Genomic DNA, 72,089 nt, shown 5'->3' on the forward strand with positions numbered 1-72,089 from the left:
GAAATGTTGTTAAGATTCCTGGGAAGCTACAAAAATGTTGATACTGGAGATTTGTTTAGTGACAACATATTGTTTTCAGCCAAATAGGCAATCTTACAGTGCTCTCCACTCATGTGTGACTTGCATCCACTCAGTGACCAGACCATTGTTTTTATGCTTTTTTTTTTATGGTTATGTCTATGCACTGACAGCTATTTGGTTAAGGTTGGGGAAAAATCATGGTCTGTTTTAATGCAGAAAAAATCAGCAGTGATTTCAGACATAAGATATTTTATTAACATTCAAGTAAAGTCATAATCTTTCCATAACCTTAAATAAGGGACTTATTTTTGATCAAATGCCACTTAAGTATTCCTGTTAATCCAGTAGCACAAAATGTATTGTTTCAGTTGCTTGATGACCAGAGAAGAGGTTGGACTGGAGGAAGGAGAACAGAAGCAATGTCGCTTCTCATGTGGACCACTCTTGGGCATTCTTTGGTGTGTCTGGTCCATGTCGCAGCTTGGTCAGCTGATGTGTTTTTTTCCTCATCTGATGCTTCCTGGAGCTTTCAGGTATTTTTGGGCATCTTAGATCCACCCACCTGGCGATTTGGGTTGAGTTGCCTAGATGTTGTTTTTCAACATACGCATGGTGATTACTGCACAACACACACACTTGGGTGTACAGGTGATGTGGTGACAGCTTTGACATACAGTAAATGACTGGGATATTGCAACATATAGGACCATCTGTGCCAAGTTCCTGTCCAGGACACACCAGCAAAAGTGACTGAGAACAACAGAGCTAATATATATATATATACATATGTGTATATATACATATATATATATACACATATGTATATATATATATGTATATATACATATGTGTGTGTGTGTATATATATATATATATATATATATATATATATATATATATATATATATATATATACACACACATATGTATACACATATGTATATATATATATACACATGTGTATATATATATATACATATGTGTATATATACACATATGTATATATATATATACACATGTGTATATATATATATACATATGTGTGTATATATATATATATATATATGTATATATATATATGTGTGTGTGTGTGTGTGTGTGTATACAGGACCATCTGTGCCAAGTATATATATATATGTGTGTGTGTGTGTGTGTGTTTATATATACACACACACATATACATACATACATACATACACACACACACACACACACATATGTGTATGTGTGAGATATATATATATATATATATATATATATATATATATATATATATATATACATACACACACATATATGTGGGTGTGTATCAAGTATATCGACATATATATACATACGTATATGTACATATACAGATATATATATATATCTGTATATATACGTGTGTGTGTGTGTGTATATATATGTATGTGTGTGTCACACACATACATAGGGCGGCACGGTGGCACAGCAGGTAGTGCATGTGCCTCACAGCAAGAACGTTGCTGGTTCAGGGCCTTTCTGTGTAAAGTTTGCATGTTCTTCCCGCGCATGCGTGGGTTCTCTCCGGGCACTCCAGCTTCCTCCCACAGACCAAAAACATGCTCATTAGGTTAATTGGTGACTCTAAAATTGTCCTTAGGTGTGAGTGTGAGTGTGAATGGTTGTTTGTTTGTCTGTCTCTATATGTTGCCCTGCAATCGGCTGGCGACCGGTTCAGGATGTACCCCGCCTCTCGCCCATTGACAGCTGGGATAGGCTCCAGCCCCCCCACAGTATGGAAGATGAATGAATGAATATCTCTCTCTCTTTCTCTCTCTCTCTCTCTCTCTCTCTCTCTCTCTCTATATATATATATATATATATATATATATATATATGCTCTACACAAGTCACACACACACGTATATACGTATATATACGTACATATATATGTATACATAGCTGATGTTTGGTTACTGGCAGCATCACAGGTTTTGCCAGATCTGAAGAGAAATACCAGGAGAATTGAATGTACTGTCAGAGGGACATCTGGTTACTTGAACAATGTGTGTTAGTTGGTACTCCACATGCATTAGTTGTTAGTAATGTAATGTTGTAATATGTACTCACCATAAAAAACACAATCCTCCTGAGAATATTTGGCCAAGGAAAAAAAATTAACCCACTATAAAGACATAGGCAATGTTACTTCTGTCCATTTAATGGAGACATTGTTGAGGTAACAGTACACAGGTGACTGTTGTAAGACAAGAGTGCAAATATTTTATAGTATTGCACACACCTGACACTGTATCGACCATACATTTGCCTTTCACACCAATACACCAGTGAGGCTATAACTTCAAGACAATCAATGATTACTGAATTAATGAGTTGATTAATCGATTATTTAAAATCATCTCCTTTGTGCTCACCCAGCATCCTATACATGGGATACGCAGAAAAAAATAAAATCAGTTTGTATCACTACAGTATTTACACATGATTGCAGTAACAGTGATCCACATTTTCTATCTTTAAGATACAAGACACCATACATTGATAATTCACTTCTGCATAGTGCTTCGGTTCACATTTCAGTACTTCATACCATTATTACAACTCCATATATATATAAAATAACAATATGTAAAACATTTCCTAGGAAAACAGAAAAGTTCTTTTGTAAGCCCAGTGTATATGGTCAGGAAATGAAGAGATAATGTCATAGCTGCTTTATGTACAGCAGCTTGACACTGTAGATGCGAGGTTTGCTAGAAAAGCAATGAACTAGAACTTAGTGCTGACTAATGGGACTATAAAAACTTCACCAAATATGCACTACTATCTAGAAAGTAAATTTAGATCTTGGAAAGACAAAGAAAATCAACTTATCAGGGCAGTGAATTTTGTTATGTATGTTACTTGCTTACATGCATTTATTCAATGCATAGTAGTATAAGTCATGATGAGTGTTTGAAGGGGGAAAGTCTGGACCATTTGTTTTTATTTAACCTTTATTTAACCAGATAAAAACCCACTGAGATCAGGATCTCTTTCACAAGGGTGACCTGGTCAAGAGGTCTGTATTATGTAGGTCTTATTTGTTACTGAACCTAGAAAATTCCAAATTTGCTCAGGCTGAAGTAGAGCAAGCAAGCACCAGGGGTGAGACCAAGTGAAATCCGACATACTGGTTGCTGCTAGGTTGGAACTGGTAAATAACTCATTAATTTCCCATATTTGTTGCAATGTTATGTGAAGGTACTTTCATTTTGGCCAGTTTGTTAATTCACTGATTCATAGCCAAGTAACACCAGTGGTACCAGACCTAGCACGTTGTTAGCCAAAACCTTAAAACTTACTTACTGGTTGTGTTTAGGTCAGAAGTCCAATTTTATAGAGAACTTTGTTTCTGCACAGTTTTGGATATTTTACCCTAGATTTTTTTTTCAGCTTTCTCTTTTATTCCACCATGTTTTTAAACCAGACAAATGCTTACTCTAATACATATCGTACCACAAACATGTGTAGGGGTTTCATGTAACATCATACTCTCTGACATTTGTCCAGTCATAATAAAATTCATGGGTAAAAAGGTTATATGTGCACATTCAGTCTACTACTCTTGCCACCTCTGTGATTATGATGATTTCCCATGGGTACAGTCACTACTGTCAATGACTAATAGCCATAACTGGCTCATCTCAAGTATGAAGAATTCATACACAACGGCATGTGAGCTATATGCCCTTAAAAACACAGAATTTTGGTTTTAATAACTTACCAATGAAACTCAGGAAGCTCTGAGTTAAAGTAGGTGACATATTAACATCATTCAGTGTGCACTAGTTCACAAATATTGAATGCAGTATGTAGATAAAAACTAACAGTCTCACATTTTTGCAAACAAACATGTATGCTTGTTGCACCCTTTGTTGCATATGATGGTATAAATTTCACGATGTATTTAGACTACACTGCAAACAGCGTAGCTGCATTTAAAAAGAAATAAATATTCTCATAACAACTCCATAGGTGTCTTGATACTTTGCAAATTAGTCACCAGTTCTGTCACTTAAAATTTGCTCACAGTTTGAAAACTGCAAACTTTTCAGATTTGTGCACAGTCACTGTGTCTAGCAGTTGTTGGTCAAGGAATAGTACCAACATTACACTATGTGCTAAGTTAGAATGTAAACATGCAGTAGATGTATGTGCTAGATGCAGAGACACTGAATTAATTAACTTTTCATCTGACTCTGGGGAAACAGCAAACATGCATGCTGCATTCAGGGCTATAGCCAGGGGTTTGGAAACTTCAGGGTTTTGAGTCAGAAGTCCTCCATTGAAATGACATCCTCTGAATCTCCATTTTTGTATTGGGTTTATACCAATGACATGTACAGTATATGTCACTGGTATAAAATGTCAATGTATCAAAACTTGCCCCTTGGTGGGTGGCGACAGTGCAGGTCATAAATCCCACCCCCTCCATGTTAGAGGATGGAACAAGGGTCAAACTAAAAAGCTCAACGTACCCATCATCTGACTTTTTCCCAAAGATGGGTCTGTTTTTTTCTGATAAGATAGGTCTTAATTAGTTATTTCATGCTGTAAAAAGATGGTGTAACTCCATGATTGGCAGCTAACCATTGAGTCAGGCAGGTGTATGGGCAGAACCTTGATACTCCGGCCCCATCCCGCAACCACTAATGCACAGATTGTGGCTCCAAACATCTTCACCAGAGCAATATGGCCATGCCTGTACCAGGGATATTTTGGCTTGTGGAAGATGATCTCTATTTACAGTCATTGGTTTAAACCAGGAGTGTGCCTGGCCAGGAGTTGTCTAGTTGTTTAGGCTGCTTCATTTCCTGCATTAAATTGTTTTCTATTGCTATTTATACTCATCATATATATCTATAAAGGTACGTAGCTGCCAACAAAAAAACATCAAAGGTACATTGTATTTTAACCATGTACCTGAATTAATCAAATAAAAGAATCATGATTTATAATTAAATGCCACCGTCAAAAACAGAAAAAAGGAAGTTTAAACTGAGTTTTAAAAACTGTGTTGCTTTTAATGGTCTGGGTGAAAAATCACTGCATTGGGTCATATTGTGTCATTTTCATAAAAACATGGAGGTTGTGTATATAATGAGTGTAGGTCAGATGAAAATAATATCAATAAAGCGTTCATGATTTTTTTTTTTTTTTTTTTTTTTTTTAAAGAGAAAGCTATTGTGAAAAAATGGTCATAATCACCTATCAGGTCGTGTTGCTTTTCTTTTTTTGAACTAGGTTGTGCATGCAGTGAGAGGAGGTGTAGATAAAAGTTTGCAGTGTCTATGAAAAGCATGAAATGGCTCCTAGCAGTTCCTGTTCACATTGTACAGACAACAACCATCTGGATTACTTTTGATAGAGAGGAAGTAGTATGAATCTGATGTTTATGAACCAATATTTTTGGTTTGGAGAGCCTTTTTATGTGATTTCTAAGCAGATTTGTGGATGTCTATGCTTGATGGACATTGGTATCAGAATCTATTGTATAAAATTCTGCAGATTGTAGCAAGTATGTATGATGTCTCTGTGTTTAGATTTGACTAAGTTGTGACTGACAAGACGTGGTATGACACTTGAGGTAAATTGTGTCATTCAGCTGACAGGGACAGAAGGGGGGCAGGTGAATATTACTGGATATCCAAATAACATGTGTATTTACACCCCTAGAAGCTACTGTCTTAGCTGGAATTCCTAAAATGTTGAACTGATTCTTTAAGTAGGTGGAGTATAGCACAATTGGTGGGTCAATAATCATCAATGTGGTGTAGGATGGTGAACTGGAGAGAGTATGAGGCCACCCCATAGCAGTATTTGCCAGTAGTCAAGTGCCTACTTGTATTTCTGGTATTTCCCACAGCGTCAAAATAGGCATTATGACCACAAATGTGTTTGGACCTCAGAGGGGCAACTTCAGTAAAAAGAACATCACGTTACTCATGCAAATGCTGTGTATGGAACAACTCAGCTCAGATGTTTTGTTGGAACAAAAAGGAAGGATTTACCCATAAAGTAGTACAGTTACAATCAGACAGTAAGAAACACACATTCAGAAACTGAGAGGACTAATACAATCCAAGTAAATTGAGTATCCAGAAGCATGCAGGTCTACTGCACATACAACAGACCTAGCTTGATATTTGTCTAATAAATTTCTAAGGAACAAGTTGCTCAAAGTCATCGATGAAATTATATTTAATATTTATGTTGACAGTGTCAGATATGCTATACTATCCGTCCAATCAAGACAAACAGACTATTAATGTTTTTTGATAACTATCTGTGGCAGTTCTACCATAATTTTGTAGTAGTTTGGACATGAATATTAATATTATTCATGCTCAATCCAGCATGTCACAAATTTGGAATTGCTGCTTAATATTGCTGCTTAATACCAGGTGTGATGTGGAGCAGTAGATTGTGGTGTACAGTTCTTGCATCAGCAGTTGTCTTAAATTCAACATGGTTGCCCTCACTTCCTTCTTTCAAAGTTTTTAGTTTATGTGAGTAAGATTTAAGCAACAGTGTTTCTGTATATGGAATAGGCTTAAGGGATGTCAATGTGTAAAACACATTGATGAAAGCATTTCAATTACACTTTGGTGGTGCTACAAAACTATGTTGACGAATCACCACATTATATAATGACAGATATTAAAATCAGAACACGAAATTGTGTAAAGTGTATGGACGCACTTACTTTCAAAAGTAAATCTTTTTGATTATACATAATTAACCCTAGAACACTAACGTCGGGTGATTTTCACCCACACAATTCTTGTCATGTGATTTTCATTGTGTTGCTGCTGTCTGAGTTATTTTTTTTTGTTTGGAAATTTCTTGTTAAGAATTACCTGATTTTTCAATAATTTTGCTGCCTTTTTAAAGGGTCCCCCATGGTACCTTTTTTTTTATTTTATGTGAAATTGTATATTGGGAAATTAAAGAAGAGTACTACAATTTGGCATACAGTGTTGTACTTTTACATAAATTGATGAAAACTGTATTTTATTCGGGATATTATATCGGGTAAAATACACCCGGCGTTAGTGATGGTGTTACTAATTTTAACGTTAGTGTACTAGGGTTAAGAAATACTTTGTCAATGATTCTAATCTATGCAAGAGGTAATTATGTTTAGAATGGGAATTTTAATCTGCTGCCAGTGTACCATAAAGCACTTCAAGTGTTACCAGCTTTCTTGCCATCTTCACAGCATTATATCAAGAAAGAAAGAAAGAAAGAAAGAAAGAAAGAAAGAAAACACAAATGCTGACTGACAACAATTGCACCATGAATATAGTTGGTTTTTTTTTGTTTTGTTTTGTTTTTTTTAATTATTTGCTTAAATGTTGTTTGTTGACAGGAAGCTTATGGCCCAATCAGATTTAGGAGTGAAGGGTCCCTATCTGTCATTCTGCCCACAGCCTCCAACATGCACACACACAAACTACTCCTTCTTCCCTTCACCTCCATCACTCTGTGACAGCACTATATTAACATAAACACATCAGCTGTAAGTTTATGTGTGATGTAATGGTATAAAGAGAGGTCTGAGCTCATATAATTTCCCCATTTCATTCATGTCATTGTCCAAAGCCACTTGTACTGAAGACAGTGATGATGGCAAATTGGAGAAAATAAAGCGTCTTATTAATGAGGGAAAATCTGTAGAAGGATTGGGCCACAAGGCTTGTAAATAGCTGAGGGCATGAATGTGTTGGTGTCTAGTCAGCATAGATGATGAATCCAGAGAAGGTGCTGTACTTGTTGTTGTTGCCCCCATGAGCTTTGCCCCCATCTAGTTTAATGTAGACCTCATCTCCTGGCTCCAGATGCAGCACAGCACTGTTACTGGCATAGTCATAGTTCTGGTCCGCATCCTGGGCAATGGCACTGGCACGCACCTGCAGGAATGCACATACGCAGACAAGCATGCACAAACCATACATGTTAATTACACATCAACCACAAAAAGTCTAAAGCCCAGACAATGGCCATTAGAAGCTGAGATATTCATGACATCCCATATTTAGGACAGTGTTGCACTATGTCTACACCTTGACTCTTTCCACCACATTTTTGTAGTCGTTCAGCCTCCTGGAACATGTATATATGTATCTACCTAGACTGAGATATGAGCTATACACGCAGTCAAAGTGCTTGATGGACAGCAGGATGTGGCTGAACGGATCCACTGGACCTGGCTGGAGTTGACAAGGTGTTCAAGGTGATCAACATTCAAAAACAAATGTAAATGGATTATCCTCTGATGAGCTTAAAAGGGTTTAATAAATGTCTCCCAAACCATCCATTTCCATCAGATTTTGATATTTACTGTTTACAAGAAATATGGGAATTTTGGCATGATGGTGGTACAGATATTAGGATTCATTCTTTGGGGCTTGGTGACCTTGTGTTCAAGACACAGCTTCTGTCTGGGGAAGATTGCTGTATGTCATACCTCTCTTTCTTCCCATGTTCCCTGTCTGTATATTTACTGTCACTATCAATAATAAATAAACAAAGAAAATTATCTTGTCAGTAGTTGTCATGATGTCTTGCTTATGATCAGTCTTGATATTAATGAATGCACACAGGATTCACAATGTTTTTCTGTTTTTTTTATGTAAATAACTCTCTCCACATAAATATTTTTCAATGCACACAGAAATATTTACTGTTGTTTATTTATTGTTGCTTGGAAGTGTGAAACAAATCTTGGCTGATCTTCTGCTTCAGCCCATTCACAGAAGTGTAGATTCAAGGGTATCATTTAATGTGATCACGTAGCATTACATCCATATACACAATACACAATACTGTAAAGCAACTTCTCATCTGTGAAATGTTATTCCCTGTTGTACACTGGTGTTTCTTAGTTTTGGCATTTCTTTCATTTGAACATCCAAAAGCAGCACAGAAATCTAGGGACAGAACAACTCAGACAGTGATGACAGAGACACATCTCACAAGTCTGAATCTACTGTACAGTATACTCTTTAGTATGTCAGTGGCATTACATATACCTGCATGTCAGCATCAATGTGGAGTCATGTCGTGCATAATTAAATACATTTGAGTTATGAACACTGCGTCTTCAGAGTGAAAAGAACGGCAGAGCACTGTAAGTAAGATCAGGGCGGAGAACTGTACATCTACATGAACAAAACTTTGTGTACAGACTCTGTTATCACTGGGAGCCACTGTTCTGCTAATCTGGAGATCAAGTGCAGGCCTTTTTATCTGCCTAGAGACTTCACATCCACTGTGATGATGCTAATGCTAAACTAGCAATGAATGAACTGTATGCTGCTATCCACAAACAACAAACTGCATATTCTGATGGAGGCTTTATTGTTTCTGGAGACTTCAACCACTCCAAGAATGTCAGAATGCCCCACCAGAGGAGACCCTGGACCATATTTGTACAAACATTCCTTAGGCTTACAAAGTCACCCCCTCCCCCACCTGGGACAGTCTGATCACCTCTGATTGTTCCTTCTCCCCAAGTAGACACCACTCATCAGATGTGTGAAGCTGTCAGTGAGGACTACTAAAGTATGACCAGAGGGAGCAGACGTCGCACTCCAGCACCAGCATGCGTTTGCACTTGTTAATATAGAAAGGAGCACCAACATTAATTGTATCAGTAGGATGTTTATTCTTTTTTGATGCTTATGTAATAATAATTAATGAAAATAGTGGTGGATCAGTCTCATCATCTGAAGCATAAGGTCTTGATACAGTGATCGTCTATTTCTAGCTGAAAAGGCCACTGTCTGACAACAACTTAAGTGAAAAGTATTATTTATTTGGCACAATAGGGGAAAATGGATATGAATAATGAATGATATGATGAATGATATGGACTATATGATGTAATACAAACAACTGAATGAAGAAGGTATAGCAGGATAATAAAATGAATGAGTTTGGCGATAGTGAGAAGAAGTTTTGAGGAGAATGAGGACGCAAATGTTGTGTAAATTTCCTGAATTAATGACTAAGCGAGTCTAATGAGAATTGAGATTGTTACAGCCTACGACACCAACTCTTATCAATGTAGCATGAAGGATGCCTACTTCTGTGCCAGCGGTGCTCCGATTACAGACTGTCCCAAACTGACCCAAATGGACCCTGGCTGTCGCTCGTCGCTCTGGTCTGCACTGCTGTCCAATGGGAAGAACCAGTCGAGTCGCGGTGTTGACAGCCAATATTGGAGAGAGATGTTTCAGGGGCTGGTCCTTTGGTGACGGTGATAGAAGAGGAGCGGCTCTTTCAGTGGCTATCCGACCCAGACAGATGGGTTGAGGCTGGCTGCAGGATTTTGGTCCAAAGAGGTTGATGATCGTATGGCAAAACTTCGTGGAGGTTGAAGTTTAAAGGTTTAAAGTTGAAGGGATGCAGGTCTCTTGTTCTCCTACACCACCCACAAACAGATAAGAATTTTCCCCAACCAGAAGCCTTGGATGAACAGTAAGGTCCACCTCCTACTAAAGGAACGTGTCGCTGCCTTCAGATCTGGTGACGCAGCTGCGCCATCAAAACTGCTCCCCGCCCAGATGAACAGCCCCTCACACTCTTCAACCTGTCACTGGCCAACTTCAACTCCATCATCAAGTTCGCAAACACCGTGGTGATAGGCCTAATCAACAACAACGACAAGTCAGCCTTCAGGGATGAGATTCAGCAGCTGGTGATGTGATGTGCCGACAACAACCTAACCCTCAACACCAAGAAGACCAAGGAGCTCATCGTGGGCTACAGGAAAACCAAAGGCTGCAGTCACACCCCCATTCATATCGATGGGGCTGAAGTTGAACGTTTCTCTAGCTTCAAGTTCCTGGGTATCCACATCTCTAAGGACCTCTCCTGGACCCTAAACCTTGATAAAGAAGGCTCAACAGCATCTCTGCTTCCTGAAGAGACTGAGGAAAGTTAAGTGGCTGGTCAAATCCTGGTCAACTCCTACCACTGCACCATTGAGAGCATCCTGACTAACCGCAACTCAGGTACAGCAGCTGCACAGTCTCTGAGTGGAAGGCCCTGTAAAGGGTGGCCAGTACATCACTGGTGCTCAGTTAACTGCCATCGAGGACCTCCAGCACAAGCAGTGTCTAAGAAGGGCATGCAGCATCAGCAGTGACAGCTCCCACCCCAACCATGGACCGCCCCGCTACCATCTAGTAGGAGGCTCAAATACAAATAAAATAATGTCCTTGACCGTGTTGTTGAATTATCTGCTAATGATCAGCTTGACCTACATTTAATTTTCAGTCAATGAAAGTGACATTGTGTGCATAGTTTCCACTTGGTGCCACTCCACATGTCCTGGACACACAACAGACAAATGGGAGGAATTCTGGTTGCATATTATTTAATTATGGACTCTATTTTTTCATGTTTTCATGCGTAAGTGAGTCTTGTTTTTCCAGTATTAAGTGAGAGCACTGCAGCCAATAGCCATGAAACTGGCTATAAGGTAATCCCTCCGTACATTTGTTGACTGTCAATGTACATCCACCAAAAGCACTTTTTTTTCCACTGATAGGATCCCTACAGAGAGAGGCCTTTTGTAAAGAGTAAGATCCATGTTGTTTAACCAAAAACAGCCATTACATCACTCTCACCAAAGCAGCCCGAATTCCAGAAACAATAACCCTAACTTAACACATTTTTAACTTTGGGAGAGTTGTATCTGTTTTTTGATGACAACTAACTCTTGTTCAGTTAAGCTTGAATGCATTTATTGTGAGTAGCTTTAGCCAAAGGCATTTGCCAGTTGAACGTGATGTAATGGATATGCAAGTGGTGGGTAATTTACACATTGTATTCAGTTTTGTCATTCTGACAAGGGTGAAGATGAAATACCTGTATAACTTTAAACATAATTTCTTTGGAATATCTGGACCTCTCTAGCAAGGGTTATTGTCAGGACTGGCAGTATCCTCAACCTCCTGAGCCACAGCTGCACACAAAATTAAAGTAAGAGTTAAAATTCTGTTTGAAAAACTTTGGAAAAATATTGCAGTAGTAATCATTGCTGTATTATCCCACTGGCTGTGGCTGTGAATAATGGCTGTGATTTGCTCTATAGATGGCTACAGATAGAGACTGTAGAAACACCACTGGTTAAAAGCCTCTGAAACCCACATTAAGACCTTTCTGTTTTTGCATACTTTTGTGTTTTGTCTTACAAAATTATAATCTTATTATGGCATCATCAAGTTTTACACATTCAAGAATTCTCCAAATGTCAGCTACCTGTATATGTCACAGGACCTCTATATACTTTCACAGGAGGTATCACCTCGTAAAACATAAAAAAATCAATGCAACTTGAATTTTTACTTGTTTTATTCAAAATAGCAATTAAAACTAAAATATCTAAGCAAAAACTTAACGTAGAAAACTGTACGCATTTCTTTATATTGTGCTAGAAGTGATTTTGAAGTTTCTAGCTTCTTATGAGTCATGGTCATTCTTTTGGGCATAGTCTGTGTGTCTTCTTTGCTTTTTCTTGCTTACCTGCCAAAGTATATCCCTAAACATGATATGCATCGTGGCAGTTTCTGTCCACAGTCACAGAGATATTTCTCTTACAGATTATACATGTTCTTTACTTTACTCCCACCCTATATTATTCTATAGTAATAGTGTATTTATTTTGCATCCTGAACATTTACTTTATCCAGCTATCTGATCAGTATTGCTTACAGGGAAACACACTCATGCAGTGTTATCATCATATCATCATCATATGTCTTCAGTCCAAAATCAAAGTCCCCTACATTGTAGCCTACATAATCCTTTACAAATTGGATGATATCACAATAGCACTACTTACAGTACTTACTTACAGTGCAGTTATCTGCACCTTCACCTTGAAAAAACAACTCAAGTCTTTTCTCTCTCTCTCTCTCTCTCTCTCTCTCTCTCTCTCTCTCTCTCTCTACTTTGAGTTCAGAATAATCCTGTGTAGCTTCTGTTTGGGAACACAAACAGAACTCAAAGCCAAGCTTCTGAATCAGACACTATGATTGGTTGTAACAGCACACTCTGGAGTCAACAGGAAGGTCTGATTCAGAAATGTGACTTTCACACTCTATAAATCACCAACAAAGATGGTGAATAAGAATTGATCAAAATACATACAGATAGAATAAGCAATGCACCAGGCAAAAGGGGAGCCTACACATATCTTTATGTATCAGTGTTTTTTTTACAGGAGCTTGCTGGTTTGCACTGTGTCTGTGACGGCTGTGGTCTCGGGTCAGTTTTGCTCTCCCTATGTCTGATACTGCTTTCTGTTCTCTCTTTTTCACACAGCAGGAGGGAGCGGGAGAGAGGCGGACCGATCTCCTCGGAGCAGGTGCAGGATCCACACCTGCACCTCATCAGCCATTAACGCAGCTACTTAAGCCACCTCATGCACCACTCCTGTGCCGGACTATTCTCTTGGTTCCATGCTGCACAAGCTCTCCTGCGTGATCGCTCGTCTCTCGTCTCGCTCCTCCTGTGTGCCTGTGATAGTCACTGTAGTTTTTTGCAGTCGCCTTTAGTTCATTGTTTGACGGTCTCCCGGTTGTTCCAGTGATTTTTCATTATATTATTTTGCTACTTTTGCTCTTTTGATTTTTTGTCTCCTTTTCCCGTTTTCACGGTGATTTTCTGTTTTACTCACTGATTAACGTTGTGCCTGGTTCAGGTGATTTTTTGTTATATCTTTTGTAAATAAACCTTGGTTCTTTACGCCTCTGCTCCTGGGTCCTGGCCTTCCTTCCTCCCGCCGTGACAGTTTCTCTGGTTTAACAGGAAAAAAATATCATGTCTCTTGCTCAAACCATTGCAGGTCTCATTAAAGAAGTAATGATTTAATGCCCATGTATCACATCACATGACATCACATTGCATTACTTAAGGTCTTGTCCCTATATGAGTATTAAGCAGTGGTGCTCCCAGAAATTTGTCTATAACTCTGGGTCTGGTTGTATCTATAGAAACCTCATCTTGGACAATTAACAACAGAAGTAGGCTTTGTGTAGACTATGTGTTACTGATGTTAAGGGAATTTCATGCACATCCAATGCACCTTTATGCAACTGCAATGTCATGATTACTAAAATTCATTTATTCATATAATTTGTTATGGAAAAATGTGTTAAGATACTGTTTAAGAATTGTATGTGGCAAGGTCTGCAAAAACCCACGTGACTTGAAGATTCATCAAGCTAAGATAAGACGCAGGTGGTGGAATTAGAGGAGAAGACAAAGGAGGAGCCAGGCCCAGAGTCAACCCACAGTGCCCTGAACCTCCAAGTACCACAGTCTGGTGGCACAGTGGTAACACTGTCGCCTCACAGCTAGAAGGTCCCGGGTTCGATGTGTCCTCCACCATGCCTTCAGTGTCTGCTGCTCGAGGAAAGGGGCCTTTCTGTGTGGAGTTTGCATGTTCTCCCCGTGTTCACCTGGGGTATCCTCCATAAAAAACTACTAAAAACATGCAAGAAGATCACCACCTGACCAATGGTGACAAGAAGGAACTGGGTCCCCAGGCGCCTCCAGGTCTGCCGCGGAGGAAGGACTTCCAGGATGGGTTATATGCGGATGAAGCAATTTCACCAAAAAGCATGGCATGTGCATGTAGTGTTGTTGTGTTCACTGAAGCATAGCATATGCATGTTGTGTTGTGTTGGGTGATTAATAAAGGAAGTCTTAATCTTCATCTTAAATCTCCACCCACAAGCACAATGTCAGACTGTTGTCAGATGAAGTGGCCTGCAGCTAGTAAGGAGAGAAGGTGGCTCCAGTTTGATGAGGATGTGGACACGATCCTTTAAGCCACAGCCAAAGGTGATGTTGACCAATGACGCCAACCCATGTTATCAATCATCATCAGTACGTGATTTGTGGGGATGTGTAGAGCAGTTGTTCATAAATCAGACAGTCAGCGGTTTAATCCCTGGCCCCTACAGTCTACAGGTGTCTTGTCTTTGGCAAGATACTGAACCCACAACTGCTCCTGATAGTTGTGCCATTGGTCTGTGAGTATGGTTATCACTCCAAATGAGCCGGTTGCACCTTGAGGGCAAGATACTGAACCCCAAGTTTCTCCAGATAGCTGTGCCATCAAGGTGTGAGTGGAGTGTGGTTATTGCTCCTGATGAGCAGTTGGCACCTTGAGGATGGAGATGAGGATCCTTATACTCAGGGAAGAGCTAAAATCACATCTACAGTACATCCTCAAAAAGAACTTTGTTGCTCCCTGTGGAGCAGAATGACTTGAGAGAAGAACCAGAAATAGGGCCAGGGAATGGGCAGCCTTCATTGCAAACCCTGTGGTTTCACCTAGCAGCTGCAAAAGTGGAAACCCTGAGGACGTCTGACATGCTCAAAAGAGAAGGTTGATCAGCACCTCAACAACTTCTACAGTGACGGAGCATGAGTGCTAGTTGCTAGGGGAATGCAAAGCACTGATAACAACAGCAGACCCCGCCACTGAGTTTGGCATCAAGGAGCCTATGCTGCAGGAGGTCCTCAAAAACACAAGAAAAAGCACAGCTCCAGGATCTACTGAAGTGCCATACAAGGTCAAAAAGAGGTGTGCCAGGCTCTTTCACCATCTATGGAGGCTCTTCTCGGTGACCTGAGGAAGGAGAAAGGTAGCCCAGCAATGGAGAGTTGCTAGACTGTCTGGATAATTCAGAACCCTCTCATTCCTCACCATTGAAATCAAGGTATTCTTCAGGATTGTTGCCTGATGTCTAACAAAGTACCTCCCGAGCCTGGCACACCTCTTTTTGACCTTGTATGGCACTTCAGCAGACCCCGCCACTGAGTTTGACGTCAAGGAGCCTACTCTGCAGGAGGTCCTCAAAAACACAAGAAAAAGCACAGCTCCAGGATCTACTGAAGTGCCATACAAGGTCAAAAAGAGGTGTGCCAGGCTCTTTCACCATCTATGAAGGCTCTTCTCAGTGACCTGAGGAAGGAGAAAGGTAGCCCAGCAATGGAGAGTTGCTAGACTGTCTGGATAATTCAGAACCCTCTCATTCCTCACCATTGAAATCAAGGTATTCTTCATTGTTGCCTGATGTCTAACAAAGTACCTCCCGAAGAACTCCTATATAGACATAGATCACAATACATATTACCAATTAAACTGTTTAACTGTGAAATGTTCCAAACAGGTATCTTTTTTAGTATTCCACAACTTTCCCAGTTTTTAATTACCCCTGTGCCAACTTGTTTAAAATGTGTTGCTGGTAACAAATTCAGAATAAGCATAATAATCAGTGAAGCTGATGAGGTAAAACATTACATATATATTTGTACTGATTACAGACTTCCTGTCTGACAGGAAACAGTGCGTGAAGCTGGGGAAACACATCTCCGACGCTAAAACCATCAGCACCAGATCCCCCCAGGGCTGTGTTCTTTCTCCTCTGCTCTTCTCCCTGTACACACACAGCTGCACCTCCAGTCACCAGTCTGTCAAGCTCCTGAAGTTTGCGGACGACACCACCCTCATCGGACTCATCTCTGATGGCGACGAGTCCGCCTACAGGTGGGAGGTTGACCACCTGGTGACCTGGTGCAGTCAGAACAACCTGGAGCTCAATGCTCTAAAGACAATGGAGATGGTTGTGGACACCAGGAATAACTCAGCCTCACCTGCCCCCATCACCCTCTGTGACTCCACTGTTGACACTGTGGAGTCTTTCCGCTTCCTGGGAACTATCATCTCCCAGGACCTCAAGTGGGAGCCGAACATCAGCTCCCTCATCAGGAAAGCACAGCAGAGGATGTTCTTCCTACGGCAGCTGAAGAAATTCAGCCTGCCAAAGACAATGTTGGTGCACTTCTACACAGCCATTATTGAGTCCATCCTCACCTCCTCCATCACTGTCTGGTACGCTGCAGCGTGTCATTCGGTCCGCAGAGAGGTGATTGGCTGCAATCTCCCATCTCTTCAGGACCTGTACGCCTCCAGGACCCTGAGGCGTGCAGAAAAGATTGTGGCTGATCCCTCTCACCCCGGACACAAACTCTTTGAGTCACTCCCCTCTGGCAGGAGGCTGCGGTCCATCAGGACCAAAACCTCACGCCACAAGAACAGTTTTTTCCCGTCTGCTGGCAGCCTTACCAACAAGGCCCGGAACCCCCCGACACTCTTCACATTCCACCTCGGACTCATTTTGTCACATTGATATAAATACTACTCTATGCGTTACATTAACGCTCAACTTGGACTTCTTTCTGAAAAACAGACTGTGTTTCCGGAAAATAGCAAACAACAAAAAAGAGACTTGTGTATATATATTTAAATTGTTATATTTTATGCTCTTATTTTAGTAGATGTGTCATGCACCAATTTCACCAGAACAAACTCCTCGTATGCGTAAAAGCGTACTTGGCAATAAAGCTTTCTGATTCTGATTCTGATTAAGTGAATGTCACTTTCCCTTTTATTTATCTGTTATACGGTGTCCCAACTTCTCTGGTTGGCACCACCAGCTCTGTGGATTCTGCTGCTGTATTTTCAACTTATGAAATCACCTGCTGACTGTCCTGCTGATAACTGAATGGGAAAGAATGGTGTCATATTTAAAATTGAAGGACAAACTTATCTCCACATTATCTACCATTCTACTTTCAAGCCTCAGAAACCAAATCATGATGACATTTTTGGCGTTGAAACTTATGCTTAAGTTTAAAAAGATCTTTCACATCCCTCTTGTGAATACAGTTACCTGGAACGCACTGATTTCCAAATCTCCCTGAGCTCCTTGTGGAAAACGTTGTAACCTTGAGCTGGGCCTTCCAGCTGAATTAACTGGAATTCACTCGTGTTGGGAATTGTAACTCTTAATTTTGAGAAGATCCTTCGGCAAGCTTTACAAGCTAAATGTTTGAGTGTTCTTAGTGTGTCAAATACATTGCTTTATTAGAACTTAAATACTTGTTCAGCTATCCGAAAGGTTCAAGTTTATAAATAGATCAGCCTCCTCCTTGTAAGTGACATATCCATTATTACTGTGTTGACTCTTTTGGTTGTTTGGAGAGGTATATTGGTCATTTTTGGGTTTGCTTTCATAATAAACCCACTACTGCAAATACTGTGAGACATGAAAAATGAGAACTCCCCTTTTAAGACGGATAAAATGCGATGACCCAGAAGACATGGTGTTCAGATTTTTGAGACCATTTCAATTAAAAATGACAGTTTAGTGTTTTAGTTTAAGCCTTTATTGTTGCTGGAGACTTCAACCACTCCAACCTGAGCACTGTTCTCCCCAAATTTCAGAATGCCCCATCAGAGGATACAAAAACCCTGGACCATGTTTATACAAACATTCCTGAGGCTTATAAAGCCACCCCCTCCCCCATCTGGGACAGTCTGATCACCTCTCATTGTTCCTACTCCCCAAGTACATACCACTCATCAGATGTGTGAAGCCATCAGTGAGGACTGCTCAAGTATGGCCAGAGGGAGTGGACGCCAGCACCAGTTCCAACACACAGATTAGAGTATGTTTGCCACCCAGGCCACACTGGACTCAGGATCCATAGACACTGACTCATATGCCTCCTCCATTCTGGATTACATTAACACATGTGTTGACAACGTCACCACCCACAAACATATAAGAACTTTCCCCAACCAGAAGCCTTGGATGAACAGTAAAGTCCGCCTCCTACTAAAGGAACGTAACACTGCCTTCAGATCTGGCGACACAGCGGCCTACAGCTCATCATCTTCTATGCTTCTATGCTTCGACTGGGACAACAAACAACTCCTCACGCTCTCCACTTATGACATGCGTTCTGCACTCAGCAGGGTGAACGTCCATAAGGCTGCTGTCCCTGACAGCATACCCGGCCGCATGCTCAAGGCCTGTGCAGAACAGCTAGGTGGGGTCTTCACTGACATCTTCAACCTGTCACTGGCAGAGGCAGCAGTCCCCACATACCTCAAGACCACCACCATCACGCTAGTAGCAATCAATTTTCAAGGTGTGTTTCAAGCTTAGTTTTTATTATTTTTTGCCAGAACAATAAAAGTCACTTTTGACTAGTGAGACTACATGCGACTTATCTCATGATCACACATGGGTTCAGAAACAACAACAACAAAGAAACTGGTGTCTATTGCTTAAAATGTTACCTTCCACATCTTTCTATGACTGGAGTCGAAGTTAAAGTGAGGAAAATAGCAGTTAGTGGAGGTCACCCCAGTTCTTTGTGTACATGTGTAGCCCTCTACCAGCATGTTATCACATCCACAGTAAAGCATGTTTTTTTTTTTTTGTTTTTTTTTTTAATATGCTAAAACTTTCATTTCTGTAATGACAGTTTTTCAATATCCATGACACTGGTGACGTTGACAAAATCAGTATACCGCCACTAACTGCCAGATATTTTGTGACCCCATGGTTCATTTGTTCACACTGTTGTCTAAGAGTCATGCATGAATAACCAAGTTATTAATGTTCCATGTAAACATTATCCACACCAGGGATAAGACTCATAACCAGGATAGAGATAATATGTGCCCAGGTACACCCAAAACTCCAGTTATATAGCCCAGAGTGACTCTAGAAATTTCAAAAGATAGCCTGCGATGATAGATAAGCATCTACAACCTGAAATTAAAATAAGGGTGTCAACCGATCAACAGGATAGAGATCAGGACCAATCCAGCCATTTAAACAGGTACTGAATCCAGATGTTTGCTCTTGCAATGACAGCTGTCAAAAGTGAATCAGTAAGTGAGCTGCTGAGCCACGAAATATGCAAAAACAGCATTTTTTTCTTTTTCTTTTTTGTGTCAATTTTAGTGACCTTCTGCACGTGAACCACATCTCTTCATTGCTGCTGTTTTTTTTGAAAACTTCAGTATTTTGTTAATGCTTAAGTTAATGAGTGCCTGTTGTAAATTGTATCCAGACCATCCTGACAGATACACACAGACATCCTCTCTGGGACATTGTATAAAATGTAAAAAAATAGACTTGAACTAAATATTGGACAATAAAATGTTTGTCCCGCGAGGGGAATTTCCAGAGAGTCAAAGTCTCTCATAGTACCTCCAGCTAAGACTAAGACATTGCATACAGTGTCTGGAATATTAAGTGACTGCTAATTTTACTTGTCTACACGCTTGTCTGCTCTGCTAGCTACACCAGTTGAGCCTTGCAGCTAGCAATGGCTTCTCTCTCCCTCTCCGGCTCTCTCCTGCTTGTTGTGTCAGATGTTTAGCTACTCCTCTGCCACCTTTAGCGATACTGGTACATGAAATAAATGTAGATTATTTGGTGAGTTGGAGGTGAGGCTTAGTGAATTGGACGTATGGTTCCTCACCATGGAAACCAAACCATTAGCTGTAGTTAGCCAGGCCCCCGTAGCCGGTGCAGACAGACCAAGTGCAGCTCTGATTAGCCGTCCCTCGACAGCAGTCTGGAAACCAGGGCAGCTGGGTGGCTGTTCGAAGGAAGCACTCCCCCGAGCTGAGGCCCACGGGCACCACCAACCACTTCATGTTTCTAACAGGTTCTCCCTACTCAGCGACAGACCGAAAGAGACGTGAAGTTAGCGACACCAGCGACCATAGTCAAATGCCTGCCGGGGGCCAGAGTGGGCAATGTCGAATCAAATTTGAAACTGCTGGCTAAGGATCAGCGTAAATACATTAAGATTGTCATTCACATCGAGAGTAATTACACCCGGTTACACCAATCGGAGGTCACTAAAATTAATGTGGAATCGGTATGTACATATGCAAAGACTATGTCGGACTCCGTAGTTTTCTCTGGACCCCTACCAAATCTGACCAGTGATGACATGTTAGGCCACATGTAATCATTCAATTGCTGGCTGTCGAGGTGATGTCCAGCAAACGGTGTGGGCTTCATTGATAATTGGCAGAATTTCTGGGGAAGACCTGGTCTGATTAGGACAGACGGCATCCACCCACAATGGAGCAGCTCTCATCTCTAGAAATCTGACCGATTTAATTTATGAACCAAACCCGTGACAACTCAGAGTTGAGACCAGGAGGCAGAGCTGCAGTCCTACACACTTCTCTGTGTTTCCTTTAGAGCAGTTACCCACCCAACATTCCATGGGGACTGTGTCTGCCCCCCAACCACATAAATTAAGTAAACCAAAAGTACAGACAAGAGGAGTTAAACATAAAAATCTAATAAAAATTAAAACAACCACTACAATAGCATAAAAAGATAGGAGAATTAAATGTGGACTCCTTAAAGGTGCCACATTATGAAGGTTTTTCAATAAGTTACATAGGTCTACGATTTCCATAAAACATGTTTTTGAAGCTGTATGCTGGAAATGGCTTTTAGGGAAAGATTCTCACCCCCCTCTACTTCCCTCTATTTCAGTCCCTTTCAGAATGCGCTGTTTCTGGTGTCTGTAGCTTCAAATGCAAACAAGCTGCTGCTGCCCCACCCATAAAGTGTTAGCGTGGTAACAGGGAGAGCATAGACTCACATAGCACTACCCGTGTGAAAGTTGCGGACATGGCGGCAATGAACAAACCGAGTGCTTCACTAGTTCAACCGTACATGTTCGAACCTGAATCGGATCGTGAAGGAGGGGAGGCTCCTACAGAACCTCAGACTAAGAGAATTCAGCAGGACACTTCTGAATGGTTTGTCAAAAAACACCTTTCTATATTGCCTGTATAGGGGGCAGCGTGAGATGCCCACAGTTGTAGCATACCAGAATGACAGGGAGAAACTCAGCAAAAAGCCTCTACCAAGCATTGCCACCCAAACGAAACATAATTCATACTGTGACGGCCTTTTTCTAACCCTCCCTTATTTTATTTATTATTTTTACCTCTCTGTAGCCTTCAAGCATCTTCCAGGCCATCGGCTAGTTGGCTGCACCTTGAGAGGGTGGAGCTGGATGATATAAATAGGGCGGCCATCTTAGAGGCCCTCTCTCTTTTGTTCTTGCAGCCATGGGAAGTCAGTTTGTTTTGAGTTTGTTCCTTTATTTACCACTCACACATACACCCACTCTACACCACTGATAAGTAACATTCACACAGTTTAGGTTGTGTTATGTTTAGTTAGACAAATATTTTGTTGCACTACATCAGTGTGTGGACTCTTCTCCTTTTGTTGTGAACCTTTGAGCCAGGTTGGTAACAAATGGGGGCTCATCCAGGATCTTGGATCCTTGGTTTCATATTAAATATTTGCTAGTGTTTGGTAGGTGTAAGTGGTTCAGATTAGTTTGGATTGAGGTTCAGGGCTCCCAGTTGATTATACCAGTAAGGTGGTAGCTACCTGCACTGAGAAACTGTTATTTCATTTTGTGTTGCCCCTGATCTGGTGCAATTTTAAACCACCCCTGTTTAAAATTTCACCACCACTTACTGATTCACAACTTTCCCATTTCCTGGTATCAGAACGACATCCATTCCTGGATTCATTGTTTTTTGTTATAGTTTTTTTTTTTTTTTTTTTTTTTTTTTGTGCAGTAGTGTGGCCAGAGCATTTTTGCTGAGGGTACACCTCCATGACTGTTGAGGTCGGTCGCCAGCTTGCTGGTTGCCTGGCCGAGTCATTGGGCTTTGTGTTTAAATCTCCCACCGCCACTATTTGCATGAAGACTAGGGTTGAGTCAGCTAGCCAGTTATGGGTTAGGTAGACAGCTAGGGGAAAGGTTGTTCCACATGGTGGCTGTTGTGCTGGGCTGAAGACGGTAAAACAAACAAACAAACAAAAAAAAGTGTCAGTTTTGTCTCAGTGACAGGGGAGCTATTGTGGTTTAGGGCAGGTAACGTTTGAGGAGTTGTGTGATTTTTGAATGTTGGGTCAGTGTGGTACAGTTGAGGTTTGTGTAATGTCTGCTGTGGAGGAATTTGTGAAGAATCCAAGTGAAGAGCGACTGGAGGCCTTCACTAAGGATCATTTGATAAAAATAGCAGAGCATTATGGCATTTTCGGGGTAATCAAGGAAGGGATGGTTCAGTTGGGGGGTTTGGTTGCTGGGGTAAAAGAAATGGACAAACAGGATGCAGTTTCTCCCCAGATTAGTTGTCCTGACCAGCCTGTGAAATATTGTGCAGCCTATAGCTGGGGTAGGTTTGACTTTCGAAAAGCAAAAGGAGTTGTTAATGTTGCAGCATAAGCATGAGTTGGAGCATGAGGAATGGGCTCTGGAATGAGAGCATAGAATTCAGGCACAAGAACAAGCTCTTGAAATGGAAAAGCTGAAATTAGAACACTACAAGCTGGAGTTGATCAAGGAGGGTAAGATCCTTGATCCCTCAGCAGTTACACAAGGGGATACTGGTAGGACCAGTTCCTTCCATACAATTTTCTTGCTTTTTGAGAGGTTGGCTAAAAACAGGAAGTGGAGTGATTCTGAGCAGACTTTGCTGCTGCAATGTGTGTTACAGTTTTGAGTTTTAAGACACAATTCCTCGAACAACTCACCATTTTCTCAAATCTTCACACACAATTTTAAAAACTCACACCCAACAGTACAAACATCTAACTAACATGCTGCCACCAAAATGTCAAGAATAGGGTTTATTCACAGCATTACCATATTGAGCACATATACAGGTTCATCAGCATCAGCATCAACCTCTGCATGGTTGGGATCCATTGTTCCAAAGGACATGAACATGCCTCTAGGCCAGGGGTGGACTGGCCATCTGCCCACCGGGCATTTGCCTGGTGGGCCGATGGACCGGTGGGCCGACAGGCCAACAGCCCGACATAGGCCGTCGCCTCATGGTAAACAAAGCTGGTAATGGGTCCACAGTCATGATTGATTCTTGGCTGGACCAATTAGCCTACAGCCTAGGGTTGATGCCCGCCCCCCATGTCAATCAATGATCATACAGTGAGAGAGAGCGAGGCGAATGAACATGGAGAGCAAAAGAAAGCGGAAAGGAGGCACAGAGAAATTACGTGATAAAAAAAGGCAAGCCCTTCAAGCTGAGGCAGCCAAATGTGTTAAATTAACACAGATGTTTGCTGGACCTGGAGGAGCTGAAGCAGGAGCTTCTACTTTGGCCCCAGCAGGTGATGACGGCGGATGTGGCCATCAGCTGGATGAGAAGAGGGGGAGGCAGGAGAAGGAGAGACCCGTGGCTGCCGCCAAATTTGAACTGAAGGTAAGAAAGCAATGAACTGCAGTCTACACCTGCTGGGTTAGATATGAATCATGTTTGGTTGATAGTTTATTGTCGTTGTGCTTGCTAACTTTTAACACAGAATACTGTAGGTACGAGTGAGCCACTTTCCTGTGAATGGCGCTGAGGGGCGCCATGACACCTGACTCTTTCACTGTTACATTATTATGACGATGACGATGACGATGATGATAATTATTATTATTGTTGTTGTTATTATTATTAACAATATAATGATAACAGCTTTTTTCATCCAGCCTTAACCCCTCACTGTCTCCTATAGGATGCTGCCACTCATTTTTTGAAGACTGTTGAGGACTGTGTTTTGCTGTAAGTATCACTGTATAAAATACATGATGCAACTCATTTTCTAGAGTAAAGATATCAGTATTGTGATCATCAGAGCAAGTCCATCAAGTTTCATTCTTTCCCACCTTTCTCTGTCTCCTTTCACTTTTTAAAGGTTGCCATGTTTGAGGAAATACTCTGTTCTGTTCGTTGAGTGTTGTTGCTGCTGAGGTCTTGGGTAATTTTTATTGATATGGTGAGTACATAGTCCATGAAAATATCACTAAAGCGCAATTTGTCATTTGTACATTCTGAAATTTACCTAATTTGTGTTCCTCTCTGTCCCATTTTTCAGGATTTCATCATGCATTGTTCATAGTTCTACATAGCAGCCTTTTGTGTTCCTTTAAGTACTGTATATATACAGTAATATATGACAACTATTTTTACCACTTTGTTTAGAGTAAAGATACCAGTTAAGAAAGTTGGATTAATTTTTTTCCCATCAATACCTGGTGGGCCGGTCCAGACTCGAAATGCCCATGCCGATTTTTTGTCCCAGTCCAGCCCTGCTCTAGGCTCTATTTATTGACCCCCAATTCTGATTGGTGTGTTAACAATTTTTAGGCTGAGTGTTTTATTGAGAGCATGTGTTTGCTGAATGAACAATGAATGATTTATTTGGCCACTTTTGTGTAAGGTTTTGCAGAAAGTGTTTTTAATATTGAGTCATGTGTGGAAACAGGTGAATTGTGTTTTTGGTTATGGGAAATGTGTGTGTGCTTCTGGGAATGACAAAAAGGTTTGGGTTTTTGTGCTACAGGAACCAGGTTTTGTGTTTTAGCAATCGAGAAAAACTGTAACTGGGAAGGCCCAAGAAGCTTATTCTGCTTTGTCTACAGCAGATAGTGAAAACTTTCAAAAAGTAAAAACTGCAGTGCTGAAGGCATATGAACTAGTACCTGAGGCTTATCGACAGAGGTTCAGAGGTGCAAGAAAATATGACAAACAGACCTATGTAGAGTTTGCACGCGAGCTGTCCACTCTTTTTGGTAGATGGAGGTTAGCCTCTGAGGTGCACACATTTGAACAGTTGTGTGAGCTGTTATTGTTGCAGCAGTTCCACTACACTCTTCCAGAGCGTACAGCTACTTATTTGAGTGAAAGAAATGCTAAAACTTTGACGGAAGCAGCAGCCATTGCAGATGAGTATGCATTGACCCATAAAGTACGAGTTGAACGACATAGAGAGATGTTTTTTGGTCATCAGAAAGGGTCAGGAAGTGAGTTCCCCCCTTTCAAGTCAAGTGACAGTAGCAGTAAGTTGGATGGAAGTCGGGTTTGTAATTATTGTGTTGGTAAAGGTCATTGGAAAGCTGAATGTCCAGTGTTGAAATCAAAACATAAATCACAAGGTTACCATCATGTAAAACCATCATGTAGCCCTTTCTACTCCAGCACGGTTAGGTGAGAAGGCTGATGCTATTGCTGCAGTTCCCAGCACACAAAGTCTAACATACTAAGTGATCTTGCCTCCCAGTTTGCTGAGCCTGCACCTTCTCCTGTGGAATCGCCTGGACTCTCGCAGGGGGTCTCATCTGAAACTGACATGTCCACAGAAATTGATCCAGGTTATGACCCATTTGTGTCCAGAGGCTTTATATCATTACCAGGGTCTGATGAGAAAACTCCTGTCAAGATTTTGAGAGATTATGGAGCTTTGAACTCTTTCATTCTGTCATCAGTGCTGCCATTCTCATCAGACACAGACACAGGAAATGTTTGTGTTGGTTAGAGGTATGGGTTTGACTTTTGTCCCTGCTCCTTTGCATAAGGTTGTTTTGTACTCTGATCTGGTTAAAGGTGAAGTTATTTTGGGAATGCGGCCTGCTCTACCGGTTGAAGGGGTGCAAGTAATTCTGGGAAATGAGTTAGCTGGGGGTCGCATCTGGGCAGATTCACAACCTTCTCTAGTGGTTACCCATACTCCTTCTGTGAATGAAGATGAGATTGAGGACAAGGGCCATCCACAGGTTTTTCCGGTCTCAGCCAGTCCTCCGGCTAGCGGAGTTTCCAGTTCTGTCACTGACTCTCCTGAATCTCCAGATCTCTCCAACGTTCCCTCGGTGTACCATGACCTTCAGGAGGTATTTAGTAAGGAGCGTGCTCTGTCTCTACCTCCGCATCGGCCTTATGATTGTTCCATTGACCTCCTACCAGGCACTCCTCTCCCCACTAGTCAATACAATCTGTCACGACCCGAAAAGAGGCAATGGAGCAATAAATCACTGACTCACTAGCAACAGGGATTATCCGACCCTCATCCTCACCTCTGGGGGCTGGATTCTTCTTTGTGGCAAAGAAAGACAAGACACTCAGACCATGTACTGACTTCCGGGGTCTCAGTGATATCACTATTAAAAATAAATATCCTCTGCCCTTAATGAACTCTGCTTTTGAGTCTCTCCAGGAAGCTGTCATCTTCATAAAATTGGACCTAAGAAATGCTTACCACCTGGTTCAAATAAAAGAGGGGGACGAGTGGAAGACAGCATTCAACACTTCCCTGGGCCACTTGGAATACCTGGTAATGCAGTTTGGTCTCACCAATGCTCCAGCCATGTTTCAGGCCCTCATAAATAGCATTCTTAGAGACTTTATTAATTGATTTGTCTTTGTCAACCTGGACGACATCCCGATACTTAGTGTTCTGCTGAGGAGCATGAGACTCACGTCTGGCAGGTGCTCACTTGCCTACTGGAGAACAAGTTGTTTGTTAAGGCTGAAAAGTATGAGTTCCATGTCAAGTCTGTGTCTTTTCTCGGTTTCATCATTCAGGACGGAGGCCTGAAAGTCGACCCAGAGAAGCTGAAAGCAGTGGAGCAGTGGCCCGGAGTTGCAGCAATTTCTGGGGTTCGCTAACTTCTAGCAAAGGTTTGTCCTGGACTATAGTAAAATTGCTGCCCCATTGACGAGGGTAACTTCTACTAAAGTGAAGTTTAGCTGGTCAGACGAGGCAGACAGAGCCTTCAACAAACAGAACAGAACAATCAATTTTTCTGGGTTTTTTATTGAAGGCTCAGAGGCTGCATCATCACTTTGCTCTCCTGCTCCTTCACTCAGCTCTCCTTCACTTTGTTCCACTGCTCCTCCCTGTCCAATGTTACTTGTCTTATACAATTACATAAAACATTAACGTTAGATAATTTACACTCACATCACATCTGATTACAAGTGTGGACACAATTTTTTACCTAACCATCATCATTTTTGAGTCAGTAAAAGGCTAATGATACCTGACTAGCGTCATCTTCATCAGCTGTCTTTCTCAGAGAAATATTTGAACATGCTCATCTGAAAATGCAGTCAGCAGTTACATCATGGCGTGTAGATATTAGCTTAATGCTATCAATTAGTTTGCTCACGTTAACAACACTGAGGCTACTTTTAGGGCAGGGTATTTTGGAAAACTGATATTTTAGCCCCTCTGTTTTAACAAATAACATTGTGCACATAACATTGTTTTCAAAAATCTTGTGGTTTACATGAACCTGGATAAATGCGCCATCGAGCGCCATCATAACTATGCCAAACCTATGCATGAGAGTGTAAACATAGGTCACTCCCATGATGTTTTTTCAGTCGCATGTTATGACGTTTCAGAACCGAAAATGCCGTTTAACCCCATTTACATGCCAACACATAACCAGTGTTTTCAGAAATCTCCACTTTGGCCGGAGTTCTTAAAAATGATTGTTTTCCATGAAAAAACTCCGTTTGTGTGTAAACGAGAGGCCAAACCGCATGAAAATATGCATTTTCCCTAAGTGTAAGCGTAGCTTGAGTTGCCACCGGGCCCAATTAACTTGATCTACCAATATGTCACGTAACGTTAGCTGGTCATCAGTATTTTGCGAATGTCTATTGAACTTAACTAATAAGTCTACCTTTCCTCCGGTAAGTCGCTGCCTTACTTTCCAAGATAGAAGAAGAAGAAGAATCAGAGGGACAATCCCCTTTATTCGTCACACAGATACATGCATCATGCCCACACACACGCCATGCACTGGTGAAATTTATCTTCCGCCTTTAACCCATCCTGGTCGTCCTTCCTCCGCGGCAGACCAGGAGCGGTGGGCTGCCATCCAACCGGCGCCCGGGGACCCAGTTCCTTGTGTCACCATTGGTCAGGTGGTGACACTCCTCTGACTGTCTGACCTGGTGCCTGGGTGCTTGACGTGATGTAAATTTCAAGGCCGCGCTCTTGCAACTAATTAACGTCGGACTCTGCTGTGCAGGTGGAGACATGTGTTGGTGGTGTATTTGCGACAAAAAAATAAAAATAAAGAAGTAAAGAAATTTGAAGGAGCGGCGGCTAGGATTTAGGAATGCCGGCCCGCCACTCCTAAATGAATGTAGAGGAAACACTGCCGGTACTGGTACGGCCTGACCCCAACAAGCAATTCATTGTGGGGGTGGATGCCTTGGATGTTGGGGTAGGTGCAGAAAACCGCTTGTATCCCTATGCTTTTTTCCCTCTCATCTCTCCCCTGCAGAACAAAACTACGAAAACCGGAGCTGTTGGCCGAGAAACTAGCATTGGAAGAGTGGAGACACTGGTTGGAGGGAACTGAACAGCCCTTCGAAGTGTGGACGGATCATAAAAATGTGGCATATATCAAGACAGAGAGACCTCCGGTGGTGAAAGTGGGCAGACACACTTCATTCCCCTTCACCCTCAGCACAGGGGCCCCCCAGGGTTGTGTTCTGTCCCCTCTTCTGTAGTCCCTGTACACGCACAATTGTGCAGCCACCGCAGACTCAAACACCATTATTAAGTTTGCTGACGACACCATAGTGGTAGGCCTAATCCATAACAATGATGAAACAGCCTACCTGGAGGAGGTGAGGTGCCTGACCGAGTGGTGCCACAGTAATAATCTCCACCTCAATGTCAGCAAGACTAACGAGATGCTGGTGGACTTTGGGAGGAAGCAGGCACGGGACTACACTCCCTTATCTATCCATGGGACCCATGTGGAGAGGGTGGATACATTCAAATACCTCGGTGTCCAGATCACCGAAGATCTGACATGGTCTACCCACCTGGACACCGTGGTAAAGAAAGCAAGGCAGAGACTGTACTATCTCAGGAGGCTGAAGAAATTCAGAGCATCCAAAACAGTCCTGCAGGGCTTCTACTTCAGCACCATTGAGAGCATTCTGACTGGGTGCATCACCACTTGGTACAGAAACACCACGATGCAGGACCGCAAGGCTCTTCAGGGAATGGTGCATTCAGCTGAACGCACCATAGGGGGGCAACTCCCTAACCTAGGGGACATCTATATCAAGCGGTGCAAGGACAAGACCACCAAAATCCTGAGAGACCCCAGCCACCCAGACTATGGTATGTTCTCTCTGCTCCGCTCAGGAAGCAGATTTTGCACATTGGCGGCAAGGACTGAGAGACTCAGGAAGAGTTTCTTTCCCTAAGCCGTCCGATTTCTGAATGGCACTGATTAAGCACCTTTGAAAAATAGGCACAAGTACTTATTATATTTGAGTTCACCACTTTTCCCCTATTTGCAATAACCTCCAGACATCTTGAATGTATTGTTTTCTTGTCTGTTACTGTCTTTGTGGGTTGTTTCTGTGTGTTTTGTTTGTTTGTTTGTTTGTTTGTTTTACTTAGTATGGAGCCGACTGTAACATTTCACTGCATTATGTATGTATGTGACAAATAAAATCTGAATCTGAATCTGACAGCGAAACGGTTGAACTACAGGCAAGCCAGGTGGGCCCTGTTCTTTAGTTGATTCAACTTCTCTCTGACGTACAGACTGGGATCCTGGAACACAAAACCTGACGCCCCCTCTCTCGTCAGTTCTCTCCGTCTGAGCCTGAGACCCCCCCGATACCATTCTGCCTGCTGATCGGGTGGTGTCAGCCCTTACCTGGGGGATTGAGGGTGTAGTTCGGGAAGCGGCATAACGACAACACCCTGACCCAAGTAACAGACCCACTAATAAACTTTTTGTCCCTCCGTCAGTTCGTTTGCAGGTCCTTCATTGGTCACATGCCTCCCGCCTCGCCTGTCACCCCGGAACCAACCGCACCATCTCCCTGCTCCATCGACACTTCTGGCGGCCGTCTCTCGAGGCAGACGCCCGGGAGTATGTCGCCACCTGCACCGTCTGTGCACAGAGCAAAGCCTCACATCAGGTACCGGCTGGCCTCCTCTATCCCCTGCCTGTCCCTGGAAGACCCTGGTCCCACATTGCTGTGGATTTTGTCACTGGTTTGCCTCCTTCTAAGGGTAATACTGTCATACTCACTCCACTCCCCTCCACAAACTCCCATCTGCCTTTGAGACCACTGAATTACTGACTCAGCATGTTATTCGGCTACATGGTATTCCTACAGACATTGTTACAGAATTTGGCACGTAGCTGACGATGACCTCCTCCTTGTAGCATGCTCCTATTGTGAAGACACGTCCGGCAGAACGTTTATCTTCAGAATCTCAGCTCTGTACGATGATGGGTCAACAAAGACCTTCTCCATGATCAAGTCCATCAAATCACCAAAATAGCCTGTGCAATACACAGACACACAAACACACACACACAACTATTAATTTAGTGACATTTTGCACTTTGAATTTTGTAGTTTCTCAGGTATTTAAGTGTGTAGTGTTTTTTTGATTTTTTGATTTATCTATTGTGTTGAAAGTACTGAGTTGCAGTACTTTGTGTCATGTCCAATATAAATGTTTATTTTTTTTGACAGGAAAAAAAAGAAGTTAACACTAACAAATGTGGCCTCAGTCTTTACTGGTTTGGCTCTGCACTCTCTCTTCCTGAACTTTGGAAAGCTTTGAAAAGAGGATCCCCGGGTGATGTGGTGGCTTGTCCTCTATCAGGATTCTTGTTGTAATGCAGTGCATTACAACATAGGCAGCTATAACAAAAGTATATTGTTATGATAACATGGCATACTTAAGCAATACATCACGACAGGCCGTGATATGCGCTCATTATATCACAGCTAAGGGGCATTCTTCAGAAACCCCCTTAGCGCGGTATAGTGAGCGCATATCACGGACTGGAGTGATGTATTGCTTTTATAAAACTGTTACCAATAATGGCAATATGAAAGAGGAATACACAATAATTTTCATGTAGTTTTTAATTAAACAGAAATACATATTATCTAATAAAATAGTCCCACCTCTCCGTACATTAGTTCTGCATGTCATCTATTCCTCGCCTTTTTTTCGGGAGAAAGTCACTGCTCAATCAACTCTACCATTGTTAAGCCTATCTGGAGGTGAAAGTTAACCTTAAACATGTGAATTCAACTAATTTAGTCTATTTGTTAACGTTGTCAAAACACCGCAGCAACTTTTTGCTACCTACTGTAACAGTTTGTTGTCATGGATACATTATTGCTTCTCTGACAATCAGCCCCGTAACATAAACATGCAAGGCCCCCCCGTGGTTCACTATGAGTTAGTGGTCCGGAAGAATCCACTCAAAACCTCAATGAATGAGAGTTTTTTTTAATAGTTTTAGCTTTGAGTGATCACTTACTTTGTTAAGCCGACTATATGAGACATCGCAGCAGGCACCTGGAGATGCAGCAGCGGCATCTGAATATCATGACTTTAAAAGCACCAAATTACTTGCCTTAACGAATTTCGTTAGTAAATAATGTGAAGAATTGTAAAATATTATTTCCATGAGGCTGTTCAATCAGACAGTGACAGATCACCCAATAGAGCCCTAAGTGCCATAGTCGCTGTCAAGGTGCTGATCCTGTTACTGACCGTGAACATGTTTGAATGTTGTTAACGCCTTAAGAAAATAGACATCAAAACCGGCTACTTTTTGCTGCGTACTGTAACAGTTGGTTGTTGCCATGGAAACACTGTTGCTTCCCTGAAGTGGAGTGATATGCTGTGATAAGGCTTTTTAGAATAGTAGCTGTGGTATACGCTCATTACATCACAGTTAACAGTCAATCAGATTGCCCGATTTCACCTTTCCGTTTTATAATTAGGAGTAAAACATGACAGCATTGTTACAGTGTAAATTCAAGCACAAAAGGCTGAAACAGCTCACTGCTACACTTGATCAACAGCAGATAACTGTAATGATGCACTGGCCTATATAAAAAGAGAGAAGTGACATCAACTTTATCTCACATGTATAGCTATGCCAACAGCTACATACAGCGTAAAAAAGGATGACTCATAAATAAACTCCAATAGAAGAAACTGGTTGGCTTGGAGTGTAAATTGTGCTGTGATGTAGCAGTCTCAACCAAACACTCGTTTTGCTCTGGGCTATGCTAACATATTCCAGTCTAGAAAATATTTCCATTTCATAAATTCCCGAAGCTTAGACCCGGCGGAGCGTCTGTGTATGTATCGCTTGTCAGACTAGGTCGCTGGGTTTACATATGGAGACCATGCTGATGTGATGTGATGTACCAAAAGCTATGGTAGCAGCTCGCTACCCGTTGATGGCTGAAATCATAGTCTCGAAGCAAGCAGTTAGCCTTACATCGTTCTCAATGGCAAAACACATGGAACAACACGCAAGAGTTTGCGCTAATCTACAAAAGAAACACACAGCTAATTATCTGTATACTTACATGTCCCTCCTCTGCAGGTATTCCTCGCAAAGTTGGAAGTGACCCCTCCTTTAGAGAAAGTCTCCCGGCTAATCCTGCCTTGTACTGACTGAGCTTGGAGAAATAGTCAGCCTCGAAGTGGTTAGCACACACCAACAGGTTTTTGCCAACTGTAGCGGGGACATTGCCTTCAAAAATGAATTCAATCCACGCCGCTCTTTTGTTCTCTGCGGCTGGGAGCCGATGGACCAACTTATGCTTATCTTTACAGCCAACAACAGAACAATGTGTGTGGCGCCACGACATGATGATTCCTACCACGGTTCTTTCGATAACAAAATGGCAGATCTGTGAGAATGTAGTGGCATATCTGGTGGGTGGAGAGACACCTGGGAGATGGAGAGGGGGCTGGTGGCTGGTGGCTGGGAATATGCAAATGTGCTTGTTACGTAACAGTAGGTGCCAAATTTGATTGGCTTGTTTGGAAGCTGCAGGCAGGGTGCTTTCAGAGATCTGTATCTCACTCAAAAAAGCATGGACGGTCTTATTTCACACTTTGTATGCCTGTGGCAGCACCAGAGACCCAAAATAACACCTCAAATCCCAGAAAAAGTGAGTTTTTCATAATATGGGACCTTTAACATCAGATTTCTGACCTCTAAAGCTGTTTTAATAAATGTGTTAATATCAGACCATAATATTGATTTATTTTGTCTGACTGAAACCTAGCTGTGTCATGAAGAGTATTAGCTAAAATTAAGCTACTCCTCCGAGCCATATAGCCTTTGTGCACAAGCCATGTGACGTACTTCGTTTTTCACCTGAAGTCGGCAAACCAGTTTCCGGTTTGCGGCTAGCTTCATCCGCATCACAATGAACTTTACAAGATGCCTGCAAAATCTGTCAAAGATATCTATCAACGATGTTCATCGTATCGTGGATGCCCACTCCCCTGCTCTGAAGAGCAAACGGGAAAAAGGGTTTCGTCTCTACATCTCTAGTTACGTTCACCAGTACGAGGGTAAGTGATTTATTGGTGACGTTAGCTGACTAGCTGACGTTAGCAACGTGCTAATTTTTTAGTTTCGCATTTGCTTCGTATGTTCCTTACTGTTACTTGTTGTGCTAACTGTGTTGACTTTATGTCCATTTCAGTGTCAGACAAAGATCAGGGCACAGGTGATGTTTCTGGGCTTAATGTCAGTCGAGGGCGGCGATCCCAAACACCGGCTCTTGTCTTGGTTGCTGTGTAACTGTTCCATTCAAACAGTGTTGGCACTGTGTTTGCTGCTAAAACCCGTCTACCTTTGGGGGTATTTCGAATTTGGGCATTTTTGAAATGTCGGCTGCATACCTTCGTATGCTGAGTTACCGAAAATCCCGTCCCGCATATTTTCTGCAGCCACTGTGCACGAAGTTCGGTGTCCTTCGGGAAGCAGTGGAAGCTAAGCTCGCTGTTATAGCGACTTGAGCCGGCACAAAGTGGCACACAACAGTGCTCATTAGAGCCATTCACCGTCTTCTGGAACTTAAAAGTCCCTCTCACATTATACTTCGTCTTCTTTCGTGGATGTCGATTCATTTTTCATTCCTTGTATTTATTTTAGCGCTGTTTTGACTGGAGAGGGAAGTAAACCGGAAACTGGTTAGCCGATTTCAGGTGGAATCGGAAGTACGTCACGAGGCTTGCGCACAGAGCCTATTGATACTTAATACATTGCTTGAGGCAGCAGTCAAGGAGGTGGAGTTGCAGCCATTTCAGACTCAAGCCTTTTAATCAACCCTAAACCTGAACTGAACTCAACTATAACTCATTTGAAAGCCTTGTTCTTACTCTTTCACATGAAAAATGGAAAGCAGTGCAGGCAGTTTTATTTGTTATAGTGTACCACTCTCCAGGTCCTTACTCCAAATTTATATCCGAGTTCTCTGAGTTTCTATCAGGTTTAGTCCTTATAACAGATAAAGTAATTATTGTACGTAACTTTAATGTACATGTCGACGTTGATTGCTGTTAACTTCTGTCAGAATGTACATGAACCTACTCACTGTTTCAACCACACCCTTGACCTTGTTCTGACATATGGCATTGAAATTGAAGATTTACCAGAATCCTCTTTTATTGGACCATCATTTAATAACTTTCGAATTCATATTACCAGACTACCTGCCAGTAGGCAAAAGTTCTTAAAAAAAGACGACCCGTCTGATAGTGCTGTAGCTAAATCTAAAGATATGATCCCATCAGCATTTAATTCAATGCCATGTCTCAATACAACAGAGGACTCCTATGCTAACCCTAGTCCCTTCCAAATTGACTACCTGGTTGATCGTGCTACAGGTTCATTGCGTATGATACTTGACTCTGTTGCTCCATGGTATACCCCCCAAACCTGCAAATTAAAGCAAACTTCACGAAAAGTAGAAAGAAAATGGCGTTCTATCAATTTGGAAGAATTTCTTTTGGCCTGACAAGACAGTCTTAAAACATTCATGAACACTCTCCATGGTACCAGAGCACCCTATTACTCTGTACTAATAGAGGAAAATAATAACAATCCCAGGTTTCTCTTCAGCACTGTAGCCAGGCTGACAGAAAGCCATAATTCTGTTGAACCATGTATTTCATTAGCCCTCAGCAGTCATGACTTCATGAGCTTCTTTAATGATACAATTCTTACTATTAGAGACAGATTTCATCACCTGCTGCCATCAACAGGTATTTGTCTTCGAACACAGAAACCATAAAAATTGTTCTTAACCCGCCAGTTGTCTTCGTGGTCAAATCTGACCGAATGACAATTTCTCCCTCTAAATTATGTTGTTAATTCATCTGTTTGTCATAAGATTCCTTGACTTTGTTCACACATGGCATATGAACACACAAAATTAATTTCGCGATTTTTTTTTTTTTTCAATTTTTGATGTTTTATTGAACACATGTACACCCTTGGTCTTCTGACCAGTCATTAAAAATGAATGGGTAAGATTACAATTAGTGCATAGTGCATTAGTGCATGCTTCTGAAGAAGAGGTGTCAGAAGGTGGTGTCTTTTTTGCTTTTAATTTTGCTTTTGATTTAAAGTAACTGTAATAAAACCTCTTCTTAAAAGCCTACTCTTGATCCAGGGGTTTTAGCCAACTAAAGACCTATATCCAACCCCCCTTTGGTGGCACGGTGGCAACACTGTCGCCTCACAGCAAGAAGGTCCCGGGTTCGATTCTCGCCTTCGGTGCCTGCTGCAAAAAAGAGGGCCTTTCTGTGTGGAGTTTGCATGTTCTCCCCGTGTTCACCTGGGGTATCCTCCGTAAAAATATACCCCCACTAAAAACAAGCAAGAAGATCACCACCTGACCAATGGTGACGGCGAAGATGGGTCCCCGGGCGCCGGTCTGGCTGCCCACCGCTCCTGGTCTGCCGCAGAGGAGGGACGACCAGGATGGGTGAAATGCGGAGGACAAATTTCACCTCGTGTGCAGTGCGTGCATGTGTGTGACAAATAAAGGGGAATGTCTCCCCCCGATTCTTCTTCTTCTTCTTCATCTCAAGAATTCTTGAGAAAGCAGTTGCTATTCAGCTGTGTGACTTTTACATAACAATATTTTATTTGAGTGCATCATAGCACAGACAGCACTGGTTAAAGTTACAAATGACCTTCTAATTGCCTAATGTCCTTTCACTCCCATGTAAAACAAATTTCAAGGACAACCTTTTTTCACCTACGTAACATTGCAAAAATCAGGCACATCCTGTCTCAAAACAATGCAGAATAACTAGTCCATGCATTCGTAACGTCCAGGTTGGAAAATTGCAATTCCTTACTATCAGGCTGCTCAAATTTGTTGCTGAATATTCTGCAGTTGCTCCAGAACACTGGAGTACGAGAAATCACTTTTCTCCAATATTAGCTACTCTGCACTGGCTCCCTGCGAAACTTAGAATAGAATTTTGAATCCTCCTCCTTACATACAAAGTCATAAACGGTCAGGCACCATCTTAAAGAGCTCATAGTACCTTATTATCCGACTAGAACACTACATTCCCAGAATACAGGTATACTTATGGTTCCTTAAGCCTCTAAAAGCAGAATGGGAGCCAGACCCTTCAGCTATCAAGCTCCTCTCCTGTGGAACCATCTTCCAGTCTTTGTCCAAGATTACATTAAAGACTAGTCTTAAAACTAGTAATGGCGAGATTAAGCTTCTTGAAGCCTTGAAGCCTTGAAGCCTTGAAGTCTTCCAGCCAAATGGTTCACAAAAAGGTTCATTTCTCGAGGCTTTGTGTGCACACAAACCCCCCTGCTGGTCAAAGACTGATAAAAGGAAGATTATAGATAATTTTATTCTATTTGTATTACACTCAAGACTGTCCTGCAACAATGCAGCACTGGGAATAACTGCCAAGTAAAATAAATTAATTCATCTTAATAAATGCATTTCAGTTATTGTTCATGTATTCATTCATATAAACAAAATTAATATTTTTGTTTAGTGTATTATGGGTAAGTAACATGACAATACAATGGAATCTAATATTACTTGTCAAATGTTTATCAATAAATAATTTTGGCAACATTTGAATAACTCATAATGACACGAGAACAATTGTTTTTAAACTGTTGCAGTGTTTTAACAAGGTAAGGGGCAGCTGACGTGCTTGTGAACATGAAGTGGGCAGTGAATTTGATTGTGCAACTTAAAGAGGACATGAAACACCCCGATTTTTATTTATTTCACACAAAATTAAGTGTGTGGGAATACGTCTGTGATTTTTTTTAAAGATGGAAATTGCTTCTACATAAAATTTGAAGAGTTTTTCTTTCGTGCTGATCAACTCCTTCAGCAATAGTGCGCCGCCATGTTGTTTTTACGTCATTAGCTACGTCACGAGGTTGGTTGGTTGGATCGGGTTGTATACGTGCTAGCTTGGCAGTACAAAGAAACAATGGAAGAGGACAAAATTGAGCAGAATTTTGAAGCGATGCCATCACACCTGATGGCACACCCTCAGTGGCTCGAAGGCGTACGCCATCGAGCCAATGAGGAGACAAAAACAGCCATGGGTTGTTTTGGAGTAAGAGCAGCTGATGGCTTCTGCAGGTGCTGAGATGGTGGGCAACACAGCGTGGTGTGGGTGTGGACACTGCAGGGAAATGCCCACCCCGACATAGTGTATTTGTTGTCAGGAGGCGGACGTGGGCCATCTTCTGGGGGATCTTCCCTGCATCACTTTATCCCACACCTACCAGATGCTCTGCTGCGAGAGGGAAGTGTTGGAAGTGGCCGTGCTTTCACTGAAAGACGTCCTGGTGCCCCCATTAACAGCAGGTAATTTAACGGTAACATTAGTGGCTGAGCTGGAAAGGCTCGACTGATTGAAAGATCATCATGTCCAGAATACAGTCTGCTCTAGCCAGCATTATAGTTCACTGACTAATGTCCTTATCAAAATTGCAGGTTAATCATGCTACGTTACTTGTGTGCCCCAATTGTAAACCTGCTAGCGTGTCATTAGCCAACCAGCTCACTGACTAGTTAGCTTACCCGTGTAGCCGTAATGCTGCAGCGAACTTGTGTAGCGTAACGCCACACACTAACTAGCTAGTGAACCAGCTGGCTAATGTTGCACCAGTAAGTTTACCAGTGAGGTAACGTGAAGTTGTGGCGTTACCATGCTAGCACCACATTAGTAAACAAACTAACTTAAAAAAGCGCGTAAGCTAGCTAACCTTAGCGTACTTGTCTCATCCCTCTAGGATGCAGAGGTTTTTTCACATGATACTACAGGTACTTTGCATATTTTGCAGCGTCCTGTCACCCCAACATTGAGGAATGGTGTGGAATCAACTACGTGGATGGCAGATTGAAAATGTGGATCCTGTGGCTGCAGATGATGTGATGGTTGAGACGATGAGGCAGTGTACACTGATCGCAGACTGAGTGGGTCTCTAACGATAAATTAGAATCTATATAAGGTACTTATATTGGATTTTTGCACTATTTAGAGTGTTGATGGTCCTTTTTCCAGAAAAAGATTCTTTGCCTCCCTTTGGCTCCTCCTGCACTCCACAAGCTGCAACTCCAGCAAATTTCACAAGAGATTTAACATGGATTGCAAATAGTTTTTAACTGATTTTTTTTGTGTATGGGAAAAATAAAGTAATCTAGAATCATGAATGAGTGTTTTATTAATTATATGAATTGATTGTTTGATGTTTATTACTGTAGAAAATGAAGTGAAATTATAATTGTAGTTATTATGTAATAACTATGCCACAGTATTTTTTAAGCGTGCCATCACTGGAAGAATGTGCTGCTTGTATCAGTGGTCCATTTAAATTACACAGTGTTAGCAGGAATAAAAGGCAAATTATATTGTAGATAGCGAGCTTTTTTAATCTATTTATTTTTTTAGCCGTGCATTGTCAGCCGTAAAGCTGCGCATAAACGCGCCGGCTTTACGGCTGACAATGTAATGATTATGACTAATAGATGGTGTCGTCCGCGCACAAACCGTACGCACACAGGACAGTGCATGCTATAGCCACTGCAGTCAGTTGCCGTTTTAATGACCTCAATGTATGACTACAGTTTGATCAGTTGTGCATAGGACTAGTGATCTCCACCAGCTAGCCTTTCTCTCCCTGCTCTGCCACAATGGCACGGTGTAGTGCTCTCACCTTACGGCGCACAGCCGCCTCATTGCTGCCGTTGGACTGTGCTGGGCAGTCTGTGGACCCGACACTGTAATACAAAAAATCAAACACAGATGGAGCAGTTTGTTTTATGAGTCACCAGGACACCTAATTCAAAAGCGTCCTCTTCGATGTAGTCCTCATTTACAAAGTGCTCGCTGCAAACCTGAGCTGCGGGACTGAGAGGGGGACTCTGGCGTTTTACAGCAGCTAGCCAGCGACGGAGAGCTGATTGCCGCTTTAATGACAAAACATGAAAATGTACAGTCTTGCTGTGGTTTTTTATTGTGTGAATACATGGCTACAGTCTGGGGCATTACAAAAATGACCTCCCTTGCAGTTCTTCTGTCTTTGTGGTTCCATTTTGTCACTGTTGTCATAAGCGGAGTATTGAAAGACCTGGATACAACCAACCTCGTGACATCACGCTCTATGCCAAGACAATATGGCGGCGCCCGTGTTTGAGAACATAAACTTTGGGAGTTAATTTCTCTTCTTACAGCTTATTAACAATGTTAGGCATTGGCTAATGTTTTGGTGTGGAAAACCTTGCATTAATTTTTGTAAACTTTGTTAAGTGTTTCCTGTCCCCTTTAAGGACATTTTTATTCAGAAACAAAATATGGGCTGGGTACATTGTACAAATATAGTACATTGCATAACAAACATAAAACAAATGTAATAATGTTACTTAATGTTAATGTTACTTATTTTGTTGGGAGATCAAAATATTCAACTCAAGGGGAAAACTTTCTCTTTCTCACAGGCTCCATCAAAATAAGCAGCAGTATAACAAAATGCACCTCAATGTCACACACAAACCAACAAATCGCCAACACTAACAAACGAAGTGTGAGCGGATCCATTGCGGTATATATATGTTCAGAAATTGCAATGATAGTCGAGCCATTCCTGAACCAGCGAGGTTTCGAAAGTAACCAGTGACTTCACTCACTCTATTTCTCGACACACGCTCCGAAGCGTCGGCACGATACGACCCATTACTACTTAAAACTGTCTTGATAAATCTTATATAGTTAGGGCTGCTCTGTTTTGCCCTGGACCAGCCCCTCGTTCTGTTGCTATAGGATTAGACTCGGGGGACCTCCAAAGATACACTGAGCTCCTCTGTTCTTCTCTCCCTCTCCATCTGCACACTTTCATGTCCTACCAAGGCATGTTACTAACTTAGCTTCTCCCACGGCATCTTTGTGCCTTGTCGTCTCGCAAGTTCCCATGGATAGGGGCTGAATCTGGATTGTGGATTATAGCTACGTCTTCTGCCATGGCCCTGCCTGACATCCGCTACTGCTAGTACCATTAGTCATATTTCCATTAATATTACATCCACTGTCACTGTTACTGTGATTGCATTTCTGTCTGTCTCTCTCTGTCTGTCTCTTGCTCTCTCTCTTGCTCTCTCTCTCACCCAACTGGTCGAGGCAGATGGCTGCCCACCCAGAGCCTGGTTCTGCCTAAAGTTTCTGGCTGTTCAAAGGAAGTTTTTCCTCACCACTGTCGCCAAGCGCTTGCTCATGAGGGAATTGGGTCTCTGTAGATGAAGAGTTTGTTCTGTACCAGCTCTATATGGAAAGTGTCCTGAGACAAGTTCTATTGTGATTTGGTGCTATATAAATAAAACTGAATTGAACTGAATTAAATTGTACTAGTCTTATTCAATCTTAGCGCCACATTAGACACCATTGACCATGGTGTCATGTTGAAGCGACTGGAACACTTCAGTGGCATTAAGGGAACTGCACAAAACTAGTTTAAATCATACTTTTCAGATCAATCTCAGTTTGTACACAGTAATGAGGACTTCTCTGTGAATGCTAAAGACACTCACAGGGTTCTGTGTTCAGTCTAATTGTAGGATTCCTAAACCCTTCCTCAAATTTTGATGTAAATACCCTCAAATTAAAGCTGAAAGTCTGCACTTCAATTTCATCTCAATTATTTCATTTCAAATTCATTGTGGTAGTGTACAGGGCCAAAGTTATGAAAATTGTGTCACTGTTCAAATATTTCCAGTCCTAACTGTATATCACATACATGAATTTATCATATTTGTATATATTATGCTATATATAGTATATACATATGATTGCATTTCTGTCCAGCCCCTGACCGCACCCAGAGCATGGTTCTGCTTGAGGCTTCTGCTCATTAAAAGGAAGTTTTTCCTTGCCATTGTCGCCAAGTACTTGCTCATGAGAGAACTGTTGAGTGTCTGTGGATAAAGAGTGTGGTCTGCACCAGCTCTTGTTTTGGGAATCATTTGCAATTGACCTATTCAGTCATATGAAGGTATGAGGACTTTTTTACCCTGGTTTTAATCAGGATATTCTTACAGTATGATATGGAATGTAACTTGTTATTCGTATTCTTGTATGATTATCACATATTCCAAGTTACTGATCACTCTCTTTGATGCTTCCACATCCCAGACACTGTATATAATGTATCAGTCTTACTTAGGTGCAGGTGCTATCAGTATGAGACTTTCACATATGGAGGCCACATGTTATTGTCCAATATTTAGTTCAAGTCTATTTTTGATATTTCATACAACGTCAGCAATGTGGTTCACCAGCAGAATGTCACTAAAATTGGTGAGAAAAAAAAATGTAGTTTTTGCATATTTTGTGGTTCAGCAGCTCACTCAGCATGTCACTTTTGACACTTGTCATTCCAAGAACAAACATCTGGATTTATAGGTAGTACCTGTTAAGATGCCTAGATTGTTCCTGATCTTTATCCTGTTGATCAACTTGAGACGTCCTTACTTTCTGCCAGAAACTTGGGTGTCATGCTCGACAACGAACTTTTAAAGAGCATGTGGCCTCTGTTGCTCAGTCTTGCCAATTTGCCCTGTACAACATCAGGAAGATCAGACCCTACCTGTCAGAGCATGCAACACAACTCCTAGTGCAAGCGCTGGTACTATGACACCTCAGCTTTTGTAATCCCTTACTGGCAGGGCTTCCAGCATGCTCGCTAAAACCCTTGCAGATGAGCCAGAATGTGGCAGCGCATCTGGTCTTCAACCAGTCGCTTTGGATAAAAGCGTCTGCCAAATGACCAATTGTAATTGTAATTGTACTTTAATTTCAGCTTATAGATGCTTATCTGTCATTACAGGCTATCTTTTGTTAAAGTAACTGACTTTCTAGGGTCACTTTGAACCTCATAACAGGAGTTTCGGCTGGACACATATTATCCCTAAACAAATGAACAAATGAAACATAGCCAGTTGGGGTGGGCAGTATATAGGTTTCGTCAACATCACCAGTGTCACGTTCTGCCATGACATGGATATTGCAATACTTAACGCTCAGATTGGGCGCCCTTCTAAAAAAAACAGACTGTGTTTCCGGAAAAAACAAACAAACAAAAAACAGACTTGTGTATATATATTTATACTGTTATATTTTGTGCTCTTATTATTAATAGATGTGTCATACACCAACTGCTCCACAACAAATTCCTCGTATGTATAAAATCATACTTGGCAATAAAGCTTTTCTGATTCTGATTCTACTGTCATTGCTGAAATGAGAATTTTAACATATTACAAATGATGTGCTTTACTGTGGATGTGATAACATGCTGGTAGAGTCTTTCACATGTACACAATTGGGGTTACCTCCACTAACGACTATTTTCCTCATTATAACTACAATAGAATATACAACAGTACAAAGATGTGGAAGGTAACACTACAAGCAGTACACACCAATTTCTTTGTTGTTGGCTGCAAGAAATAACACAAAAGTCTTCATCTCCACCCAACATTCGAGGAAGTGAAGACTCAACAACAATAACAACAACAACTGGAAAACCATTTTACTTTGGACTCCTTTAAGAGCCAGTACAAATCAGGATTGGCTTCAAACCTGGAGCTCAAGGATAGATCGATACAGACTTCAAACTTAGAACTTGAAAATTTTGCCATCTCTTTGTTCCTTTGGTTTTTAGTTTGCTGGTTAGTCTGTTGAATTTTTATCATTTGGCCACGTTCTGTAGCTAATGTGGCTACTGGCATCTATTGTAGCCTGTGATAATACTGTCACTGTAAAAGATAACAAAAAGAAAATACTGTGATGTTCCAAAAAAGTTGGGACAGTGGCAAGTTTTCCACTGTGTTATGTCACCTTTTCTTTAACAACACTCAGGAAACATTTGGGAAACAAGTTAACATTTTGAAAGTTAAATTCTGGCCCATTATTTTTTATTCTGAAAGTGTCTCATTTAATGTTGTTTTTTGGCTTTGGTCCTCATATGCAGAGATTTATCCTGCTTCTCTTTTGATGATATTACGGATTGTAGATGGTGAAATCCATAAATCACTTGCAATTGTGCACTGAAAAATGTTCTTAAACTGCTTGACTATTTGCCAATGCAGTTTTTTCACAAAAGGGTGAACCTAGCCCCATCCTTGCTTGTGAATGACTAAGCCTTTTCAAGGACACCTTTTTCATACCCAATCATGATGCTATTATCTGTTACCTGTGAATCTGTTTACCTGTGGAATGTTCCAAACAGGTGTTTCAACAACAACAACAACAACAACTTTTAACAACAACTTTCCTAGTCTTTTGTTGCCTTTGTCCAAGCAGGCATGAAATTCAGAATGAGTGTACAGTTAAGAGAAACAATAAAGTTTATTAATTTGTACAATAAATATCTTCTTTGTACTGTGTTCAGTTGAATTTAAATTGAGACAAGGATTTGCAAATGATCACATTCTGCTTTTTATTTACGTTTCACACAGGGTCCCAACTTTTTTGGAATTGGGGTTGTACTATTACTCACATCCAAATTTGAATCATCTGCAATAAACTTAACCTGAGATATTAAGGAAAAATGGGATTTGCTTTCTTATTTTATGTTTGTAATTACTAAATTATTTGTGTAAGTGAGTGCCTGTGTTCTGTGTATAATAGATTATGTTCATGTGAGCTGATACAACTTTGTTCTGTAATTTCAACACTTGAAATACCTATAGTTATATTTGTAGCTTAGTTTAATGTTTCTGGTTTCTGCACTGTATGACAGATACTCCAGTTATTTCACGATGTGTATAAATATTTAGCTACTAATTCATACTGGGTTTTTTTCAAGTTTTTTTTCTATATCTCGATACAAGTAAGAATTCCTTCCTCGTGAGCATAGTTTTTAGTAAGAAGCTGCCATGTTCATAGTATTATTTCAGTCTAAGCATTCGATATTTCTACATATGTACATAATTCTAATGTACTTCCATTTTGGAAGTACATAATAAATGTACAGCTGAAATGATGAGGGTTCAGGTAGGCACAACCATATTTTGGCACAATTCTAGAACTTTTGGAAATATATCCAGAATGGTTGCACTGTGAAAAACAAAAGAAAGAAAAAAAGAAAAAGAGGAAGGCCAAGTGTAAAAAATGTTTCTGTCATGTCACCTCTTTGCTCCACTTTTCTTCCTACTTCAAAATCAAATACTGTTTCATTCTGTCTCTCTCTATCAGGTCGAAAATAAAGTTGTTCAACTGAGCACACCCCTAGAGGCCTGGAGAACTTCTGTTGTGTTGACTGGACATGCTGTGTGTTTCTTTGCATTTGTTTTCAAAGTTTGTTGTAGACTTCATATTGTTTTTGTACCTGCAGTGTGTTTGCTCTTAAACTAAATTGACTGAATTTACTGCAGCATGTTTCCTCATGGAAAAGTTTTGCGCCGTTGCTGCACCTTTGCCCTTGTTGGCCACCATATTCTTGGCCTTGGTGAAGGTCTAAGCTCTCTGAGAGCCCTTTTATATATATTTATCAAAAGTATGTTATTATTTGTGTATAATTTTGATCTTAGGTAAGGATAATAGATTCATATTTACAGGTGTTGTAGTAATGCAGTATTCAGATCATTTACTAAGGTAAAAGTACCAATACAACAATGTAACAAATGTTCCATTACAAGTAAAAGTCCTTAAAAAAATTTTTAACAAAATTAATAATCTTGAGGATTTTCATTTATCTAAATGTCTGTTAAGTCACTATATATCACCAAATGAGGTGTTGCTGCTAAACCAAACATTTTCTACTCTTGCAGCTTCACATTAAAAGCATGTGAAACACAAGTTGACTTTTATTATGGAGTAGTCAAAGGAAATGCATTGTGTTTGTGTGTGAGATTGACACTGACTGTTATTCATCGAAAGTGTGTTGACAAAGCAAGATAATGGTCATTTACAGCATTTTCTGACAGCAGATCAGTTTGAAATATTGCGGGGAGTTAGGGAACTAGAAGGAGGAGCCACAGGGAACCAACTCATTTCATTGTGTCCTGCTGTTCGTTCATGCCATGTGCAGCATAAAATGAGATCACAGTTGCTCATAGAATGATGAGAAAGACCAATTATTGTCTGACTTCTTTATTAAAATGACAAGCTTGTTTTGCTGGCCCCAGTATTCTGAGACCTGCATGAATAAACTGCATTTGCTGTTAGCACTCGTGACCACAGGTGTCGCCAAATCGACCATGACTTAAATCTTAGGAATTACAACTTTACAATTACAATTAGTCATTTGGCAGACCTTTAAGTAACCTTTAAGTAATATACTATCATAAAAATGTTCCATTATCAAAATAAAACATACTCATTATGCACTAGAATTGCTACTGTCAGAGTTATGTTATTATATTATACTGTATTGGAATATTTTTATTAAGACATAAACATGTTAGCAACATTTCAATTCTGCAGCTGGTTACGTTGATCATATCTTTTATATGTACAATTTTAATTTACAAAGTAACTAACTACAGCAGACTGTTACATGTGGCAGCTTGTAACTCAACCAAGTTATCAGTTATCAAAGTTAACAAACTATTAGCATGTGTGCATATTCACACATGCTTTCCATGCTTTCTATTTCAAGTTGTATCTCTCTGTAATCTTTTCCCACTGAAGAAATGCCTGTCACTTTTCTTGCAGAAGACACATTTGCAAGGATTTCACACAAGCCTCAAACTCGGCATAAGACAACTCAGCATATACACAGACCTCAGTAAAGACATGATTAATTGTCTTCTTAATCTTAATTGTATGTTCTTTATTTGTTGTTGAAGTGCAGAGTTATGGACCACATGACATCTTGCAGTTTTGGAGGAGGTTGATGGAGCATGCTTCACAGTACCAAGAAAACAAAAGGCCACTGAGCTTCACCTTTAGACAGACATATATAGTCCGTGACTTCATCATCAATCCAGATATCAAATAATTAATTATTAAAGAATAACTTATGGTCCATTTTCAGATTTTCAGGATAAATTAATTTAAAGTGCTAGAGTTTTTGAACCATGATCTCAGGGTTTTTTTTTTCAATCTGATCTGATATTTTTATTAGTATTATTTAAAAAAAAAAAAAAAAAAAAACATGTTAAATGACAGAAGTAAAATTAATGAAACAAATCATTTGGTTTTGATTGTTCAATCTCAGTAACAGGCACTTGATAAGATGGGCAGAACTTGTTTTAATGAAATCAAGTGAGGTCACATTTTACAGGTTATTTTAATATGAATCATAAATCAAGGCAATGATGGGCAGTCATGTTGAGTATTTACACAGAAATGTGTGCTCCACCCCAACATGTTTAAAAGTCTCCCCAGTAGACGTAATTGAAACATGTCTTTCAGCATCTGATTTGTCATGGTGTGCAGGTCTACTGGTTTAATCCCGAAGATGTTTGCTGTGTTCTGTGCAGTCTGCAGCAGCACAGTAGCAGGCTGACAGGGAGAAGGGATGTGCTTGGCAGCGTGACACTGCAACACTGGTTTGCCCCATGGATTAGATCTGATGTTGACAGCCTGATCACGACAGAGATTCACAGAGAGCAGGACACTGTGATGGAACAGGCACACAAGAGAGGAGACAGGAGGCAGCAAAGGGCCTCTGTAGGTCCCCATACTTTATTATTATTACTGCTATTATTAATATAATGAATACATGAATAGCAGTAACAGTAGTAATAAGTAGTTGTACCAGCAGAAGTAGTCCTCAGCCCCATCCTTTTGAGTTTTTGTTTGTTTGTTTGTCTGTTTTTGTTTTTTGAGGCACAAGCATTCTACTATATATGTGATGACTGTCCTGTACCATACAGAGAACAAAGTGTATTTGCTGAAATGTTCTGGAAACCTCCAAGGAACATTTTCCAGGCGTTATGTTGTGGTATTTCAAAAGCTGACTGCACATTTTCCCTTACTGCATTTACATAACCATAAAAGAACGTTATTCTCAGATATCCAGTCCAGGTAATATTCAAAAACCTAAACTAACTAAACTGGAATGGAGTCATAACTCATTTAACAGGAAGCTTAGTTGCACACATTTAGCAGGAAGCTTGCAACACTAACATGGGGTGTTTACCACAGTGTAACTTTGCAAAATGCATGTTTGTGTATATATTCATTTCTAATAATAATCATCATCATTATAATAAGAATCATAATAATAAACAATGCAGATTTCTATGCTCTGTGCCCCTTGACCCAATATGTAACTGAACATACACACCATCCACCGTAGCTTTGTAAACATGATGAAGTAGACACAACGTTGCTTGGCACAGTGAAGGGAAATAATTTACTTTTAAACAAAATCCAGATGGAATTGTTGATGGGACCATTCTGTGCACTTTCAGAAGTTAGGAATTTTCATATCATACCATTCATACCCTACTTTAAGCCTGAAATATCACCTCAACCCAAAGCACTTACCAGTGAGCTCAGAGGTCAGACCAAGCACAGCCAGCAAGTCTACCTTTGATAACCAGCATGAAATGGATTGCAGGCCAATTTTGGTAGGAGAGGACAGGGGGTTAATGGAGGTTTTACAGATTGCCTCCTCTTTTGGATTGCATCTAAAACTTATAAGCCATTATTGAGAAATACAATTGTGTCCAAAATCCAGCAGCTTTATGAGACTGACAAGAGAGTGAATTATAACATGTTGGCGGAAGCCAAATATGTTGCACTAACTGGGGATCACAGGACCCCCATAAACAATTACCTTGGTGTGACTGCACACATTATTAACAGTGATTAGAAACTTCAGTCATTTGCATTAACCATGCTGAAGACAGTCACCAGGCATTTTGCCGATCCTTGCGCCGAACAGTTTATGTCTGTGGCAGAGGCATGGGGAGTTCAACATAAGGTTACCACAGTCGGAACAGACAGTGCTCAAAACATGAGAACTGCAGCAAAAAAGCTTCCCTTTGAGCACGTCTTGTATTGCTCACATTACAGAGAACCATCCTTTTGCCTTGGTGACAAACAGGTTTGTTGACACAATGGCAAAGTGCCGCAAGATAGTGGATTTTAAACACAGCCCTATCAATTACACCAGCAGTAAACAGAACTTGGGCAAAGAGAGATGAACTCATACATGATGTTTCACTAAGATCGTATTCGTCGCCAGCCATGATCACTCATCTCCTGAAGAACCAGAGTCTCTATAGAGTAGAATCCATCAGCATGGAAGTGTGCCCACTGCAGTGGTGGTCAACTCATACAGGGGCCCATCTACAGCTGTCTGCCCTGGCTTGCAAATATCTGAGAGACACTTTTCTCTCTAGCAGGTAGCATAGTTCAAACAAGGAAGGCAGCATTGAACTCTGAGAATATAAAGAAGCTAGAACTCAGTGATTTGCTGAAAGAAAAGTAAGAGGCATTGTGAGGCCAATGATAACGATATAGTGATAAATCAAACTGTTATGGCCTGTGTTGCCACAGAGATTCTTACTTGGTTTGGTTTATTTTGTCAAATAAATAAATAAATGGAATTGAGGTCAATGGGACTGTTATTTTTAGATGGTCTTTATGTTCAAAGATGAAATGAACATGTCATGCCCTGGATCTGAAATTGCACACACTATATATGAAGTTCTGACAGTATAGGAAATACAAGAGATATTGACCTTCAAAGTTAAGAATGTATATTCACGGATCCACTCATCTAAAATTCATTTGAATTGAAATATTTTGAAATGCTTCTCACGGCAAATATTGATACATGCAATCAGTTTAGATTAATTAATCACAATGCATGCAATTAATTAGATCCCTTTTTAATGGCTTGATACCCTAAATGTATTTATTTTGCTGCAAACATGCAATTCAAAAATGATGCATTTGTGCAGCTTTCACAGGATCAAGTAGTTCTTCTTATGGCGATCTTACGACCCAAAACAGCTAATATGATACTAAGCATGAATTTCATTATTCATTTATATTGTGGTATTACTACATATATGATTATTGGATGAGAAATAGAATGAAATGATGGAGAAATATAAATTTAAACCCATTGAAATCACAGGGAAATTGCCACTCTTGTTCTGGTTTGATGAAATTTGAAAATGGCTCTAGAACAACAAGATTTAATGATGATCATGTATCAGAGATACAAAAGCCGACAGGCTCTTTAGCATTGCTGTCCAATGGAAATCATTTTAAAGGTTTACAAACAGTTCAGGGGAACTTTATAACCATTCACTGTCAAGTTTCAAGTCGCACGCTTCAATTTTCAAATTATTATGATATGCACAAAATAGTGAAGCAGTTGTTTGCAATGAAATTGGTTCTCTGGCATCCCTTCAACAATGGTCATACAAATATGTGTACAAACAAATTTTAATATAAGACATACAATAGTGCATAAGTTAAAATATAGGAATAAAATAAAATCTATTATTTTCTACACTTCTCTGAGGTTAATGAGTGCTTAGAAGGAGAAACTTTTCCACCTTCTCCTGAGGATGACAGTAACTTCCCAGTTCCTGACCTCTGACAAATTAAGCTTGAGCTTTGGTTCATGACAAGGCTTCATATCATACCTCTTCTCATTCCCCCTTCTAGATACCCTGTTCAAGTGTTTGTATCCACTAACATAGCTACAGACTACCTGTTAACATTGTTTGGGTTTTGTTTGTTTGTTTGTTTGTTTGTTTGTAAAGCAAGTTTACTCAAAACCTGCTCAAAGTGATGTCCCTAGATGCCTCCCTTATTTATTACTGCATTAATAATAGCAAGTTGCCACATGCCTAAAGTGTAACTGCAGAACTAACTGTTCCGTATCAGTTTCTGTCTGATCAGAGATATGTAGAGACTTCGTGTGAATTAAACTGTCAGTGTCAATTCCATGAACTAAAACAAACACTGCAGTCTCCTACAGCTAACCATGTAACCGCGTGCAAAATGTTAGACTGCGTCATCAGTGTTTGCTCCTATATGAACATTTTGTGTTACCTGGTTGTTTTTGCACAGATCAGCCCACATACTGGTGCCGTCCCCTCCGCGCATCAGGACGTGGTATGTGAAGAAATAAATCCCGGGGATGGAGCAGGTGAACTTCCCGGTGGTCGGGTCATAGTGGTTTCCCAGATTGGTCACCACGTCGTCGAATTTGAGTACCTCGTAGCCCTCGTGCTGCTTTTTCAGCCCTGCGTAAAAGGCAATTTTGGGCACGGTGCTGTAGGTGGCCGCGCTTATTGCGCCGGCAGCTGCACTGGGTCCCGGGGGTCCAGGTAAACCAGGTCTTCCCTGTTCACCCTTCTCTCCAGGTGGCCCGGCTGGACCGACCGGTCCCGGCTCCCCGGGAGGTCCCCTCGGACCCGCCTTACCTGGACGACCTGGTTCGCCTTTCGGACCTTGAATAAAAGTGGGTAAAGACTGCACGAGACTGTTGTCTCGGACCGTGTCCGCCGTGGCGGTGCTGGTCGGAGATTTGGTGCCATACGGGTCGCACACCATCCTACAGGTACCGATCATCTCGTAGTGCGCCGCCGTCCCTGCTGTGTTGACCAGAACCGGGATGAGGATGACCAAAACCAGGACCATAACGACCCCCAGGACCCCCGCCGCCACCAGTCGTTTCCTGCCGACCAGCCGCGTCAGCGCAGGGCGATCCTGTTGTCTGCTTTTGGGTGAAATTTTGCCGCCTGAAGAGGTAACCCTTTCAAGAAAAAAAAATGTAGCGGAGCTACACTTTGTTAGTAATCTTTATAAAGTTTTCAAAGCAGTGTCTCCCTCCCCTCGGCGTCCTCGTCCCTCTCCTTTTCACACTTTTCACTTTTTCCGCTGACGCGCAAGCTTCTTCAAGTCTCTCTGAACGTTCAGGACTTCACTGCACCGTGATTTCCAAAGCCACTGGATTCAGCATCTTTGAGATAGTGTCAAATCGAGACATGGGGTCTGGCCCCTATTTGATCCACAGGTCCCGAACCACGGTATTTGTATTAGAGAGAGAGAGAGAGAGAGAGAGAGAGAGAGAGAGAGAGAGACAGACAGACAGACAGAGGGAGAGAGAGATGATAACGGTGAGGATCCTCATGCTGTGTTGTCCAATAGAAACAGCGCATGTTATCCATATGGGGATGGGGAACTTTAGCCTATCTAAACTTGAATCCAACTATGAATGCGCTTACCTGCGATATTTTTTATTTATTTTATTTTTTTAAGATTTGTGGGAATCGCTAACTTCAGTCAACTGAGTCAGTCTGAATGAAAGATTGAAAGATTGAATGTCCTCCATATGTGTGCATACATACGCACAAATAGCTTGGTTTTGCAAAAGTTTACTTCATTCAGTATGTATCTGCCTGTATAACTTACTTAGAACAGGACGTGTTTCATATGAATTTTTGTGTGATTTGAAATAATTTACAAATTATTTACAATTATATAAATATCTATAATTTAAATATACATATGCCTATACACATATACACTTAACAATTATGTAATAATTGATATTACTAATAATGTCAAACATGCTAATCTGATTTACAAGTCACAAGTATTTTTACTTCAGACACGAGGCACATTTTGCAGATAATAATTCTGGATATGTACTTGTAATTTATTGTTGTTATTATTATTATTATTATTATTATTGAGGGTTTTGGGCACTTATTCCAACACTTATTAGAGTTCACGTGAGAGCCCGCAGCTCACCTGTCTGTGTGTCTGTGCTGGCAAGAAATGCACTCAACATGTTTGTTACAGGGTAAGGTATACACAATGTGAAAAGCACTGAATGGTGCACGATGGAACAGTGGCAAAACTGTTTCCCATCGAACCTGGGACTGGGTGCTGGGTGCTGTGGGCGCTGAGGGCGTGTCCTCCACCATGCCTGCTGCCCCTTATCTCGAGGAAAGAGGCCTTTCTGTGTGGAGTTTGCATGTTCTCCCCGTGTTCACCTGGGGGATCCTCCATCAAATGAAACCCCCCTCTAAAAACATGCATGAAGATCATCATCTGACCAATGGTGACGACAAAGGAAACTGGGTCCCCGGGCGCCGGTCGGATGGCAGCCCACTGCTCCTGGTCTGCTGCGGAGGATGGGTCAAAAGTGGAGGAAAAATTTAACCAATGCATGGCATGTGTAGCATGTTCTATGTAGTGTGTGACAAATAAAGGGGATTGTCCCTCTGATTTCTCTGTTTCAAAGGTGTACTTTGGTAGTAACATTTTTGCCTGACAATCAATATGCATAGTTGTGCATGAGGTCTTTGTCACTGTTTCTCTTTGGTATGCACAGATGTACACACATATTATGTGCAGACATGAATAACTTCAGTCTGCAAAACCTTTACTTCATTCAATATGTTATTTTCTTATATAACTTGCCTAAAACATGACATGTTTCTCTGGATTTAACAGATGTTTTACTTTATTAATATAAATCTGTGATGAAATGACAAATTAAGTGGACTTAAATGTAGATATGATAGATTTTACACACTATATGTGACAGGAAAATAAATGTATAATAAGTCTGATAACCTATAGGTAATGTGCTACTCATCTTCAAACCTCACCTGAGATTCTGTAACTCTGTCCTACTTTCAGTCTGTTGATTTGACTACACAGCTCAAATATTTTCCTCAGATAATAAAATAAAAAACAACAAAGTTCACCCATGTGTGTGACAGCTGCTCAGACTGTTCACAATTCTGCTCATGAAATAATGCTTTACATTCTCAAACAAGCTAACCATTTGGACAGGCTGTGGCTAATTTATGTTATCTAGAATGACCATGATAAAATGGCCCACACAAAAATAACTGCTGGCCCAGTCTTGAAAATGTGGAGTGTTGGGGGAGACTTTAGTTCAATAAATATTAATCCTACATATTACGTATGTGAAAGATTATAAATTTTTTTGGTCTTTAATTCTAATTCACTCTTTCACTCATTAAAGAAGGGCCCTTTTTGCAGTCAACATTCCAACCTAGTAACTCTGTATAGACCTTACACATGTAGACTTAAAGTGACAAATTCCTTCGAGACTAAAAATAGTGGTACAGTACCGACAATTCAGTAGTGCCTTCATTTTGTCCTATACCGTCCATTAAGAAATCTATAAGATAATTTGTTTTCTATATGAGTAGAGCACTGAGGTGATGACAGTGTATTTATGGCACTTAAATAACACTAACCTTGTCTTCTCTGGATTCATTAGGCCTCCAAACATCCACTTATTGAGAGACCCTGAAAATGAGCTGTGGAGGTAACAGAGGATCATTGGATTGGCATCTCACTCAATATCAGCAGGGTAAATGATGAATTGCTGAGGAGGACTTAAAGGAGGCACAAAAAGGCGAGAGACTGGACAAAGTAATAATGATAATAATAACAACGATAAACTTTACTTATAGAGTACTTTTGAAAAACATTTCAAAGTGCTTCACAGGCAATCAAAGCAAGATAGATTAAAAAAAAAAAAGTAAAACTAAATAAACTACTAAAACAGAGCAGCGCTAAAAAAGATTAAATATTAAAGTGGTAATGCAAGGTGATAAAAACAAATATGTATATTCAGATATACATGCCTGCAGACACACAGCCTCATACACATCTCTGCATACATGATGCATCAAACATATACAGTATGTGTGTGTGTGTGTGTGTGTGTGTATGTATATGTATGTATGTGTGTATGTGTGTATATGTGTGTGTGTGTGTGTGTGTGTGTGTGTGTGTTTAATTGCTGTTGTTAATCTAATCTCAAAGTTACCAATTAATTAAAAAACAAAATTTTGCTATGCCTCATTGCTTTTCTACATATACAAAACTATGTGACTATACTTTTACAATTTGAGCTATGACCAAACCTGATATCTTCAGTATGGTATGGGGGGTTGTATAGAGGTATGACAAAGCTGTTAAAATAAATCACTAAAGTTCAATTTTGCTGGCCTGGGAAATGAGGCTGCCGCTGTACTCATACAATCTGAGCTGTCACACCACTATCAGCAGGTGAATTTTCGTACTCTTGACAGCCTGACACAATCTGCAAGGAACCAATCACCTCACAAAGAGTGTGTATGAGCTTGTTTTGTAATAACCATCATACACTAAGTATTTCTCTGAATTTCTGCGGTGGTGATTTAAACTGCTCAGAACATCACTGGTACACATCTACCGAGCATCAGTGATGTCGGTGAAGCAGATTTTCTTCATATAGTTGTTATATGTAGTTCATTTTGCTTTTGTTAAGTCTTAATATTTTAAAATACATGTTTTCGTGGTGTTTTATTTCATATTAGGATTTTTCTCAGTGGCATTCATTTCATAATGTCACTTTTAATGTTGTGGCAAATCTTATAAGGCTTCCTGTATTTGTTTATGTCACTGTTTATTTAAAGAGGATTTCCATCGCTGTAATCATACCTCCTGTCTATACGAGCCATGTGAGATTTCTTTCTCATGCAATTGCAAAATAGGAGATAAGTGACACAGTCCTTGGTGTTTTTATGGTCTTATTACGATTTTCCCTCTTTTCAGGTGTGAAGAAATATAATAAAAGCCTGTTTTACATATTGGACATTGAGTTTGAAGAGATGTTGGCATTTACTTGACAGGGATGGAGGCATGATCAGAGGGGTCTGTTATCTGATTGGCCAACCCAGGTGCCACGGGACCTGGGACCTCAAGGGACAGTTCTAATACAGTTGAAGAGGTAGAAAATGGCTCCCAAGACTGCACAGCCTTGTAGTGGGACCAGCTCTAGGGACAGAAGGACTGTTACTGAAAACAACCAAGACACATCAAATAATATTTATTATCCTTTGCTCTCAAAACTGTTTCTTAGGCCAGCTGCTTCTGTAGGACAACAAAACTATGGTCATTTTAACAGCTGTTATAATACAGTGATGAATTTAAGCTGCACAACACAACTCCTAATGTTTCTGGCTCCCTGTGACTAATAATGGCAAAAAACCTAATTTTGTTTCTCAGAAAATATGGCCTGTAGACTTGTGAGTATGTCCCAGAAATGGTGACCAATGACACAATAACCACCTGGTCTGTTCACAGCGACACATGTTAATGATAAATCAGAGGATACAGAATGAACAAAAACTTCAGAAGGTGCTTGCAAGTTGTGCACACAGCTGTTGTGTTCACCGTTGCTGGCTGACATAAACACCAACATGAAGCTGATGGGGTGATTGAGAAGTATTTAACAGCTCTGTCTGTCTCTGAACTACATCATATTGACAGGTGTTCCTAATTTTCTGTCCTCCCTATGTACATAGAAGAGACTCAGAATGCAGCTCAGTACAGCACCACTGGCAACTATTACCCTATAATATAAATTGAATTAAAATGAAATAGAACTGAATTAATATTAAACTGATTATTAACCTTCAGTACAATGCATTTGAAATTAAATAATTATTAGGATTTTAGAATGCTGACTTTCAGTTTTCGTATGAGGTTACTTATTATTTGGTAATTGAATTCAAAGAATCTGCAACCAAGTCCGACAACTTTATTTAGGTTTATAGGAACTTGTCCAATTACAATTACAATTAGTCATTTGGCAGACGTTTTTATCCAAAGCGACATACATACACACACCAATGGCACAGCATTGGGGGCAGTTCATGGGTTTAGTATCTTGCCCAAGGATACTTCGGCATGTGGACTACCGAGGCCAGGGATCGAAACACCGTCCTTCTGAGAGGTGGACGACTGCTCTACCTCCTGAGCCACAGCCGCCCCAATAAATTGTGGTCCTCTGAAATTGGCAGTCCCCCAAAAAGCCATAATTAAGACATGGTTCATTTGATACTGTACATCTGAACATATTTACAAATTGAAGATGAGAATTTGCACATGAAATCTTTAGTTACTATTTAATTTCTGATTTTGTACTGGAGTACAGAGCCAAATTAACAGAATTCATGCCAGTGTCCATGTATGTATGAAGTAAGTGTGGGTGTATAAAATTTCTAACTCATGAAAATGTTTGGGAAACATTTGCTTTTGGTGTGTATTTATGTCCTTCATCGTATTAACCTTATCACTGTTTCATCTTTCTTTACCTCCCCCACTCATCTCAGGAACCGGTCTCCCCTGGGGCCTATGACATGGATTGCTTCTATCAGTGGGAAGATTTCACGAAAAAATTAAAGGAGTTTTGCTATCTCTGTATGGGTAAGCATTTAACTGTGATTCTTGTGTCTGTGTCTGGACATGTTTTGAGTAGTGATCATCCGATGAAGTTTATTGAGCATTCATAGTCGTGTCCAGATCTCCTTTTCTTCATACTCTTGCGGTGAAAAAATACAATGGCTATTTTGAAAACTGTATACCTTTTTTTGAGGTTAGGCTGACCAAACAGTCATGGAGGCAAATGAGGACAATAGTGAGGTTTCTGTCTTAACTTTATTTTTTAGTACAACAGTTCTGCCCAACAATAGTAACACCCTCAGCAACCACCTTTCAAACTCTTTCAACACACATAGGCTGCCCCTTATATAAGGGTGTCTGCTCATCTAATTAGCTGGGACATACCTTTAAATGAGAACACAGATATCTACACATATGAACATACAATAAATATTTACAGAAATAAATAAATTTAAACAATGCAGCCAAACTCCCCTCTACCCACTTCCCACCTGGTGTTACCCTCCCGGAACTCGGGCGAGCCACCAGGGAATTCTTTTACCCGAACACCCTGGGAGAAGGAGAATAGGCAGAGGTAAGTTTGAGCATGGTACCGCCTGCTTCCAGTATACCAATACAATTGGCTGTAGTTTGAATCACACATCTCACTTGAACTTTTTAACATTCTTGAGTCAAACATTACTGTGCCTTAGTTTCTCTTTCACAGGGGAACAACGAGATGGACCAGCCCCATATCACACATGTGACACAAGCCAACTAAATGTTTCTTAAAATATCCTGTGTCTGTCTCTTGTGTGCTCATATGTATATGCCAATCACACTAACATCTTTACTGGTAAAATACACTGTTACTGGAGATATAGTTATGGCAACTCATTGTTACACTTGTCCTAAAATGTCCTCCCTGAATATATTACATTATAAAATGTTCTGTTGAATGCAATTGGTTGCTTTGTTTATTTTGCGCTACTGATCAAATGTAATTCTTGGCTTACATTAAGCAGTTGCTGGCATTCATTAATATTGTCATTAATATTAATATTGTTGTGCATGTTTGTGTAAATGTCTTAACATTATGAAGGGAATAATTATGAAAAAAGAAGCACAAAAAAAAAAAACAATATTGTAAATCAGTGGTGGAAAAAATACATGGATCATTCTAAAAGTAGTAAATATGTTCAGTTCCTTTTGTTTACTTCTCATGTCCTGAAACCTCTCACCAAATACCTCATGGAGTTTTCATACTCACCAGCATATTGGCATAGCAGTGTTTTGCTCTTGCAGAGTAGGAAAATGCACAGTGTTATCTCTTTTTACTTGTATTTTAACTTCACTTCAGATGATTTCACATTTGAAAGCAGAGAGCTGAGAAGCTGGCTGGAAGTTGAGGCTGAGCTCAAAGAGGGACTTGGTAATGTCCACTATGAAGACCAAATCACACAGCAATCTCTGAGTTTCCACAACAGGTTTTCCCCTTATATCTATGAATTATTCAAGACAAACTGACATTGACAATTTTACTCTGAACACTAGTTGCCCTATTACTTAAAAAAAAAAAAAGTCCAACTCAGAAATGTTGTTCTGCTTGTGGAGCCTTCTATTTCCCATCAAATTGGATGTCAAATCATTGGCTCACAAATTAGAATCTGATAACTGACTTTGAGCGTGCTGAATTTACACATTTGAAAACCTCGCTATTGAGTTTATTAGCTAGCTTGTCCTAGCTTTTGCCAAGCTAGGACAATTTTTTTTTTTTTGTGTGTGTGTGTGTGTGTGTGTGTGTGTGTGTGTGTGTGTGTTTCTTTCAGGTCATTTTTACACTTGAAATGTTACACAGCATACGATCCTTATACTCAAAGAATGATGAAGGCACAGAATCTATAGACCTTTGGATTAAGTTCTTAATGCCTGGTCCTGATTTGCTGCCAGGTTCATTTTACACTGCTGTATTGCAACTATAGATTAGAATATTAATTCATCTGTTGGTATTTCTCACAGATAATATTCAATCAAGAGAATTAATTAAGAGTTTGATTTAGTGTTTTCTGTGTGCTTACTGTATCCTGATTAATTAAGAACTCCACAATGTGCAGTTGTCACATAATAAATAAGCAAGAGAGTGCATTTGATGCAACACTGTTGTTTTTTGCTGTAATAGTTGTTTTATATTCTTAATAGCTCTTTATTAAAACTACCCGTTCCTCTTGACTGAAGTAGGCAACACGCAATCAGTCAATTTTTTTGAAGAAAAATGTCAAAGACACACAAAATACCACTTTATAGGGAAACGTGCACAAAGTGTGATGAAGTGTGATTTTGTTGAACCAACTCATGAAAATAAAGTCTGGCTATGTTGAACTTGCTTTGTAGTATAGCCCCACAAATACAAGAAACACTGACATAAGCATAAATGTACAAATCTCATGGACACAAATAAACAACACATAGGCTTAGGCACAAGTAGAAAATCAGTGCCATCAGGAAATTCAAAAGCTTGGGAATAAAAATAAGTTTTTAGTCTGGAAAAAAAAAAAAAAGAGTCAGTGAGGGAGTAGATCGGATAGGTAGGGGACTGCAACAGCAAAGCTGTGGTCACCCCTGAGCTTAGGTTTAGTAGCCCCACATCAGATGACCTGAGGGCCCTGGAGGCAGAATAAGGGGATCAGAGGTCTGTGATATTGGAGGGGGCCAGCCCATTTAGGGCTTTGTAAACAAACAAAAGAACCTTAAAATCAATGCTGAACAGTACACTGTTAAAAAAAAAAAAAAAAGTTGGGGGAACTCAAAATTTCAAGGCAACAAACTTTGATAAAATTTTACATTGGGCAATTAAAATATTTTAAGTTTTGCTTTTGAGTTTACTCAACTCTGAATTCTGATTTTTGTCAACTAAACCGTAAGTTGCACTAACTTATAATTTTACATTGCATTAAGTTTTAATCCTTGCTTCTACTAACTCTCCTGTAAATTGTAATAACTTAGAATTTTACATTATAACTTTTAATCCTTACTTCTACTAACTCTTCTGCAAGTTGTACTAACTTAGAATTTTAATAACTGAATTTTTACACAGTGAACCCACTTTAATTTGGCTAAGAGGAATTTAAAATTCCACATTGCAATAGTTAATAATGTAACTCAACTTTATCAACTCTTCTAATCAAATGTATAAATAATTGCAGACGCAACATATACATTCAAAACATTTGTTTTAATTTTAACAGTACCATCATCAAATCCCTTCCAACAGGGCCAAGTAAATGCAAACTAATGAGACCCAATTATCCCTGTCCTAGCAGTCAACTTGTGCTACATTGTATACCTGTGAACTTTGAGACTGAGTATACCCCAAGATAAAAGATCGAACATGAGTCATGTATACAAGACCATACAGAACAAGTATGATACACAACTATGAATCTAATAAATCCGTTAACAAGGTTACTGAGCGCCATAACTTACGGTCTCATAATCAGCAAATGTTTTTGCAACACTGCTCAATACTATGTGTCAATTCATAAACAGTGAATCTTAACATGAAACGGGTTTAAGAAAAATCCAATAATGTGCAAAATAAATGCAAGAGAGTGAGAGTTCAAGGTGCATAAGAGTTGGGAGTGCGTAACAGGAAGAGTAAATTGACATGGTGTTGGCTGGACAGAAGGAATCTTTTAGAGGTCAACAATTCCAGATCCAACATCATCAGCTGACGTGTAGATTCACTGAAGGAGTTTGTTTTTGAGGGATCTGACCCTTGCAAAGAGGTCTGTACCAAGTTCCATGACAACCTTCTGAACAGTTTCAAATGTGTACCTGACATCTTTTGGGTACTTAAGGTTTAAAGCATAGCATTTGGCAGGTCAGGGACATCATGAAGGACAATCTCTTCTTCCACAACAACAGTAACACTCGTGACACTCTGTTATCCTCTAACACAGTGAGGATACCCACAATGAGGCCCTTCTTCTCCTCCTCTTCTGGGTCAGTGTCCTTGTGTTGACAGACAGGAAAAGACCAACAAAGAAATTGTAAATCAAACCGCAAGACATAAGTCATTAAAATACTGCGAATCAGAATAAGCTATTACTCTAAAAAATAATTCCAAATTACTGGATAAACATTTTTTCCCCAAATAGAATTAATTATGAGTTTGACATATTAACCATTTCTATCCCATACCTCATAACCAAAATTGAACACCATATACACATCAACTGACATCAATCAGGCTAATTAGGCGGTACAACTATTGAAGACACTGGGGGAAAAATGAAGGGAACAAGGACAGGGAGGTAATGGTTGAAGTTAATGTTAAATACAGCATTATAAATACATTGTAATAACATATTTACAATTTTTATTTATAACCACTCACAAGACAGTTCCTGAAGAGCTTTTCCTGATTGTCACAGAGATACAAGGGATGGCCCTTCAATGCTGCAGTTTGTCGATTTGCAGTGATGTCAGATGTCTGAAACAAAGAGTTGCATGAAACATTACAAGATGTAACTAACATAGGAAGTAGATTAAACATACAAGCAGCTGTCCTCTTCTATATCCAGAAAATTCCTGTTGATTGCACGTCAAAGGTTTACTCCTTTAAAAGGGTAATTTGGCATTTTTCAACCTGGGACCTATGATTGCTCACTGTCAAGGTATGTCCACTGAAAGTGCTTGTTTGTGTCAGCGACAGGCTAAGATTATTATCAGTGTCTGACAACGTTATGAAAAGGATCCTGTGGCAGATGAGGGGGATCCCTCCAAATCCTGGTGCTGCATGCTGATGAGGCTCGTCAGGCTGGATGACTGGCACCTAGTTGGGTGTGGGTGTGGCTACTGGGCCTGAGCAGAAGTGCTCAGCTCGGTGCAGGCAGTCTCTCTCTGCAGTCCTTCCTGCTTGGACCTCCAACACATTGTGGGGGGGATTCTTTGGGTCCTGCTTTTCTTTGCTTAGTGGTCTATGTTGGTTTGATTTTAGGTTCTCTCTCTCTCGCACACACACATACAAACACACACACACACACACACACACACACACACACATTCAGCCACAACACTTGCATACATGCATCCATGCCACAATACCGATTACTGATTCCCATTTTCTGATTTGATAAAGTAATGCCATGTGTGGTCTTCACCTTTTTGTCCTGTTCCTCGATCATGGAGCCACTATATCTCAGTACTTTTATGTCTTTGGTCAACCACTACCTGAATTGGTCCGCCTGTTTGTGCTATTGTGTCAGAGTAAATGCATATGTATCTAAGGGACTGAGGGTTTGTCACTACAAGGATCACTTACCATTGTAACAATTGCTACCAAAGTTATTATTACAGCTTCATACAAAAGCCAAAATTCCTTTTTATATCGATAATGTTCAGAGTTGTTAAATTACTACATCTAAAATTCACCTCTTGATCCAGGCTAAAGAGCTGATCCATCTCAGATGAAAAAGCTGTCCTCCTTGCCTGCTAGAGTCTCAGGAGCTCAAGGTGTGCTGATTAAGGGCTGTTCTGAAGTTGTCCATTAGGTTCTTGTTTGTGATGCCATAAAACTCTTCTCTCATCTTTTGAAAAATGTGAAGAGGAAATTTAAATCCTCAACACAAAGTCAATACAATTTCAACACCATCTTCATGTTAAAATATGCATTGTAATCAACACACACAACTCTTCTACTCTCATTTTAAAAAGACTGAATCATAAACACAACATAATACAGCCATGGCCAAAAGTTTTGAGAATGACACAAATATTCATTTTCACAAAGTCTGTTGCCTCAGTTTTATGATGGCAACTCACATTTACTCCAGAATGTTATTAAGAGTGATCAGATAAATTGCAATTGATTGCAAAGTCCGTCTTTGCCATGAAAATGAATGTCAGTGATTCTCTTGTTAACACAGGTGAGAGTGTTGATGAGGACAAGGCTGGAGATCACTCTGTCATGCTGACTGAGTTAGAATAACAGACTGGAAGCTTTAAAAGGAGGGTGGTGCTTGAAATCGTTGTTCTTCCTCCATTAATCATGGTTACCTGCAAGGAAACACGTGCAGTCATCATTGCTATGTACAAAAAGGGCTTCACAGGCAAGGATATTGCTGCTAGTAAGATTGCACCTAAGTCAACCATTTATCGGATCATCAATCGATCGATTATTTGGGGCATCTGGAAAAAAGCTTATCCGGAGAAGAAAAGGTGAGCGCTACCACCAGTCCTGTGTCATGCCAACAGTAAAGCATTCAATGTGTGGGGCTGCTTCTCAGCCAAGGGAGTGGGCTCACTCACAATTTTGCCTAAGAACACAACCATGAATAAAGTATAGTACCAGAACTCCATCCTTTGAGAGCAACTTCTTGCAACCATCCAAGAACAGTTTGGGGACGAACAATGCCTTTTCCAATGTGATGGAGCACCTTGTAATAAGGCAAAAGTGATAACTAAGTGGCTCGGGGAACAAAACATCAAAATTTTGGGTCCATGGCCAGGAAACTCCCCGACCTAGATCCCATTCAGAACTTGTGGTCAATCCTCAAGTGGCGGGTGGACAAACAAAAACCCACAAATTCTGACAAACTCCAAGCATTGATTATGCAAGAATTGTCATGACCAGGAAACTATGTTAAGTTATGTTTAGTTTTTGTCTTGTGTCTATGTTGTCTCATGGCTTTTATTTTGACATCCCTCTCTCCTCTCGTTTCAGGTAACTTGCCCTCCCCTCGTGTGTCTCTGATTGTCTGCCCTGCCCTGATTATCTCCACCTGTTTCCCATCACCTTGTGTGTGTGTGTGTTTATATAGTCTTTGTCTCCCTTTGTCCTGTGCCAGTTCGTCTTGTCTTGTTTAGTCAGAGAACCACGCCAGTCCCATGCCATGCTCCATGTTCTTTCAGGTTTTGTTTTTTGTTGATACTTTGTCTAGCATTTGCCATTGTCTTGCCTTTAGTTATTTTGATACTTAGTTGCTTTCCTCGTTTGAGTGTTTTTCGTTCCTGTTTTTCCTCTTAGTGAGTGATTCCTTATTTTGTGCCTTTTGTGATTTTCCTCAGAAGAGTGACTTTCTGTTGTTACTTTGTCTTTAATAAATTGTTTGATTGAGCCTTGCCTCCTGAGTCGTGCATTTGGGTTCAAGTCCTAGTTCAGTTGTGGCAAGAATGGGCTGCCATCAGTCCACCAGTCAACTGACAGCATGCCAGGGCGATATTGCAGAGGTCTTGAAAAGGAAGGGTCGACACTGCAAATATTGACTCTGCAAAAACTTAATGTAATTGTCAATAAAAGCCTTTAACAATGAAATGCTTGTAATTATACTTCAGTATACCATAGTAACATCTGACAAAAAGATCTAAAAACACTGAAGCAGCAAACGTGAAAACCAACACTTTTGTCATTCTCAAAACCTTTGGCCATGGCTGTATATTCTTGGTTCACCTGCTTACCTCTGCCTCGTAAAACAGAGCAGGCCACCAATCCAGAACCTAGTTTAGTTTAGTTTAGTTTATTTGTTTAGCACAAGTTTAGTACAAGTACAAAAACTGTGCAAGGTGGGAACGAAGCCTCAGCAGGCTTGTACAGAGTTCCACACCTGCCCATATCAATCCCATGACATGCAGGCTAAACACTCAGCAGAAAACAAAACAAGAGAGAACAAACAAAACAATACAAAAGAATCAACAACCAAATACATGTTAAATCCAGGAAAGACGCAGCAAGAGCAAGCCACCCACAATCAGGAGGATTGATAAAATCTGTTTGCGAAGGATGAGTACAGGGATCAGGCGGATAACAGAAATTTTTTCAAATGCTTTTTGAAAGCAGAATGGGAGGACATTAATCTTAGTGGTGAACTTAGTTCACTCCAGAGCTTAGGACCTCTAAAAGTAATATTAAATTGGTGTCTTGAAGTCCGTGTGCGGGGTAAGAGTAGACTGTTGTTGCTGTGTCTAGTTTGATATGTGTGTACATGTGAGGTGGGGATGAACAAATTCTTAAAAGTGTCTGGAAGATCTTGTTTCCTATATATAAACTTATGCATGAGTAAGCATGTTTGATAAACATTTACCTTGTCAATGGGGAGTACTTTATATTTTTTAAAAATGGGTGCAGAGGGTGCATATCTATTCGAATGGGATATAAATCTGAGATATTTTTTCTGTATGACACTTAATTTATTCAGGTATGTAGGATAGGTTGCTGCCCAGACAATGTTACAGTAATTAATGAATGGGAACAAAAAGCTATAGTATAAGGTTAAATGAGCTGAGGAGTGAATTAAGGGACAAACCTTCCTCAATATGCCAAGCATTTTTGCAGATCTCTTAGAGACAAGGTCGATATGATCAGACCATTTAAGACCGCTATCTATAACAACTCCTAGGAATTTAGTATGCTGAACCAATTCAATTTGAGTATAATTGATAAAGATTTTAGCAAATTCTATCGGATAATGTTTATTAATATTACAAAAAATCATAAAGTTACATTTTTTTACATTGATGGTAAGTTTGTTCCATTGAAACCATTCCGCAATAGAGGATAGTTCCTCATTGACAGTTTTAATTAAAATATTAAAATATTAAAATATTACCTCTGACACCATAAGCTACAGGTCCATGATCTCTTTGCACCTCAAGGAGAAAGTCAGCCCCATCTTTTGTCTGATGAGTGCAACATTCTTATTCTTATTCTTAAACTCCTCAACCAGAGCCAGTCTTTCATCCTCCAGTGAGTCATCATTATGGTTTTCTGGATGGTCAGGGACATGATTAATCTCACCTCACTTTGCTCTCTTCAGAGAATGACCTGCATTAATGCTAACCCCCGCCTGATGCAGCTTGGACCTGTAATTGCCAAGTTTGTATTTTATGCTCATTTTCCATCCAGCATACCAGAAGCAACTGACTCAGTCTGGTCTTCATCAGGATAGGCTTTCACTGCAAAAACTGCCTGAGCAATCTTGTCCAGAATTTCTATCTTCATGTCTCTTGTTAAGATGATACCTTTCTTGGTCTCTTTATATGCCTCATTGCCTTTGTGTAACTGCAAATCCACATCATAGAACAGGGATGGGCAATTAATTTTTTACAAGGGGCCGCATGAGAAACCTGAGCTGTGTTGGAGGGCCAAACCAACAATAACTTGAACTTAATTCTGCTGACTATTAAATTTCTCCCATTGTAAAAAGCAGTAAATTATATATTTCGATTAGCTGCAACTGGTAATCAGAAGAAAAAGGGTATTCTGTAAATATTTCTATAAATATATGAAATTGTGGTGTAGGTCAAATACTCCTATAGAAGTAATGAGTGGTAAAAACAAAAACTATCATTACATCAGTGTTTCATAATCTGGCTGAATGTCTGATTTCCCTTCAAAAAATGGTTCACTTTTTCTAGCCATTTTGTGAGATATGACATAACTTGTCTTGACAGCTGCATCTCTGGCTGTGCAAAGTTCAGTAAATAGTCCTTGTTGATTTTGCACCTTTGACTTCTGTACATAAATATTTAGCAGTCCATGTCTTGTTTGAAAACAAAGTACAAACAAAAGGCAACAAAAAATCACTGCAAGGGGAAAAAGGCAAAGCGAACTGCAAAAGGCAAAAAACTCAAAATCGCTACAAAGGGGAAAAACTAGAAATTCTCTAGAACCAAAAATCACCTTTTCAGGGAAACTCTAAGAAATAAACTCAAAACTGAAGTAAACTAGCGAAAGACGCTGGAGCTTGGAGCGAGGAAGGAGGCAAGGCAAACAACGTGGCGAGACACAAGTGAGCAGACCAAGAAATCTTCCGGCACTGAGCAGGTGGAAAGGCTGGTAGAAGTAGCCAGCGGCTGATGAGCTGATGCTGTACAGGTGTGTCTCCAAAGTGGCCAGGAGATCGACCCCACCTCCTTCCACAGTCCAGCGCTGCAGAGAGGGAGAACAAGAGGGGAAGGGAGAAAACAGAGGGAAGAGGACAAACACAGGCAGGGCAAGAAACAAAAACAGTGCACAAATCGAGACCATAATATTGCGGGCTGTAAAATGCCCGGGTCTGGGTTACACAATTACAAAATCATCTATATATAGACCTAATGCAATAAACAGCTCCTGTTCTCCAAAAAGTTAATTATACTTGAAGTAATTAAAAAAGCTTTTTCTGATTTCTGATTCTGATTACCATCTTGAAAACTCTCTCTCTCTCTCTCTCTCTCTCTCTCTCGCTCTTTCATTCACTCTGTTTTTCATACTTAAAGGTGCCACTTTGAGGACCTCTTTATTTTACATTGATGTATGGTCTTACTGTAGCCCTAATTGTCTTATTTGTATTTGTAAACAGTAAATTTCATTAAACACTAGTCTAAACACATCTCTCGCAGTGTTTCTTTGACAACCACTTTCACTTCAAGATGGGAATTGTGGCATCTCTCCCAAGATGAAAGTCTCTGGTGGTAGTGAAAGAACATAATTTTTTTAGCATGGTTACTCTCTTACATGTAGGCTACTGTGCTTCATTTTAATCAACACAATGTGCGTATATATCCTCTGGTATGTCGTGTGCCCCGCATATTGTATAAATAATCATGGTGGGCTGCCATGGCCAAAAATACCAGGGCCATTTTTTGATCCCAGTCCAACCCTGACTTTAATATTATGTTTTGCAATGACCTCTTCAAGAATTTCAGTTGTATGAAACTTGGAGAGGGACAAAATATCATTAAATTCTTCTATAATTGCCTGTATTGCATGTTTTGACACATGTAGCAGACATTGCATACGAAGAAAAAGGGAAGATGATCTGTGCACAAGTATTTCGGAGCCTACATTATTGGGTTTACCTTTTTCTGTGGAATCCAATCTTGGACTACTTCTCAATGAAAATCCAGCTTCAGGATCAACATTACATGGCTGGTCTGTGTCATTAGACTGAAAATCACTAACTACCCCAACTGGTGTAAGAAAATCTCTCAGCTTATGGTTTTTATGATTCTGTGATGTATGTCCAGTAAAACCACCAAGGTGGTTGGTTTCAAAGCTGCATCCCACGAATGGGCAACACACTATCTCTCTGCATCTAAGGTGATGATGCAAATGAATTAGTATTTTCTTTTTACAGTAAATGTCCTTGTATTCACACAACCAGCACTGAAACGATAAGTTCTCTTGCCTTTGGACAGTCCTGTGTATTCTTGAAAGATGTGATTTCAAAGCACTAGTGGTTCTAAAAGTGCAACAGCAGTCCCTATGGATGCAACGCCAGGTTGAACCTCTGTGATGCAGTCAATAGTGTTTCAGCAGAACAGCTTCAACGACGTAGGTGAACTTGCAGAATTTGCACTGCATTAATTTCAATGTGTAAAAAACAAAGATGACAATTTGCTGGGGGTTAGTAAAGCAGTCAGTAGAAATTTTAAACATTTTATCAATTTAATGACAGTGTAAACAGTAGACTGGACACTAGAGTTGACAAGACTGACATTACAATACTCTGTCCCATTTTTAATTTTTAATACATTTTGCTGCAGGAAAGATGAATTACAATTAACGTAAGGTGATTAAGGACACTACTCATCAAACCAACACCTACAACAGTCTAGGTTAAGAAAGTCAGCAGTCAATACAGCAGTATTGTACAGCAGTCAGTACATTTATAGGACACTTGAAAAAACTGAATTATGGCCTTAATCCGCCTATAACTGGACAACTGAAGTGCATGTAAACACATTAGTCCAACAAATACAGAGTTCTCCAAATCTGACTGAAACACCAAGATAATCCTATTTAGAAATCAGTTTTCATTACATCATTACCACAGTGTAGTAACATCACCAATTCTTCTGAAAGATGATGTGAAATGTCAGCTAATGTTGCGACTAAAATTTTGAGTTAGCATTAATACCTTAATGGCTACTCTTGTAGCTTTAGTTAGTGAAGTTAGTGAACATGAATTAACACAATACCAACCAGTCAGAAGATGACACGCCTGTCCTGTTTTAATGGTAGTTGCCCAGACAAGCTCGCGGCTAGGTGATGTGGCGCCACTAGCATCAGCTGCCACTACCATTTGCTAATTACTGATAAGCTGTGAGGTGTCTGATTTAATATATTAAGATGTTAGAATTGAAATATACAGTATGATCATTTGAAAAACATGCTTTGAACTCAGTCTACTCTGAGCATAAGAGGGTAAAGGTCATATGAGAGCAGGACCAGCTTGAGTAAAATCATATGTGGTGATGTATTTGTAGGGGCTCCTTTGATGAGGGCCCCAGATAGACCTGTCAATCCACCAACATGTATAATTACAGACAGCTGAGTGTTCTGAAGACAACAACATCTATGTGCAATAACATCTGTGATTGGTTGAAGTGTGTAGCAGATGTCCTCTATATATCTAGAGATCAAGGAGAGAAGGGGAGAGATCCGACCTATTTGACCCAGGCTCTCCATCAGACTACCGGCGTCTGATTTGATACTAAGCTTGCTAATAAAAGTTCTTTTTAACCTAAGCTTGTATCAGCAGAGTTCTTTCTACACCATCCTCACACCATTGCTAGTTTCGACGAAGACCTGAAATAAACATCAGATTTGGCATCACAAACAGGATAGACTCATGCTCCAGCTGTTGGTGTTTGGCGGTCCTCTCCAGGAATCTGCACTCGTGCTCAGCTGGATGCAGCATTGCAAAGCAGGTGAGTTTTGTCACCGGGTGCCAGGGCACATTCTTGGAGCGAACTGCTGCTTCACCACTGATTGTGGGCATTCTAAAAGATTAATTTGTGTGGGGTACAGGTCACAATTGAGGGTGGTGTAGTGGCTCTGTCTGGTTGTCGTTGGGGAAAAAAAAAGATGGAGGAGGTAGATACCCCCAGTGTGTTTAAGTAACAGGAAAAAAGAGAGAAGAAAATAGAGAAGTAAAGAAGTTGTGTAAATACATAAAACAATTAGTAACGTGAGCTAGTTAAACTGTGCAAGATTAATTTAAATAGGACCCACGTCTAATTAATGGTAAGACACGTGAGTTAACAGTTGCGTGGAAGTTGGGTTTATGTTTAGAGTAGGTGATTAAGTCCTATTGGAAAGGTTTTCTAAAAGGTAGGCTGAGTCTAGGTTTAAAGAGAAAATAAAAGAGTAAAAGAATAAGAGAAAAGGAACAAAGAATAAGAGAATAGGAAAGGAGTAAAAGAATAAGAGAAAAGGAAAAAGAATAAGAGAATAAAGAAAAAGAGAAAAGAGAAGTGAAAAAGAAAAGGGAAATAAAATAAATGAGAAGTTGGAGCATGCATGCATTTTGTAGTTTGGTTGGAGAAGTTTGGCCAAATGATAATTTAGGATGAAGATTGGGACTGAGTCGACTTAGTATTTAGATTAAGCATTGTTTGGTGTTGTCTAAATTGGTGTTGTTCATCTTATTGTTGGAAGTTAGTAAATCTGTCCTGTCTTTCTGTGTCTGTGTGTGCTGCAGCTGTCTGGATATCCCCCTGTGTGTGTGTGTGTGTGTGTGTGTGTGTGTGTGTGTGTGTGTGTGTGTGTGTGTGTGTGTGTGTGTGGATGTGTGTGGAGCCTGCTCTCAGCTGAGGAGAGAGCAGGATGCTGGATGTTTTGTATTATTAGCATTTGTGGAGTTGTTTAACTGATCGGGAAGATCCCAAAGCAGGGGAAACAGGATGAGTGAACTCCCCCAAATGGTCATTGTTTTTAAGGGACTGATTTACCAATACCAGGTGCATGTGACAATCAGTTGTCTTTTTTGTTGCCAAACAGTATAAAAGCCAAGACATTGTGGAGATCTGCAGAGAACACTCTGCATGAGTCTTCCCTCCATGCTGCATGTATTAAAGAGACTTGATTCATCACACTGAGTCTGTAATTCTTCTGAGAATTAGCAACTCTCAACTAGCAACAAGGAGAATTTCCCTTACATAATTTGGCGACGAGGATGGGATAGACGCTCTGCTGATCGACACCTGAACCTGGACTGAGGGTCAACTGCCGGCAGGAGTCTCATACGACTCAGGGAAAGTTCAGGATCAAGACAGGATCCCACCTGTGGTCAGGCACAGGTGGCGGACAGTGGACGCTCCATCTATTTTAATAGGTGAGTACGGTGTTATGAATCAATCTTTAGACGAGTTGTGTAATTCCTGTGTGGGTGCAACCGTCAGTTCCCATGTAATTCTTGTGTAGGTTTGGGAACGGCTTCCATGTAATTTTTGTGTAGGTTTGGAAGTTTTTATGGTATTGAGTTTAAGTGCCCAGGTAATTCCTGTGTGGGTCTGGGACAGTTTACACTTCAGACCTGTGGGGCAGTGTAAGCCGGTTTCAAGTAATTCCTTTGTGGTGTTGAAACTGTATGAGCAGAAAATAGGGGAAAAAAAAGGAGACATCGGTGCAGCAAGAGGCTGTGGGAATTTGTGAGTCACGTAAAAGAGCTCATCATATGTTGTGTGTATGTCTATGTGTATGTTAGGTGTTATTAAGAAATAGCAAGGAGTTCCAGATAATCCTTATAGAAATAAGAAATAAGAGCGGTTTATGCTAATATAATAGAAAATATATAGTATAATACTGTATTAATATCATATATCATGATATACAGGGGTCCACCCCTGCAGCTAAAAGCCACCAGGGAGACTCTGAAGGGGAGGAGGAAGAAAAAGCATTGTACCCTGACCTGTCTGCTCTCTCTTTGACTCAAAAACAAACAAACAAACAAACAAACAAACAAAAACCAAGAAACAAGAAACAAGCAGACTAACCTTGCTTCTTCCAAGAAGTCTCTGTCT

At 40.4% G+C, this 72,089-nt stretch overlaps 1 protein-coding gene across 1 annotated transcript; it reads right to left on the reverse strand.

Moving 5' to 3' along the window:
* Window positions 1–7,375: 7,375 nt before the first annotated feature.
* On the reverse strand, window positions 7,376–51,764 carry c1ql3a (complement component 1, q subcomponent-like 3a). The gene is made up of 2 exons (XM_076721416.1): window positions 51,150–51,764; window positions 7,376–7,958 (listed from the first exon to the last, which is right to left on the reverse strand). The coding sequence occupies exons 1-2, from the start codon at window positions 51,738–51,740 to the stop codon at window positions 7,779–7,781; spliced, it is 771 nt and encodes a 256-aa protein (XP_076577531.1). The 5' UTR covers window positions 51,741–51,764; the 3' UTR covers window positions 7,376–7,778.
* Window positions 51,765–72,089: the final 20,325 nt, after the last annotated feature.

The sequence above is a fragment of the Chaetodon auriga genome, chromosome 21, assembly GCF_051107435.1.
Source record: "Chaetodon auriga isolate fChaAug3 chromosome 21, fChaAug3.hap1, whole genome shotgun sequence".
Taxonomy (NCBI): Eukaryota; Metazoa; Chordata; class Actinopteri; order Chaetodontiformes; family Chaetodontidae; genus Chaetodon; species Chaetodon auriga.

Coding starts and splice junctions, on each gene's coding strand:
- c1ql3a (XM_076721416.1), bottom strand. CDS start 51,740: ATGGTCCTGGTTTTGGTCATCCTCATCCCGGTTCTGGTCAACACAGCA. Junction 7,959..51,149: donor ATCTGTGCAAAAACAACCAG/GTAACACAAAAT, acceptor GCATTCCTGCAG/GTGCGTGCCAGTGCCATTGC.